The following is a 72,089-nucleotide window of genomic DNA, read 5'->3' on the forward strand; positions in this document are numbered from 1 at the left end:
TCAAGCAAAACGTCACCAGCCTATTCCCTCAGGGCCCTGCTCTCAGATCTGGAGCTGATTAGACTAATTGGGGCTAATGTGATAATGGGCAGTAATGACATTTACTGTTTTTATCAGACATTTGAATTTTAACAGGGCCCTTGGGAAACGCACAGGTTGACAATAGGGGACAGTGGCAAGTTTGGTGAAGGCTAGGAGGCCAAGGGGCTTTTCAGGGCCTGCCTAAATTGCACTCCCCAAACCTTTAAGACCTTCGAGACCCGCCTGAGTTCCACGACCCTCCCCAATCCACCCCTGCTCTCCCACTGAGTTTTTCCCATATTCAAAAACCTCTGCGTTCGTGTTATGTGACCTAGGAACATGGGCAAGAAAGGAATATGACTACCACTCACTCACCATTTCACCTGAGTAGGACAACCGCGTACTTTTTGTTCTATTCTGTCTTTGCCCACGTGCAGACTTTCTTTTTTATACAAGGAACTTCTTGGTTTTGATCACAAAATCTTTGTGTCTTTGCCAAAACTCAATTTCCCTTTTCTTTCCCACAAAGGGGTGTTCTGATGAGTTGAAGAAATTTGCTTGGACGCTTAACTCATGCCAGGTCAGTGTCCAGGAAGGCTCAGGAGAGAAAGTTAATGGTTAGGGGATGGTATTTTTCCTTGCCAGGGGCCATCACTCACTTACACAGTGGAAGTACATTTGTGACCCAGTGAAGCAGGCCCTTGGCCCAGGGAGACAGGGCCGCAAGGACACTTGAAATCCATAGCTCCTCTCCAGGCTTCCACTTTTTCTTGTCCAAATTGCTCTCTTTTATTTCCAGTTTCAGCATCTTGGTCTTTTTCTCTCTAGCTCCTAGGGAGACATCCAGGGAGCGTCAATAATATAGTAAAAAAAGACCATGTAAGTATCAAGAAAGAATAAGAACCTGGATAAGCCACCAACTGGATAGTCAGCTCTTGCATTGTTGAGAGTTGACTGTTCCACCTGAACAACTCAGATTCAACCCTCTCTCTCAGGACTCTCCCTTCAAACTTCCCAAAGCTCTTATCTGGGGCCAGGGGAGAGATTGGTTTTTCAAAGTCCATGGAAATTGCCAAGGGTCACTGTCAAAGAGACAATCATGGCACCTGGAGAGAGCCGCTTCAGAATCTGGTACCTGCACAGCCAGGGCACTGATCTTGATGCCAAAGGAGAGTGGACTAAATACAGATTAGTACACAAGACAGGTGTTTAAGGGGCCCCCGCCCATCATTTCCTCCAGATTTGAACTTCTGCTTAGTTTGCTTTTACGTGCACCCTTCCTGATGGTGTTCTGGGGAGCCAGCACGGTGCTTTTCACCTGAAACAGCCTCTAAGCTGAAAAGAACAGTCACCACCAAATCAATTCCTCATCCATTAACAGGTTGTCTCTCTGTTCTTGAGACACAGGCATAACCTGGTTAGACCTGTTTTGTTTGAACACTAACGTGTGAGTTGGCCAAATGCAAATGAGCCAATGTTTGTAATCCTTTATTTTATTTTTTTCAAGAGCCCGGCGGCCAATCAGCAGAGGGGGAAGTGACTTAGGGAATTCCCGGTTGGTGGCTTATTGCTTAACATCCTACAAAATGATTTAAAATTATTGTCATATGCATTTATCTCCACTCTGATGAGGGCTCAGACGTGATATCACCCCTGGTTCCCTATCCCTGTAGGAGCTGGTGTGAGTGCTACATGCTGCCTCCCCTCCATTAGCCACAGCTATTGGATTTCCCACCCAGAATCGTTAGGTAAATGAGGTAAGTCTTTATTTTTAAACCTTCTTTTGAATCTGGAGTTCAAACACCTGAGTGGAAAGAGAAGCCTGCCTTGAAGCAGACAGATGAAAATAAAACAGACTCCCGGAGGCAGCTGGCAGGAAGTGAAGCTCGCCTCACCTGCGCTCACCTCACTGGGTCTTATTAGAATTTTATTTTGGAAGGCAGCCGGGCTTCTTTGGATATTATCTGTGAACTGGCTGCATTGAGTTCGGACTTCCAATCACTGTGGATTTAAAAGCCCCTTGGGTTCCCTCTGCGTGACAAAGCCATTTCCCTGGGCTGAGTTCTGAAACAAAAAGGAAGCTAGGGACAGGTGACCCTGATATAGCTCAATGAAAAGCTGGTTGGTTAAATAGCTGTTGGGGCTCGGAGCACGCATCCTCACTTTCGAGAGAGGTCTTCTGTCGGTAATTTTTCTGATTCATTGGTTGTAGGGGAAGGCAGATTGGTCTGTAATACGTTCTGTTGTTGGAAAATGGCTGGGAACGGGCAATGGCGCACGCATCCACACTGGAGAAAGTGGTCGGGTGGTCCAGGTAGGCAAGGGCACTGGGGAGAAATGTACACCTAAAAATGGCTCTGTACAGAAAAAAAAAAAAAATTGGCAAAGAGTTTTGCCATATTGCAAGGGGACAGATTAACCCTTTGTTTGTGCCATAATGGGCTACTGAGACCAGACAGGCAGTTGTGAGTCAGCAGCACCAAATGCCTTCCAAAACAGGGACTCTTTTAATATTGTTTGGACACCATGGAGAAGTGTTGGCCTCAGTGTGGATGGAACTGGGAACAATGGGGAATTAATCTTGTTGGTACATGACAACATGGTGTTGGGAAGTAACATTTTCACCATCTGTCTTTGAGTGGATTTAGTATATTCCCAGTGTAAGTGTAAGTAAGTGACCGGATTGAGAACTTTCCGATGGAAGGTCTAATTCAGGAAATGGTTCTGTAGGCATGGGTGTGAGGATGTGTTCAGATAGAGCCTTTCTGTGTGTAAACGGGTAGCCGGGGATCACGAGTGGTCATGCGCTAATTCCACGAGGTCGAGGGAAGCGCTAATTTCCAATAGGAAAGACGAAGTCATTAGGAAACGTTTCGTGGGCTAGAGACCCTACCAGAAAAAGGCTCTTAAAAGATTTCAAGAATAATTTTAATAACTGTATTTGGAGTTGCGGAAGGCTTCTTCGCTTGTCCTCTTTATGAGATCTAGAATTCCGAGGCTGTGAAATAATTCATCCATTCCGTGTTCTTATAACACAAAGTTGTGTAGGGTCACATCTTTTCTACACCAACTGCTAATGGCTGATGTGGACAGCTTTTAAAAACAATGGGAACATGAAATGAGGGTCTTTTGGAAGTCTGTGATCACATTTGAAAAAAATTACAAATATAATGGAGACAATCCTTCTGCGTGTTTCCGAAGTATTTTGCGGAGGCATTTTAAAAGAAGGTAACTTGGAGGGAGTAACTCTGCTGGGAGTTCTCTCGCGTTGTTGTTCAAGATGGCAGTGTTAGCCAGGCCCTTTCTAGGGTGACCGTGGGCAGGGCAATGAATTTGATACAGGCCTCATATGTATGGAAGATCTAAAATTCAATTATATTTGTTCTTTTGTGTTAAAAAGCATCTATTTGTTAAATTCAAACAATGTTGTTTTCATTATTTTTTTCCATTTTTTAATATATCGTGAGCTCCCCAAATGGAAACGTCTAGGGCCTTTCTGAACCTCTGAAAAGTCCTACACTCACACTTATAGTTCTGTGTTTATGCCCCCGTCAATTTACCCAGATCCTCTTTCAATATCTTTTTGACCCCTTGAGAGGCTGAGATAATGCATCCAATCAACTCATTGGAAACTGGAAGGAACTCATATCAGGTCCTAGGTCCAAACGTGAGTGCTCTGGGCCAAAGTTCACTTTCAGGAAGGACAATTTAGCTCTCTGCAATCTTGTAATATTTTATTTCCTCCTCGTCCTTCCCCGATCCCCTAAATTAGGGAATTTTAGCACTGGGCTGTGTTTTTCAGACCCCCTCGCTCTTCTGAAAGCCCAGTGTAAGAACCTTGCCTGATGTGAAACAGCAAGCATAGACGGAGAGGTTTATACAAATCAGTAAAAAGCCAGTCTGTTCCCCTTTCTCCAGACGGAGGCATCCCCACACCCTTTCTAACAGATGTGATTTTCAAAGACCTGTGGGAGATGGGGTGGGGTGGATACCAAGAATGCCACGGCAGAACCTGCCAGCACACTTGAGAAGCAGTGCCACAATTTTAAGGGACCAAATACAAACTTGGAACCTAATTTTCAGTGACACCTTTTTGCTGCTGTTTCAGCCTGTTTCTTTTGTTGACAGCTCTTTCTGGTAAAACTGAAGCGACAGTCATTTCTGTTGTGGGTGGGGCCCTGGTGGGGAGGCACTGACTCCACTTCAGGCTCTATGTTTAGAGACCACGAGTTCTCACCCTGGCTTTGTTCCTGAGTAACCGATGAAGTGCGGTGGCTTTCGGCTTGGGTAAACTGAGTCCGTGGTGGGGGGGATTGTCATCTGAAGACAGAGGCAGGAAGGCAGCCATATCTTGCCAGTGTTCTCTTAAATCTGTTGCTGAATAACTGAGGAGATGAGGAAAATACTAAATTTTTCTTAATGTTTTCTTATCTAATTAAAAAAAAATTTTTTTTAATGTTTATTTATTTTTTGAGACAGAGAGAGACAGAGCATGAGCAGGGGAGGGGCAGAGAGAGAGGGAGACACAGAACCTGAAACAGGGTCCAGGCTCTGAGCTGTCAGCACAGAGCCCGAAGCGGGGCTCGAACTCACAAACTGTGAGATCATGACCTGAGCCGAAGTCGGACGCTTAACCGACTGAGCCACCCAGGCGCCCCTCTAATTTTTAATAGTATGATTTTAAATTATATGATCTGTTTTAAGGTGCAGGCTCTTGCTAGAAATAGGTAACTATTCTGTTTGTTTCAATTGAACAGGGTTTTAAAGGGCCAGACTCTTAGGTTATGCAGGAAACAGTGCAGTGGGGAGAATGGCTCCCGCAGCAGCTAATATTAGGATGAGAGGTATGTTCAGGCCAAATGGCATTGATGTCAGGAAGCCGAGATGTGCTGGAATAGAAATGTCCACAGATCCCTCAGAGTTATTTGACAAAAAGTTTATTGGACTTCGGCGGGGGCGGGGGTGGGCGCGGATAGGATATTTCTTTAAGAATCTTCCCTGAAGAATTTCAGACTTACGCTTTTGAATGATTGGGGCACAGTGTGTACAAGGCAGTATACAGGACTGGAAGTCAGGAGACCTGGTTGTCCAGTCCTGGCAAAGCTGTGTGCCCAGACCAGCACGCTCCAGCTTTCTGGGCTTCCATTTCCTCATTCAAACAAAGGAGTTTGAACCCGATTATCTTTAAGATGCATTTCCACCCTCAGATTCTGATGACCGGGAGAAAGCAGGTAAGCCTAGTGGTCAGCTGGTTTAGCTTGAGTGGCAGCAGCTGAGAAGGGGTGGGAGCTGCCCTCCTAAGGATGAGATGGGAAAGGAAGGCAGTAGGAGCCCTTCAATGGCTTCCTTAAGGTCTTCAGAACTTTGGCTGAGGGATATACCTGGTGGAGGTATTAAGATCGGATTCCTGGAGTCTTTATGAAGGGTGTTAGTATCTGTTCCCGTGGCAACGTCCCGTCTTTATCGATTCGCCTCATGTGTCCAAAGTTGGTGGGGGTATAGAAGTGGATGAAAACCAGGTGTTTTGTGGCAGCCAGTGGACACAAGCAGGGACTCTAATGATATCTTCCATAAAACACCAAAGTGGCCCGCTGAAAGGCGAACATTCAGGCACCCGTGGAGTCTACTCCATTTGTGTGGTGCTGATCAGCTTGCTTGACTGATTGCCCATGGATGATTGGGTAGATTGGATGGATATGGACTCACTCGTTCTAGAGGAAGACCCAAGAGGTAATCAGAAGGGGAGTGTGGCTGGCCCAGCCCCCGGGCAGCCAACCTGGAGACTTGGTGCTCTCAGAGGGCCTCAGCATGACTCTGGAGCAGCCGGAGCTTACAACAGTGTCAAGCGGAGTGGCCCATTTAAAGAGGCTCCAGGGGTTCTAATTGGCCTTGTTTTAAAAGAGACACCCTGTAAAATACCCCTTTGAAAATTGATTTCACTAGCACCTAACCACACTCTGTCTTTGGTTTGTTTTATGGGCTGGGCCCCCTGTTCTGGTTCATCGGATTCACATTACCTCTTCTCTTCCGATCTTTCCACACACCCTTGTCCTTAGAGCCTCCTTCTCTGTCCTTCTCAGAAGCATCTTCAACACTATTAAGAGTATCTGCCTATTTATTTAAAATATGGCCAGCATGGGGGCATTTGAACATGTTTTCTGAGGAAAACGAAGCCAAAAATAAAAAGAGAATGAAGTGCCTTCTATAATATTTGGATTATTATGCTTAATAGACCACCTGATTAAGCCCATTATTTTAACATAGCTACGTATTTTTACTTTTGTATGGCCTTGTCTCGATGCACTTTTTTTTTGAAGTTGATGTGATTGTGGTGACCTTAAAATTGCATCTTTTGTCCCTTCCACCTCACTCTATGTCATGGACACAAAATGAACAATCTTGGGGGCTGGGCCCTTATTGGCCCAACCGTGATATGAGAAATTTCCATCACCCTGCCAGCCCTTTCTCAGCTTGATACAAATTTCTTCTAACAGTGTATTGGCTCTTTCTTGGAATACGAAGGGGGTTTTCCATTTTTTGTGTATGACAATGGAGCTTGGAGAATATGACTGTCTTGTGGAGATTATTTTGGGATCCCTCTTAGGAACCTTTCAAAACAAACCTCCCTCAATAGGGCAAATGATATATTTTGGTGGACATGGTAAGTGAGATCTGGAAGGTGAACGCTATTTTCGGCACTGTCTTCATGGTGACTATTCACAAGACTTGTTTTGTCTTTGAAAGGGGCTTTAGATTTGGCCCCAAGTCCAGCCTCTGTCTCAGTTGTGTCCACTTAGAAACTCAGACAGCACTTAGCTCATCTTTCACCCAACTTAACTCCACCAGCCAGAAGGCTGTGGGTTGAGGAACACTGATGAAGAGTAGACTTTGACCACTTGTGTATCAGAACGGGCAGGAGGCTGTGAGTTTTTCGTTGCCTGGAAGCAGCTGGAATGTGGCATAGAGAACACCAGGTGTAGAGTCAGAGTACCTGGGTTCAAATGTGACCCTGCCACTGAGTAGCTGAGTGACTCTGGGTGAGTTATGCAAGCTCTAGACTCTAAGTTTCCTTTCTGGAAAATGAGGTTAATAACATCTGCACATGGCTATTGTGAGGATTAAATTAGAGCCGCCACCCCCCCCCCCCAATCTAAAAACACCTGGACAAATGCTTGTAAGTAAATAATTAGTAATTTGTGGAATGGAAATTGAGGCTAAGTCCTCAATAGGTGTGTTCTCAAAGACTCTTGACTGGGTGAGAGTGGATGGATAATTCCGGGATTTTGTTTTCAAAGTGATCAACATTGGTTTTGCACTTAGCCCATGAAAATAAATGCCATAAGGTTTTCACTGGAGAAGGCAGGCAGCAGGGACATGGAATGAACCATGTTAATGGGGGGCTTCCAGATGGAGCTTGTCCTAAGCTGGCTGCACGCCACCGCCTATGGGAGTTCCAAGCAAGGCTTGGTGCGGGCACACAGCATGTTCCTATCCATGTGTCTTGATACCTGCCATAGAAGGGGCCTCCAGAAAAAGCTGATCCCCCACAAGGCAGTTCACTTGACTAGCTGCAACCTCATAGACCATTGCCCGCCCCTAAAATTCTTGATATTACCTCCAGATGTGTACTAACCGCCACCCTGGGTGTTCTGGAGGCTTTGAAAACAATTGCCAAGATACCATTGCCAGACCCAACAGGGGTCTGCCTCTTGGTAAATTGTTCAGATGACACTTGTAGTCATGTGGAAACGGTATCTAGAGGCTATTTGAGTTGAACAAGAAGTGTTTTCTGTTAATATAACAGCAAGACTCTAACCTGGGATCCAAGAGGCTCCTGGTGTACATGGAGAAAATACAGGTAGTTTGTCAACCTGGATGTGGAAAAAAAAATGATATTTTTGTTTTTAATCATCTAACTAAAATCTGACCTTTTCTTTCAATGTAAATGTAGGCAAAATTCTACAGTAGTGTTAGCTGTAGTTGACTATCACCAAGAGAAATTACAGACATTTTTATATACATTACACCTGTTGCAGATGCCTCAAAATATTGATGTTCATCATGATTTTGATGCCATGGAGGTTGTTTGACCTGTACTAGATATTCTTATTTAATGTGTTAAGAAGCATATATATTATTATTATATCACATTAATTGTAAAAGTCTTTAAAAAGTCGATCGTTGTATTTCAATATAAGCTTCCTTTCTAATCTTGCTATTTTAGTTTGTCATTTAAAAGCATTATTTTGAGGAGGGGTCCGTAGGTCAATACCAGACTGAAAAATGGGTCTATGTATATAAGTAAAAGGCTAGGAACCCTTAATTTAGATCATTCTCTTGCACAGGGCCTGTGAAATGATTTCTGAATGACTTCAGCTAATAGATGGTCTCTGTAAAAACAGGGGTATATGTTCTTCCCACTCTTTGCTTTTGCCTATGGGTAGCTTTGGAGTTGTGGAGGGACCTCGGCATAATGAAAATAATGATTAATCATAATTAATAATAATAATAATAGTAATAGTAATAACAGCTAACATTTGTTGGGTGCCTGCCATAAGCTAGGTGTTATTAAGGCATGTTCAATGTCATATTTTACTTAATACTACCAAATGCTCCAGGAGATCATTCCTGGGGCAATGACAAAAGATTTCCCTCTTCTCCCCATGTTGATTGAGTATTGATGCAGGTGAAGACAGGGGATGGGACTGACCCCCGGACAGGGCCAATGTCCTCAGTATACAACCTGTGCAGTAACGCAGGGCTCCACATTTAGAAAGGTTCTGTGCTTGGTTTCATGCTCTGAAATTCACACAGTTTGAACAAGGGGCTCTGCGTTTTCCTTTTGCGCCAAGCCCTGCGAATTATGTAGCTTGGTCCGTCTCTGGATGTGACGATGTTGTCATGTGTGACAACTCCTGATACCCGGAAGCTGGGACTCTACTGTGGAGATCCCCCTGTTCCTCCTTACTCATCTAGCTGACCTTTGGTGGAAAGCTGAGGCCTGTCACAGAGGGAGGCTGTAGTTTCTGAGTTGGTGAGTTTTATGATTTTTTTCTTTTTTTTTTTTTTTTTTCTTTTTGAACATCAAAGATTTCTTTCCTCTGAAGCAACTGGAGGAATGTCTGAGTAACAGGCTGGAAGGCACCTGGTTCCCTACCTTTCTGGTAGGGAGCTGCCTAGGTTTGCTGATGAGTTGCCTTCATTTTTTTATTTTCCAAAGTGCGCTCTGCAAGGGAAAATGAGCCCCGGTGTGCCGAGAGCCTGTCATTCTTGTAGGAAGGTGCTATGAATGAACTTGGCTTTCTTGCCCACTGTCATTTAATGGTTATCTGTGGGAAAAGAAAGCCCTACTTCTAAAGAGGAGATCCCCTAGTCTGTGAGGAAATTCAAACAGCATTTGCTTCTCAAGTTCAAAGATGATCATGGAATAAGCTTTATGAGGTTCTGTCTGCATTTTACAGCTCTGTTTTTACAAACTGTCCCAGGATCATGGACCTGGTGGAAGATGGGGGACCTTTCCTAGATTCGTTTGTCAGAGTGATGGGATTCAGGCTCTAAATGACACATCCACGTCCTTTCTTTCATTGGGGCGATGTCTACAACACAGCAGTTCTGTCATCAGGACCTATGTGTGACGGCTCAGGCATAAGGTGCTCTTCCAAAGGAGCCATAATTTCCCCTTAATTTTTCAACAGTGTTTTTTTCCTTGTTGTTATGACCTCTCTTTTATCATGGCTAATAAGTCTGAGGTGGCTTCGAGCAGCCAAGCCCAACCCCTGAGTCAATGGGGGGCTTTCGACGAGAAGCCAGACTAAAGTTTGACAGATGGGTTTGAGGGGCCATGTGCTACTGTGTCTGTAGTATCTGGGTTGATGGACACCAAAGGCACGTTTCGTAGTATGCCACCAGGCTGATTGGTGTGCCTCCTATCCACATTTAGGGGAAAAATTATGGGAGCTGTCCTTAAAGAATCTCAATTTCCAAAATAAAAGCGTGAGGTCCTAAAAGACACCCTCTTCCGCTTCAGAAATACAAAGGATCCGTTTTCAAAGTTACAGAGAATTCTGTTGCATTTCCTGTCGTTCCCAGAACCCCACTCCCGGCCCCGTACATTTATTGAAATATATCCAGTCCCCCATTTACTAGCTCTGTGTCCCCGGGCAAGTTGCCTACCCTCTTGTGCCTCCTCAGCTGTAAAATGGGGATAATTATTAGTACCAACGTCCGGGGTTATGGCAAGGATTGAACGAGATCATTTAAAGTCTAGCTCAGCTCCTAGCACGTCAGGACTGCTCGATAAATAGAAACTATCGTTGCTATCATAGTTTTGGTTGTTGTTTTGTCATTAGTCTGAGAGATTCCATTTAGTGGCTATCGATCTTCCTTTGGCTGCAGCATCTTGGTTTTTTCCTGGAAAGAAACTCGAATCTCGACACGGTCAAATCCATTGTTCCAGTACATCCCAACCCCTCCCTGACTCCAATCCCCACCTCTTACCTCTCTCCACCCTTCCCGCATTCCTGCACAGTCGGTCTTCTTCTTTTTTTTCTTTTTCTTTTTCTTTTTTTTTTTTTTCTTCAGTCAACTGAGGGTGTTGTTAAATCTTTTATTTTTCTGGCTGCCCAGTTTGGTTCGGAGGCACTCCACTCCCGCCCTGCTCATGACAAGAATGCTGGGGAATGCTCAGCCAGCCATGTCCCTCCCCTGTCAGAACACCCAGTTCTTAACGCTCCCTGAGAAGCGGCATTTCTGAGGCCCCACCTGCTGCCGTGACTCCCCCATTGAGCCGGTGGTCTGGTGATGATGAAGACCGAATGGCTGAGAGAAAGCCGGGGGTAGGTGGTAATCGAGGGGAACATCACACATTGCCCACGTCCTGTGCTTGCTTCTCAAGGCTTCGAAAGAGACACTGAGAGGCTTTCCCTGATTGTGTACGTTGAAGGCTGGGTAGTGATGCCATTGCTTAATTAGTGTTGTTGTGATCTACGTTTGAGTGATTTGTTTAGCTCTTTGTGGCCCTTTTGGGCTTGAGCTCATCATGTGATATTGACAGAGTGATGAGAAATGGGAGTGCAATCATGCTTGAATTAATGCGGAAATCACATCCTCAACGTCTCGGGTCCTTTCCACATTGGACGTGGGACCTCAAGTCACTTGGCGGGACATGAGTGAGTCTACACAGCCCACCTTCGAGGTAGGTATGGATAGCCTCGTTTCCCTGATGGAAAAACTATGGTCCAGGGACCAGAGGTTTTCACATTCTGCTTATTGCCCAGGGCCGGACCGAGGAAATCTGTGGGAGAGGCTGGACTGAGACTCGACACGCTGAGTCTCGGCTTTAGGAGGTAACCTGGAGACCACACCTCCTCCCTGAGCCGTGTTGACTTTCGGAAGTCAACCATTGGGAAGAGCGGGGTTTGGGTTTTGATCGTATCCTGGCAGCCCCTTCTCTGCCCCTCTTAATCTGATTCATGATCTTAACCTGGGCTTACTGGAAGCAGGCCGTGTCATTCTGCAGATCTTGGACACCCCTCAGTGCCTTCGCAGAGCCAGCCGATGAAAAAAAAAGACTGGAAGCCAGTCTTCTGGCTTCGTGGCCCTGCCAGCTCTGGCCAGTCTATTCGATACCTCCTTTTCTTCTGAGGGAGTGGGAAGGGAGCATCCAAACTGAAAGCACAGGTTTTTCTTTGGTTTTTATAGGAAAAACAAATTGGCATGAATGCTCAGTCAAACCAGCTCAGGCTGTTCGGGCAGATGCCTTTCTTTGCCTTTTTCTGTTTATTTTCCAACAAATCAATGCTTAACTGCGTTGTTATTGGAGCAGAGCAACAGGTGCAAAAAAATAACTCTGCTGCCAACTCAAATGAAAAGGTAGGGCTTATACCCTCTGGGAGGTATTCAGAAGATAACAGAAGACCCTGCCAGCAACTGAATTAACAGCTCTGTTTACGGTGGGTTTTATGTTAACAGCTTGCTCCTAACCCTCCCACACAGAAACGTGCCATTGTCTTGGGGACGGACAATCAGCCAGCCAGACAACTGACTACCTTATTCTCTCCTGAGTGGAGATCGGTTTTGGCCGAGGCTGCTTTGTGACAGACAGGGCATTATCCTGTCTGCCAGTTCGATATCTTAGTATGGGTTTCCTGTGAAGGCAAGGGCATGGGGTTGCCAGAGAGAATCCGTCCTGCTTTTAAATGTAGTCACAGTTCTTTCCAAGGTTGGTTGTTTCCAAATGCCAGCAGGCTGCCTGGCTCCCTCTGCTCTGGCTTCACTCTCTCCCCATCAGGAGGTGGGGAATGAGCTCAGACGACTTTGGAAAGAGCTACCATTGTTTCGGAAGTGGTGTCTTTGCTGAATAGTCCATCAGGGGAGGGCAGCGTCTATGTTCTGTTCATTTTTGTGTCCCCAGCACCTAGCAGAGTGCCCAGCATCTAGCAGACATTCCATAAATGTATATTAACTGAAGGGGATGAGTAAATATGTATATTAGCAAGACAAGCATTTCTTGATGACCATTTCTTGCCACTGAAGGCTAAGACAGCAATTTTCTTGGGTATGAAGCCTCAAATCTAGGGTGGTTGAGTAATCTTTTGAAAGCCTAAGATGGGGAGTGGGTTGGGTAAGCTAGCCATGAGATTTTGTGATGGAAGCAATCGTCATCTAAATCCTCTGCAAAGGCTATGTTCTGAGGCAAGGTTTGTTGGTTCAGGTCTTCAAAGACTCATAGCTGTGAATAGCTGAGCACTGTTGAATTTAACAATTCAGTAGGACTGAGCACTAGGGCCTGCTTTATTTCCAGTTAGCAAATAATGTGATAGGCTCTCCACAGATGGCTTGGAGCTTGAGTTCTCTGGACTGCAGGTGTTATCTCTGACTTTGAGAGGATTTCCACTCCGAGGTGTTCCCTTCAAGGATAATATCTCCCGGAGTTAGCTATCTTGTTGTGAAAATTTGAGGGGAGACAAGTAGGTGAGTCTAGGACCAGAAGTTCTAAACCGTAATATTGCTTAAAGATTGGTGAAGGGAGCTTCTTAAAAAGGAAGATCCTGATTCAGAGGTTTGGGGTGGGACCCAAGAAAACTTTAAGTTTAAGCCCTCCTTAGGTGATGATGGTACGGGTGGTCTATAGACCAAACTTTGAGGGACACCTGTGTGACCTCTTCAGCCTGGTTGGAAAATAAGCATCCTAGGAGTAGCTGTGGATGCTCTAGTCTCCACACCTGGGTCTTTCCAAAGACCTGTAGACACCTGTGGTTGTAATAGGAAGTGAGACCTGTTTTTCTTCTGCTATACAGTTTCCTCTCTATTTTATGATTATTTGGTTTTAGACTGGAGAAAGGGGATTAGCAGGGAGACAGATACTGATGTTCAGGGTGTGGGGAAAATGGTGAATTCTTTACTGCATTGCCAAACAGAGGTCCAGAATGAATGAAGCCTTGTTCCTACTTCAACTGCCGATGGAGGGGGTTGGTGGGGCTCTTCCTGTTATCACCGTAGGGAAACAGGGTAACGTCCGTGCCAAGTAAGAGGGGAAGAATAGAGTCTCTCAGGCTTTCTCTCATGTGTCAGAATAAACTTATGTCTCCTGGCCCTGACTCCACTACAAAGGTTTCTTTAAATTTCAATCTACCATGAGTGTAAGAGAGATTTCTTAAAGATCCATAGTATACAGGGATCTGTAGGAGTCAGTGGTCTTTAGAGGGCCTGGGACCCACAAAAATATATGCAAAGCAAGGTGTGAATGTGCATTTTTGGGAGAAGAGAGCCCTAGTTTCCAAAGGTTCTATGACCTTCGAAGATTCAAAACTTGCCCTATTCTTAGTTTGTCATATCTGAAAGGGATAAAGCCCCTGGAGGTCATATAAAGCAATTTTTTAATCAACTTTGGTGCCTGTCCTCTGTCAGTATCTGCGTCTTGTATGAGTCTGGCACCAAGAATGATAAAGATCAGCATGATATGTATATTTCCAAATGGCTTACAGTCAGTAAAGTGTATCTATAATGGATCAACACTTGGCTTCCCAACACTGCATCATCACTCATGAAAACGCTTGAAAGCACAGGAATAATGCTTCAGATATTGCCCCTGGGAACGTGAAATGTCTATTTCAAAACACATTATGAGGGTATGAAATTACCTGTGATGTAATCCCAAGAGGATCAAATACATTCCCCAAGCTTGATTCACATTTTGATTCATTTGGAAAACATGAATTATTGCCTGTCTTACATTCAGTTAAATTTCACACGTACATGAATTTTCTTTTCTCCTCTTTGGGAGTAGTTCTTTTGAAATGACAGTCATATTGAAACAGGAAGTCAGGAAGCTGGTGGAATATCCTCAGGGCAAATGCTGTGAATTCACCTGCTGGTAACTTTGATTAAGGACCGAGAATGGTCTGAATATCGCCGTCATCACAAAAGTAATTATTTAAAATGCCTAATTGCTCCTCTGGCTTGAGGAGTAAAAATACCCACGAGGCAGCCAATTCTGTGGCAGTTCGGGGATGATGTGGTTGAATGAATAAAGGAGTTGGGAAGAGGGCAGACCATGACTTTGACTCTTCAGTCCTCTGGGGCTGGGGACAGGGAATGCAGGCTGAGCCCTGCTTCAGATCTACTCTGTGACTCTGATTGTTCCCAGTGTGTTTTCACCCTCACGGCAGGAGCAAACCATGGTTTTTGTCCTGAGGTCTCATTCAGAGGAAGAAACTAATTATGGGCTAGTTTATTTCCAAAATATAAAATACAAATTACTTTACTGAGTCATAGAAAGAGTATTTATATTATATGTGTATACATGTTCATATACATGGCATACATATCCACATATATACATGTACGTGTGCGTATAGATACGTATATATACATAGATCTGTTTTAATGGCTATAGGGCTATCATGGCCCAGTTTTCAGGCTACTAACACATTCCTACCTGAGCATCTTGTAGAAGTGGCAAAATGAAAGCAGCTTTCTATTCTTTCATTCTGAAGGCTCTCTGATATACTGGCAAGAGAGAGGACAGAGATTCACTGGGGGTCCTGGCATGATTGGATGGACCAGAGAATTTTATAACCTTGGAGAAGCTCAGTAAAGGTGTGAGGCCCCAGATGGCACAGGGAGAATGCTGTGACTCTGTATGGAAAGGGGGTAGGGCTGAAAGCAACTCTGTCTTCTGGCCAAACACGCGCTTCTCAGCAGAAAGTGGCTAAGTTCCCAGAGATTTATTGCTGGATGGTCCGAGTTTCCATTCTCTTTTGGATCCAATTCTTGCTAAACTGTGTGACCATGAACAAGTTACCTGACCTCTCTGAGCCTCAGATAGGCCATCTGTTAGGTGACATAATACCTTATAGAGTTATTGTGAGTACTGACTGAGATAACGCATTTAAGACTATCATCATAGAGTTGGCACATTTTAAATGTTCACTAAGCCCTAAGGGCTATAGTATAGTTGTTGTTGTTATTTATTTATTTATTTATTTATTTATTTATTTTACAGTGTTCGGTCCGAGATCTCAGTAGCCACACCATGGATCGAAAGACCTACATCCCTCCAGATGAGCATGCCCAAACTAGGTCATGTTTGTCTCTGCTAGCAGGTTCTCTCTGTATATTTAAGAAGAGAGAGTGGCACCTGAGCAGCTCAGTCAGTTGAACACCCCACTCTTGATTTCAGCTCAGGTCATGATCTCACGTTTCGTGAGATTGAGCCCCACGTCAGGCTCTGCACTCACAGCATGGAGCCTGGTTAGGATTCTCTCTCTCTCTCTCTCTCTCTCTCTCTCAAAATAAATAATAAACATGTAAGAAAACAAAAGGAAGAGAAATCAGTTGAGCAGTACTTGGTCTTCTTAGGAGCCCCAAGACTGGGCAGAACCTTCTAGGTTCTAAGGTATATGGCTCCAGCTCCCTGCCAGAGTCCCAGCGGTGCCTCCTTCCCCTTGCTTTTCTGTCCTTATGAGACTCAAATCCTAGATTTGCAGTAATTGAGCATTCTTTGGGCCAAGGGACCCCGTAGGATAGAAAAGCCCTCTGGCCACAGTCTTCCAGGAGCTCTTGCCCTTCTCCTCTGCACCTGCAAACCAACTGGTGTGTGAAAGTACGATGCCAAGGCAGTAACGAAGAGCTGGTGGGGTTGTACTGTCCCACTGCTCCTGGCAGCATGGTGTGTCTGGTAGGAGGAAGGGGGAACAGGAGGGATGGCTTTTAGTCCCTGAGCAGGGACCATGCCTGGAGGGTCAGAGCACAGCTTCTGTGAGCAGGGGCTGAGAGATGCTTGTCATAGCTCAGCCTGATGGCACATCCATAGAGCAGTCCAAAATGGGAGGTGGGGAGGCCGGAGATCCAGCCTAGACTTGACTATGCTGGCAACCTGGGATTGCAAAGCATTGTATGGATGGTAGAAGTTACAAGCCTTGCTTGAAATGAACTTGGCTCTCAATTTCCTCCTTGGAGATGTAGTAAAATAACAGTAATCACATGATAAAGAATAATAATAATAATTATAAACACCACCTGACATCTATCGAGTACTTACTATGTGTCAAACACTTTTCCAAGGATTTTACAGGCATCATCTCACTTTGTCTTTCAACAACCCTTTTCATATCATCTCATTTTATAAATGAGAAAATTAGGGCCCAAAGAAGCTGAATAACTTGTCCAAATTTGCCCCATTAGTAAATTGGCAAAGCCAGGATTCGAACCACGTTTGTCTGACTCCAGAGATGAGAGCTCCCAACCATTACACTATCCTGCCTCTGAAGGATCTACCCTGACCCCAAGAATGTCCTCAAAGGCGATCAACACAGTTTAACGAGAGACTCATGGGCAGAACTTATAACAATAGCTGACATTTTGGGGGGCACTTGCCATGTGCGAGATAATATGTGAGAACTTTGCAAACATTCTCATTTAACCCACACATCAGTCAAGCTGGTACCAGATAGGAACTTAGCCTTTGATGAAAACCTGGAGGAGGACTGGGGGAAGATAGTGGCTCGTCTGCACATCTGACTGTCACAGAAGTGGTCCTAGTCCTTAGCAGCTGGGGCACAGTGGGGGTTTGCGTTTCACCTGCATCTTCCCATTGACAAAGTGGGAAGGAGAAAGTGGCCTGTCTCTCCCCCATCAATGTGGGCTGTGGCCACCCTGGCACAGTGCAGTGTTATCTCTCTGCAGAAATGGGTTTTGGATTGACCAAATGATGCGAGTGGCTCATCATTTACAGGGCAGTTGATGCCTAAGGTTGAATAGGTCCGGGCTGGAAGCCTGGCATGAAGTACTCATCTGTACAATGGTCTACTGGGTAACGTGCCTGGCTCTTCCTCTTCAAATGTAGAGCGGACTTCTGTCTCCAGAAGTGTCAGTCTTAGAAAATGCTGCGCAGGGGGCGCCGGGCTGGCTCAGTGGGTGGAGCATGCAACTCTTGATCTCGGGGTTGTGAGTTTGAGACCTGTGTTGGGTGTAGAGATTACTTAAAAATAAAAACATTTTAGAAAGAGAGAAAGAAAGAGAGGGAGGGAGAGGGAAAGAAGGAAGGAAGGAGAAGGGAAAGGAAGAAGGAAGGAAGAGGAAGGAAGGAAGGGAAGGGAAGGAAGAAAAAGAGAAAAGAAGAAAGAAAGGAGCTGCTGTACAGAGGGTGATTTCTTGGGTAGATGTGGAAGTCTGGGCAATCACTGGGGCACAGAGTCAAATACCATTCTCTCCAGTCATTGTTGCTCACGAAGGGAGGGATAAGAGAATGCAGATGGAAAAACCCTCTGGGTAATCCGCATTTCATTCCACTTTGGGTTTGAAATAGAATTCACAGGTTGTGTGCTTGCGCGTGCAGGCGTGTGTGCGTGTGTGTGTGTGTGTGTGTGTGTGTGTGTATATGAGGTAATTACTCTTTATTTGTACCAAGCACTGCCCTGGGGGCTTTAAAGCCCCTTATCTTTTTTAATCCTCTAGCAAACCTGTGCTGCAGGTACAAATGCCAGGCCTTTTTCCCAGGAGAGGGCACAGCAGTTCATAAAAGCTAGGGGACAGCCCAAGGTCGCCACACCAGCATGATCAAAGCCTGAGCTGCGGCTGGCCTCCACGGGCTCGCTTTTAAGTAGTGTTCTCAACTGGGGGTTATTTGGCCCCAGGGGATATTTTGAGAGTGGGGGCGGGTGGGGTGGGGGGAGGCTGGAAGGGGTTGCATCTGGCATCTAGTGGCTACAGTCCAGGGATGCAGCCAACACCCTACAATGCCCAGGGCAGCCATAGAACACTCCTAGCCCAGGATGTCAGTCAGGCAGACTTGAGAAAATCTGCTTTTCACCCAGAGCACTTGGCTGAGGATAGTTGCTGGAATCCCCCACCTTGAGCTGGAGATAAAGAGAGGTGGGTTCTGTTCTCCACGTGCTTTTGACTTGAAAGGTGGAGTCATTCTTATTTAGGCTCTGAATTTACTTTTTCCAACCTTGGAAGAAGTTAACTATGTTTGAGAAACATCTTCAGAACTGATACTTAAAGAAGGGGAAAGAAACTGATTTTTCATTGAGGCCACGTGTACTGTGCTAGACCGGACAGCTTTAAATCCATTGGGTTATACATCCTTCAACACAGGACATCAGCATTCCCCTCCATGCCGCCTTTGAGGCCAGAGAAGAAATTGAGTTTGGAAAGGTTAGCATACTCAAGATCACATGGCCTCGGATGGGGAGTCTGGATTCTAACCCACACCTCCAAGGTTCCAGAGTCTCTACCTGTATCTACATGATACATTTTCTTAAAGAAATAATAAAAGCTATGCTGAAGGTAAACTGGGAAGCTTAAAGAGGAGCATTAAATAATCCCCCTACTTTGTAATTAAAAGGATTTCTTTTTATACCCCATAAAGTAATCACCATGTACCATAGAAAGTCTATATTAGTATATGGGAGTGTGGGTGAGTTGGTTATAATAATGCTTTTTTACAATTCTCAAGACACGTTTATTATCTATTATCTCATTTGATCTTCTCAAGACTCTTGGGAGGCTGTTGGTGGGGGGCAAATGTCCTCATTTTCCACCCGAGGAACTGGGCCTCAGAGGGAATAGAACTTGGGGAAAGTCCTTCAGCTATGCTAGCCCCGGGCCCTCTGTGCCCACCTCCTGGGCACTGCCCAGGCAGCATGCCATGGTGGGTTGGAGACGCTGACCTTCTTCCCTCATAAGCCTGGGTGAGCTCAAGTGAACTCTGACTCAGTAAGGGTTAAGACACATAAACTCTTTTATGAGTAGTAACCATTTACTGTGCCCCGTAAAAAAAAAAAAAAAAAAAAAGGGCCCCTTTCTGTTCTGGCTGCTTTCCCTAGCAAAGGGGGTACCAGCAAGGAACAGCAGTGCTCATGGGTAGAGGAGCCTCTTGGGGCGGGAGGGGGGCAGGTGGTAATGGGGCAGCTGTGGCCTCCTTATCCTAAAGGCTTCCCTGTGGGTTGAATAGTTCTGGATGCAGTCAGGGGATTGCAGACAGAAAAGATGCCTGTCCCAAGGAAAGGGGCCGTGGGCACTTGGTCACAAGTGGAGAACTGTGGTATTTATGGGATTCCTTTTTACTAATTGCTAAGCTTTCCACATGCACAACCTCATTTGATTCTCTCAGCCCTGTGAGTTTGCAACTGTTCTCAATTTATAGGTGGGGAAAGTGAAGATCAGAAAGTTTCTGGCTAGACAGACGTGGAACTTGCTCAAAGTCCCACACAGCAGGGGACCCGGGATCTGAGCCCAACTCTCCCCAGATCTAAAGCCCGGTTGCTTAGCCCTCACATCAATCTGCCTTCTAGATTTGGGGGAAGTAAGTGGTGAACAGAAACCCTGAGCTGGCTGAGAAGTAGCTAGCTGGTGATTGGCTCAGGGCACATCTGGGTCCCACAGAACAGCCACTTTGAAACAGCCCTGCAGGCAAACCCTTGTGAAAGAATTTCAGGGAAGACTTCCCCCACCCCAGCCCTGCAGGGCCCATCCCTCCATGCAGATGGGCTGGGCCCTGAGCTTCGGCTCTTTCAGGGTTAAACAGTAACCTTTCTACTGCTTGTGGTTGAGCAAATGCTGGCGAGGAACAAGCCCAGCCTTGAGCAAACAGGAGACCTGGCCGTGCCCCTTCCCTCCCCCAGCTGCCCCTTTGGGGGCCTGCAGGTTTCTTTTGCCCTGAAGTCGCCCATTGGATTTCTTAGCTGAGGGCAACTGCTCTAGAAAGCTCAATGGGAAAAGAAGAAGAGGGCTTGCCTTCTCTGAGAGAGAGAAGCAAAGAGGTTTCTGGAAGGGGACGTAAGAATCGATTTAGTCACCTTTCTAAAATTTTTGCACACAGGGAAACTGAGACCCAAGACTGTTTCTGGTTTGGGTTACCAGAGGGGGAGTGGCTCTCCTCCTCATAACACCTGCCATATAGCCGTGTCTTAATTTGTGCCAACCGCTCCAGGTATAGAAACTCACTTAATCTCCAGCCAGCGCACATAGTAGGTCTGGTGATCTGCGTTCTGCATGTGAGGAAACAGGTTCCGAGAGGTCAGTGACTTGTCTGAGTTAATACTAACCGGCCGGTAAGGGGTAGAGCTTGGAATCAAGCCTGTTCCTTCTGGCTTTGAACCTCATATATATGGTGCCACCACACAGATCCCGGCTCTGCCCACCTCCCGGCCCCTGGTCTACTGTGGTGCTCACCATTCTCTTCTGTATTTCTTTTGCTACCTTCTACTTAGGCTGGATTCAGGCCTAATTATTTACCAAACAGCCATGATGATGTTAATAATCATCACGAATGTTCCTGTTTGGCCTAGCTTGACTCCTAATCACAGCTCTGTCCCTGGTGCCTGGAATAGTACCCAGCCCATTGTATGGCTGGTAAATATTTGTTGAGTGAATCAATATGCGAATGAAATTTTTATGCCTCTTCCAGACCCCTCTTCTCCCCTCTGAAGCCCTACCTAGGACCAGAGGAGTAGGAGCTAAGTTGGAGGAAGGGGTTTGGGGGCTGGAAGCTCTCTACTGGAGCGATTTCAATCTGGGGGACATTGGTGACACCCAAGGATATGATTTCCCTAAAACAGGCAGAAAAATTTCCATGAGTCGCCGCTATGAGGCTACCTTCTCTCCTCGCCCCAACATTTTAGAAAGAGCAAGTTATCTTTACAGGCCCTGGGTCATGCTCAATTGCCTTCTGGAACAGGCCGCTCTTCTTTTGAGTGACTGAACCTACTTCTAGGGCTTGAGTCTAAAAGGAGGAGAGCGTCCGACTTGAGAATAGGGAATATTATGAATGCCGAAGGGGTGAGACGCATTGTTCTAAAGTGTAGAATATTTATGTTGTTTAAAAAACCCAAACAGTTCCCCAGGAGAGAAAGGCTCTTCTCCTGTGTCCTTTGCTGAGAAAAGGAGACTGAGAGAGCCACCTTCGGGTCAGTTTCCAAGCCCGTGGTATTCTTCAGGGCTCTAAAAGGAGAGAGAAAGCTCATCAGAATTTTTACTGGGATTCCTGACATTATCATGGAGCCAAATACTGGAGGAGCTCTAAGTACCTACGTCTGAAGTTCTTTGACATGTGGACACGGGCTGTGGCAGGTATCTACACTGAGGAAAGTCGGTTAGGTGTTCGAGTGCAGGGCCTCTCAGTTGTGTTAGGACTTGTGAACGTCTGATTTCAGATCCGAGGGCCTGTGCAGGTGCCGGGTCTATGCCGCCACCGGCTTGGATTTTTATTGATTGCAATTTCACTTTACACGAAATCTCTTTGGCATTTTCACTTTTGTAAAAAAAAAAAAAAAAAAAAAAATCATGGCTGCTGGCCAGACTCGCCCTGTGAGCAGGTATTGCATTTTCCTCCTGCTTCATTCCTGATCAGAGATTATTCATTTATGAATGGGTGGCTGTAAAAACTTGCCTCATGCATATGAAAGTTGAACCTGGAAATTTTTAATTGCCAGTGAGTTTTGCTTTTACTAAAGGGGCTGTGGTAACGTGCTTTGGAGGCAGTGGATGGCAGGACAAATTCTTTTTTTTTTTTTTTTTTAATTCCTGAATTAACTCTATGATCTGTGCTCCCAAATGACGTTTGTCCAAGAGGCACTGACCGAATGAACTGTTTGATCCCCTTACAGATCATGATTCTGGAAGGAAGTGGTGTAATGAATCTCAACCCCAGCAACAATCTCCTCCACCAGCAGCCAACCTGGACAGACAGCTACCCCACGTGCAATGGTAAGGGGACCGAGTGGGCGTCAGTGTCACGCCCCGTGGGGCTTTTTCCTCTGTTTTAATTATGCTTCGTTTCTCAACTTAATGTTTGAAAAACGCAGGTTTTATTCAGCAGGGGTGTGGGGACGAGGGGGAATGGAGCAAACTGCGTGCTGGAGGTCCCCATAGGCTCTTGGGGCTCTAGACAGAAGCTGGCTCCAGATATTCCATTGTTTCCTCGCAATATTCAAGGCAGTCTGGCAGAAAGGGTGGTAGAAGGTATGCCCAAAGGGAAGCTTTTAACACTGTTTGGCTGGGATATCAGGATAGGATAGCAGACGAAAGGGTGTGTGTGTGTGTGTGTGTGTGTGTGTGTGTGTGTGTGCGCGCGCGCGCGCGCTGTGTGGAAACGTGGAACTTAAGGAAGACAGGGTTACAGCAGCTTATTCTAGTTCATCTTCCGTGACCAGCCTTCGTAAGGGGAGAGATTTGTTGGACCACGTGTCTCCCTTTGGGGCTTTCACTTGGAGCCGATTGATTCGAAGAGGGAGGGCCTGCTGATGCGGCTTCCGGAGGGTTTGGGGATCAAGCCCAGGGCTTACTGTAGAAGTGAACTGGATGAAGACGTAGCTGAATCAGGCCCCACCCCCCACCGTGAAGGCCTTAGGTTCAGGCAGACTGCCGTGCATCAGACTGCAGTGGGTTTAAGGAGCTCCAGGCTCCTCTCCTGCCCCAAACTGGCTGCTAGTCTCCTTGCAAGAGATTCTGCTGCCCTTGCTCCTCCGGAGATGTGGAAATGGGCTGTCGGCAGCGAGCACAGCCGGAGAAGCAGAACAGGAGGAGAATGGAAGGCTTGCGTTCTCCAATGAGCCGTTGATCGAAGTGCAGCTCCACCCCTTTCAGTTTGGAACCCCAGTCAAACAGGGTTGGGAAGCATGGTCAGGTGACCTTCCCTCATTTGGCCACCTGTCCACAGAACTGCTGCGCTTTCCGGGCAGTGACATTGTCTGGTGCAGGCCTCAGATTCCTCGTGAGGACCTCAAAGGAGGATTCCAAATAGGGTAGGAAGTTTCTTCAGCCTGGAAAGTCTTTGGCATCCCCAGTATGGACCCCGGATTAGGACAGCATTCCTCCTGTGTGCTTTGGAGAAAGCTGGGGCAGTGTTTTTAGCAGGGAATAGAACTTAGGGGCCCCAAAGAAGTCCCAGTTCCTGGTCATGATTGACAGGGGTCAGTTGAATAATAGACAAGAGTTGAACTTATGGGATTTTCAGGGATTCTCCTAAAACTTGAGGAATCGGATGAGTCCCCTGGCAGATGGGGAGAACCCATCTTTAGACAAAACTCTCCGGTTCTCCCAGGCTCTAACAGGATACAATATCAGGAACTATCCTTTATTCTAGGAGTTGGGAGAGGAAATGGAGAGGCCTGTTGTCGGGTTATTGAGAGTTATTTCTCTTATTTCTAAACTCAGAGCTATACTGTCATAGCAGAGTAATTATCTTGGGGAAAAAAAGATCAAGGACTCAGGGAGTGACAAAAATATACCTCATCCTGAAACAGCTGTTTTTGTGAGACACCAAAAAATTGGAAGGACGTGCAAAGAGCCAGTGTAAGCTCTGCATGTTTGTATATTTGGGAATATTTCTGTGTAATTAAATTTTGGGACCAGATTGTTCCAATCCTTGTCCTTGTTCCCCACCACAATTGGCTTCCCCTTCAGGGCCCCAGTGGAGGGTTTAGGGCTGCTTTTGTCTGGCCATGACGGGTAAAGAGTGAAGCACATACTATGAGTGTAGATATGACCCATGGCAGTCACCTTCGGACCTAAATGACCTCTATCTCTTGCTCTTAACGCTTCTGAGGTCTGGAAGCAGGGGATGAATTCAGACGGGGTGAAACATTCCCCCTTCAGCCTTTCTGAGGGGTTGAGGGCTAGGCAAACAGCATTAAGGGAATCAAACCCTTGGAGCTCTTTAGCTGCTTGTCACTCAAACTGTATCCACAGACCATCGTCATCATCACCATCATCATCATCGTCATCATCATCTTGTGGAAGCTTGTTAGGAATGCAGAAACTCAGGCCTCACCCTAGATCTATGGAATTTGGATCTGCATTTGAACAACATTCCCTGGTGATTGACAATCATATTAAAGTTCGAGAAGTACTCACCTAGCATGCCTTTGAAGAAACAAATTAGAGATGGTTTTCTTGCACTGTGCTTTCCCATGTTGGTCCATCATTCAGTTTGTGGGAGTATCTGTGTGCCATGTTCAGTCGGACTCCCCCCCTTCACCTTGGTGGGCTACAACAGTGTTTTCCCCTTGTCCCTGCCCCTCATTTTTCTTGGATGAGAGCTCCTCCCCTTGACCTCTGTTTTCAAGGGGACTGTAAGATCTCAGCCCTATTACCATGTCCCCAGGCACAAATTCCACCAAAGAAATAGAGAGAAACACTCTCCATCCACCCCCCCCCCCACCAAGGACCAGGACTTTGGGGTGACTTTGTGAGGTTCTCTTGAGTGAGACAAGAGAGTCACAGATGCGGTAGGTTAGCCCACTTCCAGGTCAGTGATATTTGTTGCCTTTGATGAATTTTACTTCTTCACTGGTATTTAATTTAACCATCTTGTGAATGCACCTCAAACTCTTCTGGAGTCCTACGTGATTTCTTCTTCAGCAACAAATTCCACCAAAGAAATGGAGAAAGACCACCTACGATGGCCTAGTCTCTGAGTCTCTTTCGGTAGGAGATACAAAGATGAGTTAGACAGAGTCCATGACCTTGAGTTTACAATTTGCAAAGAAGGATGAGACAGAACTTAGAGATTTGTGAAGACAAGCAGAACATGACAACAGCCATCAGGAGAAATGCCAAGCACATCTCCTGGAGACTCAGGGGACATCAAGCCCTTGCAGTAAGCTGGGGGGATCTGTGATGGCTTTTATGGGGTGGCCAGAATCTGCAGGCTGGGTAGGACTTCAACAGGGAGGGATTGGCAGGATACTAACCAGGCTGAAGGAACACCTTCAGAAGTGATAGATCACTCGAAGAATAGTTACTGAAGAGCCCCAGTGCTGGACTTGTCAGTTTTGCACTTAATTTCAGTGAATAATGGGAAGCCACTGAGGGTAGCTGAGTAGGAAAGTGACATCATAGAGGCTGCAATAATCCATGGGGGGCAGGGGTATATCAGCACAGTTTGCTGATGGCTAGTCTGGACCACTCTGGGGAGAAGCAAAGGTATCAGAGAGAAAAGAACGTTATTCTCAGGCTTTATTTTTGGTTGAAAATGGTCTGAATTTGTGTGTGTGTGTGTGTGTGTGTGTGTGTGCGCACGTGTGTGCGTAACAGAGAGGAAAAAGTGGGAGAGAGAAAGAGAAAAGAGAGGAAGGGAACCGTGTGGGTGTGGACAAGAGGCTATTAGGTTGCTGACACTGTGGTGACACTTTAGCTTTCATGGCACTTTGCTGGAGGTGGGAATGAGCTCATGATCTCAGAGTACTTCAGGTCAAGTCTGTGTGCTCACGAAGTGCCCAGGGGTAAGTGTTGTACTAGGGAGGACATGAACTGGCAGGGAGGCTGACGATCAGCCCCCGCCACAACTGAGGAAGGGACCGGGTTTCTGAGAGCCTCCTCTCCAGAGCCCGTCTCGTGCCCCAGCCCCGCCACTGCCGTCCCCTGACTGTAGCGGTGCTGACGCCTGGCAGCCGGTGGTGCATCTCGTGTCCGAGATGATGTCCGGTAAGAACCACGGGTCGCTCACGGGACCGCCTCCTGTTTTGCAGTTTCCAGCGGGTTTTTCGGAGGCCAGTGGCATGAAATCCATCCTCAGTACTGGACCAAGTACCAGGTGTGGGAGTGGCTCCAGCACCTTCTGGACACCAACCAGCTCGATGCCAGCTGCATCCCTTTCCAGGAGTTTGACGTCAATGGCGAGCATCTCTGCAGCATGAGTTTGCAGGAGTTCACCCGGGCGGCGGGCACGGCGGGCCAGCTCCTCTACAGCAACCTGCAGCATCTCAAGTGGAATGGTGACTATCTCTTGTCTACCCCTCTGGGAGCCGGCTGCAGAGAGCAGGGACCCCGCAATTGGCAGGGCTCCTTGTCAGGGACATCAGAGGACGGTCTCACCTCCCAATTACTGGGTCCCGAGGGAGGGACGGAGAAAGGAGGCGAGAGAATAGGCACAAAGTCTAGGGTTCCAGGTGTGTCTAATCCCATATAAACCCAAGATAATTTCATTTCTCCTTATGGTTAATTTTTAAACTGGATATTCACAGACTCACTATCAGAAAACCTTTTCTTCTTTCCCTCGCAAACAGGTTTCAATAGCTTAATTCCCGATCACTTGCTTGTTAAGATCATCATGGATACTTTTTCTTTTTTTGAAACTTCTGGACCTAGGCTCTTAAGATGGGACCTACGGGGGGTAAGAAGAAACGCAGAATTAGGTCTATGTTTGCGTTTTGGGGACGAGATGGTTCGCGGTATTTCAACAGATTCTTAAAAGATCTGAAACTCAAAAAAAGGGGGAGAAGTGGGGTTACAACTAATGGTCTGCACACGTGTGGGATGTTTCTGCAGCGATTTCCGGAGTTAGGGCCGCCCCAGCGCCCCAGATGTGTCTTTCTTGAAGCCTTGCCTAGAACACAGGCAGGCTACCCTTTTGCACACTGTGCATCAGTGATAGCTTATTCACACACCTTCCATACTGGCTCGTCAGACACGCTAGGGCAGACAACTCACCTTGCAGAATGTCTTTGACACTGACATAAGGGTCTGCTGATAATACCAGTAAAAACCTAGCTCTTCTGAGAACCGTGGGCATCTTGGAAGGCAGTAACATGTAGGAATTGCGAGCTGGCCTGTCCACATCAGAACGGGCATGTCTGTCTTAGCAGAACCTATGTTTGGGCAGGTAGCTGTAACTTTGGGAAGGCATCAGTTCCAGGGCTCTGAAGCAGAGTCAGACTGTGACAGCCGTTACCAACACTGAGGAGGACCCAGGGTCTGGCCTCAAAGCTGGCAGCTGGGGTGGCCATTTTGGATGACCTCATCCAGCTCCCGGGCACTCCCTTCTTCCCAAGTACCTCACACAGACGGTTGCTCATTTTTCTTTTACTAGAACCAGACCAAACAAGGCTCTATAAATAACCCTCGGGAATCTTCAGAAGGAGCAGACTTACACTTGAAGATTTAAAAATATTTACCTCCCTACCTGCAATTAAATCCACTCCTTTAAAGCTTTGCCCTGATTGGAACCTAAGGCAGACAGGCTTGGGAGGCAGAGAGCGAAGGTGCTGCGGCCATCTTTGACCTCCTATGACTTGCCTGGTCCCACTGCATTCTGTTGGTGCCTCTGAGTGCCTGATCACCAGATTTCTTCCCTTTGTTTCCTTGTTCGCCTTTTTGTAGACATTATATTAACTTATATTCTTTGAGTGTTTATTTATACCGGACACTCTAAGTGAATTGATTCATTTAATGACCTTATGACAAAAACTAAACATTGTACCCATTTTACAGATGGGAAACCCAAAGGTCAGAGAGGTTAAAGGTATGACCTCTTCTCTTGAGATATTTAAAATCTGTCTGGAGAGGACACACATACTCAACTCATTCACGTGTGTGTGTGTGTGTGTGTGTGTGTGTGTGTGTGTGTGTGTGTATACGTTTATTTTTGGTATTCATTTATGTGGACATACCTCACAGATTGAATCTAATCAAATGGGTTTCATTACATTTAAGATCAAAGAAGAATCAAGCCAGTCAAAATGGTTTCTAGCCTATTTTTGTTTTCATTTTGTATCATATCTTAGTAGGGGAAAGCACCTTAGAGGCCATCTAGTGACTTTATCTAGTTTAATCCCCTAAATTTACAGATGACGAAAGCAAGACCAAGAAAGGCGAAGTGCCTCACAGCTATTAGTGGGAAAACTGGCCCGCTGACTTCTGAAGTTCTATTTCCATCATACTGGATGGCGTCCCTGTACAAGGCCAAATAATTCCATCCGATGTAGATGCCCTAGCTACTGATTTTCTGGGCCGGGACTCCAGGCTCAAGTTTGTAGGTGCTGAGAGGGAAGCCCCCTCGCATAAGCCAACAGAGGCGGACAGGTGGCAGGACTGGCATAACGTCTTCCAAGAAGCCAGCTCTATCCTTGTTTAAGCTTTTGTGGCTTGTTTAAGTTTTGGCTCCACGTGAGCCGGCTCAGACTTTCCCAATCTGTCCTTCACAGGCCAGTGCAGCAGTGACCTGTTCCAGTCCACACACAATGTCATTGTCAAGACGGAACAAACTGGTGAGTAGCCCCAGACAAAGGGAGCCAACTCGGTAGGCAAAGCCCCGGGGGAGGACAGTTGGAGGGAGTCAGGAGAGCGTGGGGGCAGACGGATCCAGTGTGATGGCAGGAAACCCAAGGGTGCCTCTTCCCTGGCCGCCTCCAGCGGGCCACTCCACCATGAACCTCGTTCTGTGCCTTTGGGACCAGTGACTGCCATCTATTTCTGATCTAGACTGGTGCTGCCCACACTTCTCTGCTTCCCACTACTGGTCAAGGCACCATGCAGGCTCTGGTCCAAGAGCAAGAAAAAATGCAGAGCCTAGGTGGGCCTCCTTCTCGTAGGAAGAGAGTCAGGGCACTGGGCTGAGCCGAGTTAGAAGAAGCAAGGGGAGGGAAGAGACAAAGGCCAGTGTCTCCTCCCCGCTCCTCTTTAGGTGGGGGTATATTTCACAAAAAGGAGGAACATACAGACGTGCTCTTGTAGATACTGTAGCTTCTGGAAGGCCCTGGGGGGATGTCTAAGAGCAGCTGCAGAACCCAACTCCTGCCTCAGGTGCATTTTTAGACAAAAGACACTATTCTAGGCTCTGAGTAGGCTGTGCAATCTCATAGTATCTACATTTACTTTTGTTCTTCCCCTGACCAATCAACCCTCCTTTCTCTGTCCCACATCTTTCTCCTGGGGACTTTCTGCCGGTCTGTAGGACTTGCAGAGGGCAGGCAGGAGCTGCCTTGAGAAACTGCGCCCCAGGGCCTGGCACCAATCAGATCTCCTTGCATCTTGGCCTTTGGCCTATGACCTCTCCATCTAGGGAGACCTATGCAAGTCCCCCAAAGTCTACTGGCCACGATAAAATCGTGCGGCTGCCGCTGCTCCAGGGTCACTCCCTACAGGCACGTCAGTGAGATTGTGAACCACGTGGGATGAGTTTGCCACAGGCCTCCCTGAGGGTTGCACGCTAGTCACGGAGGACAGGATTTGACCTGGGGCGGTTTGTGAGTCCCTAGGGGCTAAAAATGACCCCACGCAGTTATTTGCTCTCTTTGAGGCTAGTCTCCCATTAGTAAAGAGAAAACAATGGCTGTTAAGCATGTTAATTAGGTTTTCCTAGCCTTGCCCTCCCCTACCAGCGCTTGGGTTCCCCAGATGGTCTGTGCTTCTGGGCCTGATTGCCCTAGAGGCGGACACTGGACTTGTCCCAGAGGCTGGGGTTCCGCCCCTACTCCCACCAGGACCTGACAGCCCCATTGGAGGAGCCAGCTGGTACTGGAGAGGGCCCAAATAACCTGATAATTCCTCCTTGACCATCCAGACATTCTTGTGTTGCCAGTTCAGAAAAGCTAAGCCAAAGGGTGGAGAAGAGGGTCCACCCTAGGAGGAGGGGAGAAGAGGCTCAAGAGGGGGCAACACCCCCCAAAACTTTTCGGTTCAATTTGTTTTCAGAGACAACAACAGGTGTATGAGGTGACCCAACAAGGAGAGAGGGTGTGACCCCAGGAGACTGGGCTTGGGGTGGCCAAACACGTAGCTATTAGCTAAAATACCAGCTAAATCCCTATGGCGTAAACAGGACGACTTAGCCAGTGAGTCTATGCTATAAAAACAAAATGAAACTCGGCCAGTGGCTTACCACCCTGACCCTGAAATTCAGAACCCAGACAGGAGGGGAGCTGAGGGCAGCCTCCATCGGTGAAGAGGGAAAAGCAGGACGTTCCTGGTGGGGACAAGGTGAGAGCTCCTGCCAGGTCTCACAGCTCTTGGCCAGGAAAGAAAATGCTTCTGTTGGCGATCAGCCCAGACGTGGGGGTTGTGTAGGAGTTGGGCTCCATTTGGGGTAGGTGGGCGGGAGTTTCCTTCAAATCTGAAATCTGAAGAGTCAGACATGCTTACCCAGCACCCTGCAGGGGTGGGGGTGGGGGGAAGAAGCACGCTTCTTTTCCAAGATGAGGCAATGGGGCCTCACTCTCCAACGTTGTTTGCTTGATTAGGTGACACGCTCTTCTCCCTCTCTATTTTGTTTTGAGAATTTTATGTTGCCCCTTAAGATAATTGGAGAAATCCTGGGGGGAGGGAGCTGTCATCCAACTGGAGGGGGACTTCCAATATTCAGCCACAAAGACACCGTGATAAGACTAGCTAGACTTCCTGCAAGGAAACATTAATTCTCCCAGGAAGAGATTTCTAGGAAAAGACGCTCATTAATTAGGAATTATTTGTCGCCAACAATTTCTTTTTCTAATGTGAATTTTATCTAGTAGAATGCAAGACAATGCCAGGCTCCCGAGCCCAGCCCCTGCCACGTGCAGACTGGGAAAATTCCCAGGAAGCCAAAGCGATGGTCTGGGACCGGGTCTCACTGCGGTAACTTGTCTCATGTCCCCAAAGAGGCAGCAGGTATAGAACATCTGGCTGGGGCCGTGATAAAGCCCATTTCCCCCAGGACCCTGGAAGAAAAGTGAGTTACTTGTGGCAGAAACAGAATCTTACCCTTTCTCTATGAGGACCACCCACTATGTCCTGCCCCTCTCTGAGGAGCAGGGAGTTAGAAAAGGCAAACTCATCACCCAGGGGAAGATGCTTGCTGACCATTCCCACTTTCCGTCTTTTGTAGACCCTTCCGTCATGAACGCCTGGAAAGAAGAAAACTATTTATATGACACCAGCTATGGTAGCACAGTAGGTAACTAACTCCCTGACACTTAAAGGCCTTTGACATTTTTACCCTGTTTTCTAACAGCCACGAAGTTACATTGTAAGGAGGGGGCGCCTAATGTCCTTTGTCTTTTCATTGCCGCAGATCTGTTGGACAGCAAGACTTTCTGCCGGGCCCAGATCTCCATGACAACCACCGGTCACCTTCCTGTCGGTAAGTTGTCCTGACATCAGGGCCCAAGTGTGCCACCGGCAAGTCCTTACTGAGAATGAATGAGAATCACCAACATCCTAGGTTTCCACTTTGCTGGATGGAGTCTTTCTCATTAAAAGACTAGGAAAGGAAAAGACTTGCTCTTTTTAAGAGGCTTGCTTTCCAGCCAATATTTGTACCTCGAAAATGACCACCAGGGAAGCCTCTGGGAAAAGTGTTTGTCTCCTGTGAAACCAAGTCACCCTCTCGTGACAACAAAAACCTCTCTTTTCAACACGGACTTGCTCTTGGGAAACTATCTGATAAAACTATTCAGACTTGGGCATAGTTATGGGGGAAGAAGGCCATATCTAATTTTCAACAAACTATATCTGACTTTAGGGGAAGGCTATCTAAAAGTGGCCTTCAGAGATCAGCAAACCTTTGCTGATGGTCTCTGAGTAGAAGGGTGGCAGTTGGACATTTCTAGAACCCTGGTTTTCACAGGTCAGTTTTTAAGTCTGCCCCTGATGGCTCAGATTAGTCAGACCACCTGCACTTTATATGAACTATGTTCACATTAGTTGTGTTTGGTTAAAATTGGATGCAACTGGGGGGCTACCCTTAGCTCTCGGTCAAGGTTCCACTGAGGGGGTTGGTTTCTTGGGAGTCTGCAGAGGCGCTTTCAGATTATCTCTCCCTCCCCTCACAAACAGGGACATTGGCAGGTGCCATGTGAGAACTGGGGAGGTGAACAGAGGGTTCCATGTTGTCTCTTGACCTGGGTACGAACCCGTAGCTCTGCTTGGGTCTGTGAGGTTCGGAGCTTAGACTTGTCATGAGTCAATTGCTCTTTTCCTGGAATTGAATTCGGGGCATCTTAAGAATTGGGATTTAAATGAAGAACTTGGAATCAAACAGCCTCTCCTCCCCTGACCTCCCCCTCCTTTTTTTTTTTTTTTTTTTTTTTTTTTTTTTGCTTTTGTTCATTGTGTTTGAGAACTGAAGTAACAAGATTTGAGGTTCTGTTTTCGGGTCAAACCCCTTGAGTGAAACAGAGCTGGGAGCCGGCGTAAATGCATCTGGAACTGAAGTGAAGAATGAAGGCCAATTCGTTTCCCTACTTCCCCCTCCCCTGATGGCCCAGAGGGTTATGTGTCACCGGAAGGATTTGTGTAACTTAGGAAATAGATCAGACACTGGAAAGGCTCTGCAGTGGGTTTGCCATTCTGGGGGAACAGAAACAATTGGGGGGAAATTTCTGCAGCAGCCATGGCCACCCAGTCCAGACCCAGGATTTCAGAGCTGAGGAAACCATCCGGTCGCACTCTGACTCCCTCTCACGCTTTGCAAGGTGGTACCTCCTGCTTCCTTCCGGTTGGGTCTCTGGCTTATGGCGAAAGATGGCAGCTGAGAATAAACTTGCGCAAACCACTTCCTAAGCTCAGAGGTTGTTAGGTCTTTGGGCACCTGGGAAACATAAAAGCCAGGTCACAGCTCCCCTGCCCTCACAGCCTGGCCAGGCTTCTCTCTTCTGTCTCCTGCCTTATCTTCTGGAGTCTCAGAACCAATAGGGGCCCTTTCTGCTTTCACATTTGCAGTAACCGGGAACTCACTGTCCCCTTATCCCACCTTTGAATCATCCTGATAAATGGACTTTGCAGATCTGCACACCTTTACCTCCATTGATCCTGGATTCCCCCGTCCGCTGTTCCTATCCTACGATGGAACCGCAGTGAAACAATCCGGGACCTCTACCAGAATCATTACAGCAAGAATCAGCTCAGTGTCTGGGCTTGGGAGATTCTTGGGAGGAACGGCCCTCCAGTGGGATAGTGAATTACAGCCTTGTATGATGGGTCCACTCCTTCCAAAAAGGTTTAGTCTTTGCTGAACCCCTGTAAAAAGACCTTTGTCATTTGTCTGAGTCTTTAGATTTTCAGTTCCCATTAAATCGGGTGCAGGTAAATATCTTTCTATGTTTTAATGCCAGTTACAAGCCAAGCGAAGGCGAGGCCCAGCATAAACTGATGCCCTCTGTGATAAACGCAGGTGGGGAAGCAGGCTTTGTTTTGATTTCTCTGTCGTCTGCCCATTTCACAAAATGGCTGCTGCCAGTGTTCCTGATCTGCCCGATAGTCCTCGAGCCAATCATGCCAACTCGGGCTTGATGTGTTTATTCACTGACTTGTTGAGCCTAGAGCTAGGGTGGCACGGTCTATTATAACACTGACATTTGTATATCCCGTAAAGAAATGGCTCACAGCTGAATCACATGCAAATGCTTCTAATCTTCACTTCTTGCGAAGCGACTTAGCTGAAGTCATGCTCTGGAACTTGCGTCACACACCTGTGGCTTGGTGCTGCCCTTGCCCAGACTGGACCTTGGCCTGAGGTACCTGGGAGCAGAGCAAGAGAAAGCCAAGCTGGACAACTTCCCCAGAGCGAGCCATTATTTTATGAGAGTGAATCACTCAACCACATGGCTAACTTCAAAGGTTTTGACTTTTATTTTGGGGTGAGGGGAAGACACAGGGGGAGAGGCCATCGTATTAAAGTGAGCTTTCAGATCAAAAGACTTTAGTGCTAAGGCAGGTTGGTGATTCCACAGCTTGTCCACACACACCAGGGACGGGAAGAGGAGGCTGGAAGAAATCTCGAGTTTCCTTTTGCCTTTGGCTGTATAGTCAGTCCCCCGTATTATTTATGATGGAAACACTTTTGTTAGGAGAGTTATTTTATTCTTTGTTTTTAGTTTTTCTTTAAGCTGGATAGAGGTCCAGTCTCGGTAAATGGCTGACATCTCACAGAGGAAACTCCCTCATGGTCCGTCTGGTCTGGGGTCTTTAAGTCTAGAGTCCACGGACTGCTAAGCGAGCCTAAACCCCTAAAGTTGTTCACAGATTCTCCCTGAGTGTACACATATGTGCATTTTTTCTGGGGAGAGGGTCTAAGGTTTCCATCTTATTCGCTAAGTTACCTTCCCCCCAAAGTAATTGACTCTATGTCAGCTTGGAACCCCTAAATATTATTTAGGCCAATATTATTATTGAGGCCAATAAGCCAAGAAACACTTGGGTTTTTCTGAGTTCAACCCTGGCTCTGAAATAATGGCCCCATATCCCTCTTGGATGCCATTGGAAAATGAGCTTTGCTTGTGGCCTCCTGGGTAAATGCCACTCTTTGTCTGCAGAACAACGCGGCCCTGTCAGAGTGATGTATCACTTGGAAACCGGGGTGGGTGCCAGGCCTGTCGCAATAGTGTCACATCCTGATGGGATGTTGCAACCTCGCCCTGAAACCTACAGGGAGGGAGAGTGGAGTCTCCTCACGTTTCCTGTGAATTTGCCCTTCCAGATTTCAGAGAAACCCAAGTCAGGTGCAGGCCCTCTTGCCGGCAACGCCTGGGGAGAGAGTCTTAACCAGAGTGAGAGGCTTCTCTGCTAACCAGAGCTGGTGAAATCCCCGTCCACCCACCATGGCTTACAGAGAAACTGCTCGGAACGCTGAGTCGTGACAAGCCGGGTGCTCCTATAGGTGGACGTGTCCATACATGCTGGAAAATACAGAATCCTCAAGTCGGAATTGCTTCTCCCCCGCCAGCTAGAGCATTAGAGAACTGACCCTGATTCTCGGCAGGGAAGACATCTGTGAAGTCTGTGCTGTGCCACCATCTTTGGAAATGGCACAGGGTGGTGGTTGAGATGAAGCCTCTGCATTCAAACTATTTGTGTTCACGTCCCGACTCCCCTCGCAGGCTGTGTGACTTTACACAAGGCATCTGACCTCTCTGTGTCTTAGCTCCACCACAGCTATAATCTGTGAATCATAGCAGTACCCACCTCATAGGTGGGTAAGTAAATAAGTAAATAAGGTCATTAAGGTAAAAAGCTTAGCACAGGTACATAGTAAGTGCTCAATAAACAGTAGCTATGCTTCTTAACCATTTTAATTAGGAGCTAATGGTTATTCTAACTCTTTGAATGATGACACTCTTGACAATTAAATGAATGTCAAGAACCCTGTCCCTTTGCATACAGTTTCAGTCAGTCTGAAATGCCCTTGAAGGCCACACAGGGGTCAGTGAACCCTAGCTTAGGAAGCCCCGATGTAATGCCCACAGAAGAGATGCATTTTACTGGCCCAGTTCCTTAACAGGATTGGCTTGCATTTAGAGACTACTCTGTATTAAAATTGTGGATTTCTGATTCAGAGAGTTTTGGTGAGATCTGCTTTGGTCCTCCAAATACCTGAGGCGCCCAATCTCTCTCTCCTCTCTCTCTCTCTCTTTCTCTCTCTCTCTCTCTTTCTCTCTCTCTCTCTCTCTCTCTCTCTCTCACACACACACACACACACACACACACACACTCCACATACCCATGCATACATGCACTGCTAGACCATTTAGTTTTCTTTTTAAGAAGTTTCATTTCACAGATCTGCCTCTGCCGTCTTCTCTTTGGCGATACTCTCAAGGGTTACCATGATGAGTCATTTGTTAAACTAATCTGTGTTTCCATAGTCCACTGGTGGCCCTCTGTACTGAGCTCAGGCCAGTCAATGGTCTCTTTGTCAGGCTGATTAAAATGTAACTTTGCATGCCAAAAAAGGGCACTCCTCTGGCTTAAAAGCCATTTTCTTTGTTATAAATGTTTACGTTTTATATTATGTAAAAAAAGAAACACACACACACACACACACACACACACATACACACTCAACTTACTTCAATGACCTAAATCCTTCAATGGCTTCTTATCTGAGTATAAAAGCTAAAATCCACAAAGAGTCCCATCAAGCCTGAACCTTTACCCCTTTGTCACAGTTGCACTGGCTTCCTTCTATTCTGTGAATGTACCAAACACATACTGACCTCAGGGCCTTTGCACTTACTATTCTTATTCATAGCAGGTTCTTCCATAAGCTCTCTGCATGGCTGACTGTTTCCCTCACATCCTCCTGGTCCCCTTATCCGTGGGGGATAGTTTTTATCATCTCTGTTTTGTTTTGCTCATATACCACATATACAAACAGTGCCAGGCATGTACTAGGGGCTCAAAAAATATTGGTTAAATGAGTGGATGAATGAATGGAAATCACGATTGTAGGAAAGAGGTAAATTAAACAGTTCTTGTTTTTTCCTTTAGCAGAGTCACCTGAGATAAAAAAGGAGCAAGACCACCCTGCAAAGTCCCACACCAAAAAGCACAGTAAGTTGGCGGGCTTTCAGATGGCTCTTGGCCCTTCCTTCCACGTTGGTCATAATTAGAGGCCGCTAATTTTTAGGCAAATATGGCCTCTGCCTGTTGCCTCCACTTTTCTACCTCCACCTGCGTAGGCGAGAGAGTAGGGATGTCGCTTGCCCAGGGAAGCAGTTTCTCAAATAGAGACCACCCCCCCCCCCCCCAGAGAGTTCCTCCTCATGCTGCTCTATTTGTTCTAAAACTGAGATACCAAGGGAATAACCGCTTCTTGCAGTCATGAGGTTAGTGACTCCCCCCGTTCCAGAAAAATGGGTGGGAAGAGAAGAAGGGTGGGAAGAAACAGCTGAGATTTTTTTTTCCCTTTTGTTGACTGTTGACTTCCTACCTCTGTCAAGTTATTGATCCAAGAGGTGACTGTTTACTCTTAAGATGCAGCAGAGCTCTTTGGAAGTTGCATTTCCCCCAATAATCAAACCTCTTGAAGATACAGGAAATATCCGAGACATGGAGGAGAGGGCACAGAAAGAAATCAAGACGGTGTAATATACAAGTGATAGGGAATCGGACATCTTCACTATCTGTACTCCACATCACTCCACGGAATCGAATGAACACAGCACCCCAAATGGCGGGAGGAATTGTGCGGCCCAAGTCTAGTGGGAGTCCAAGTAGGATTTGGTTGCTAATCTTATTGTAGGAGCTGCTTCATTTTCATATTGGCCCGCTCAACTCCCACAAGACCTTGCCCCAACATATTCTAGGAGTTAAAGTTCCAGAGCCCCGTCGATGTGCATTTGACTAAAGCACAGTTGCTGGGTGAGAGCGATCTACTTGGGCTGAGGTCCTAAACGAAAGTGGTTGAAATTCGCTCTTCAGGGAAATAACAGTTTAAAATGAATCCTGAACAATTTGTCCACAGTAATTCGAAGAGACTCTCCCTGGCATTGGAGGGCCGAGACGTATGCCTTCGTCTTAGCTTTGACACTGGTTAACTGGGTGACCTCGGTCAAGTCACTTACATTCTCTGTGTCTCAGACTCCTGATTTATAAGCTAAAGCCCTGTGCTGGTTCATTCTCAAATGCCTTTTGTTTTGTTCTGATATTTGGTCGTCCCGTGTCTGGCTTTGCTGGTGGGGAGGGGAAAATGGAATGTGTCCTACTTGCTAGAAAATGTCACAACTCTGTGCCTCCTCTGCCCCTTCTTTGCCGTGACTTAGGCCGTTAATACACTCCTTTTCCAACCTCTCCTCAGATCCACGAGGGACTCACTTATGGGAATTCATCCGTGACATCCTCCTGAACCCAGACAAGAATCCGGGGCTAATCAAGTGGGAAGACCGGTCTGAGGGCATCTTCAGGTTCTTGAAATCGGAGGCTGTGGCTCAGCTGTGGGGAAAAAAGAAGAACAACAACAGCATGACCTACGAAAAACTCAGCCGAGCGATGAGGTGAGGAGTTTCCAGTCCCAACCGTGACCGGTTGTTTCCTCGGCGGTCTGAGTCTGACCAGCCACCTCATGCGATGTCCTTTGTTACAGATATTACTACAAAAGAGAAATTCTGGAGCGGGTAGATGGACGAAGACTGGTCTATAAATTTGGGAAAAATGCACGTGGATGGAGAGAAAATGAAAACTGAATCTGCCAACACTTTGAACTCAAGCCAACACATACCCCAGACAATAGCAAACCAAGAAATCCTGCACATGCGTATTTCAAAGACTACTTTTCTCTGATATTTATGTACCATGAGGGGGAACAGCATCCGCTTCTAATGGGAACAAGGAACACTACAGTCGATAAAATTATTTTGTTACTTTGAAGTATGTCCTATATGGGGAACAAACGTACACAGTTTTCTGTGAAATATGAGGCTTGTATGCGGCCGTGATTTGTTTTTGCCTCTATTGAAGTTCTTTTCCATGGCAAGAAGAACAGGATTGGTAGCCTTGTGCTTCCTGCTAAAAGAAAGAAAAAAATATTAGAGGGCATTAAATGTTTTTATGTGCAAAATGATTAGGGAAAGGTGATGTGTCTTCTGCACTTACGAATCCACGTGGCCTCATCAAGAGAGGTGGGTGTGGTTGTTAGCATGGACCCCGATGGTCTCAGATTGACAGGATGAACCAGAGGATGCTGGGAAGTTTAACCTGGGCTTTGGGAGCCGGTGAGTGGAGCATGAAGCCTTCTGAAATCCAAGTGGACTATAATCACCGCATAATCACAGGACTTGCGATGCTTAAATCAGCAAGAAGAATAATGGTGGGGGCTTTCTACTCATTCAAGAATGATTTACCTAATGCCAAGGCTGTTTTTCTCTCTCCCCCTTGGATGATTGGCGGGGGGGGGGGGGGGGTGGAGGGGTGGAAACTTCAATTGCCACCTCTGCTCACTTCTAGATATTTAAGAGAGGGTCTAGCCTTGGTTGTTTTTATCCCAATTGCTCCAAAATAAATGGGAAAAAGGAGGTGGTGATGAGTTTGCTGTTGGAGCCCTATAGCCCCTGAGTAATTCTTTGTTGTGTGTTATTGGGCTGTTTTGTGCATTGTAGGATGTTTAGCAGTAGCCACTAATTGCCAATAGCACTCCCATCCCCAAAGTTGTGACATCTTCAGAAATTGCCAGGTATCCCTTGCAGGGCAAAATTGTCCTTGGCTGAGAACCACTGATGTAACCAGTCAAGAGGAAGGTGGTGATTTACTCTCAGAACAAAGCTATGTGTAGGTCTTTTAGTCCCTAGAGTGAGTAAAAGCAAGACTGCAAAGTCAACCAATTTTTAATTTTTAAAATGTCAGGGACGATGGGAATTCAGGAATGGGACATCTAGAGGGAGTTTTCAGAACCCCAGATGAGAGCCAAAGTCAGATGACAAACTAAACAGTAATGTAGCAAAGAACTATAATAGAAGACATTTCACTAGAATGAAAAAGAAGAGTAAAAATTAAATTGCACAAGGAAATGCTGAGAAAAGAGAGAGAGAGAGAGAGAAGAAGGGAGGAAATGAGAGAGAGAGAAAGAGAGAGGGTTCCAGGGAAAATCTTTGCACATGTTAATTCTTATCATCATTCCTCTTTTGGATAATCTCTTTCTTGTCTCATCTCGACTCATCCCGAAGTGAATGGTATGTCGCCTAGATTCGTGTCCAGAGGGAAATTTTTGTTTGCTTTGAAAAGGAAAGACAGAAAAGAAAGCAAGAGGGAAGGGAAACAGAGAGCTCAGCTCCGGAGTTATGGTTAGTAAGAAGTTGGGGATTTCTTCGGTGGAATTGTTGAGAGGTGCCTGGAGACTCAGCACTGGGCCCTGCAGTCTGGGAGGAACGTGAGCCTGGGGACACTTTGGAAGTGACTTTAAGCACTCAGATCCCTTTTGCACCTTTTCGTTTTGGTTTCCCGTGTCCTTGGCTTTCTCCCCCCCCCCCCCTTTTGCCTCTCTACCTTGAGCAAAAATGTGGGGGTGAAGACAATGGGTTTCATCAGCTAATGGACCACCTACCACCGTGTCTCACCCAGGGAAGGCGAGTGATTCATAGTCGAAGGTTGTGAAGTGTTTGTAATGTATTCAGAAGGTAGGAAATAAGAATTAAGAATTTGTCCTGATTATAATGAGAGCCGTTATGGACGGTGACCTTGGAGGCCCGGCTTAGGGAGAAGATCTCCTGAAGTTACAACCAAGTCCATTTTTATTTCCGCCTGCCTCGGTCACCTGCACGTACATTGTCAAATAACAGTTACTGAGGAAACTGAGGGAAATAACAACGAGCAACACAGACCTGAAACATGCCCGCGTAAAAAAAAACACAAGGGGCTTTTCCAAGGGAAGCGAAAGAACCGTGAGGCCTTTCCAGCATTTTAGCACTTTTCACATGGAATGAATTAAACATCCAAATATCTGAGTTGGTGTAAACGCATAGATGTTTGCACGTCTGTGTGCATCTGAACCACGCGGCATCATTAGGGGCATCTGCTCACGTGCTCTCTGCCTTTTCCCCCCTGGCTTTGCCTGCTCTTCACCTAAAGTGGCTAGATCCTTCCCGGAGTTCACCCTTCCCCAAACCTGTACGTTTCTCACACTCCTCCTCTTGGCTCTTTCTGCACCATCTCCATCAAGAGCACTTTCTGGTAGGTGGTAAGTAAATCTGGGGAGTACCGACTGGAACAGTTCTGCAGATAATTAACAGATTGTGTTATTTGCCCAAAGTGACGGTTTCTTGGCACCTGGTTCCTGCTTAAATAGGCTGGAGCATTAAGTTCTTAGCGTATCTCTCTATTGTCTTGGCTCAAGTTGATGCATTTTCTATGTGCTGTTCGTGACTTGGAGAACTCATGGCAATTGGGCCATGCCAACTTAGGGTGTGAACGGAATACTTCCCACCACAGTGTTGCAAGGGAGAGCAAAATCCCAGAGAGAAGCCAGCATCGGGTGAAGCACCCTTCTCCACCCGCCCCCCCCCCCCCCACCTTCTCTTGGGGACTCATAGCTTCTCACTCAAGACGCTTATCTGTGTTGGATGCTTACATGGTTATCACACCTGGTCTCTTGAATTCTCAAGGCTTGGGCTCTAATTTGTCATTTTCATGGGAATCCGAGGCAGGAAATGTGTTGCTAAGACTTTGCCAGACTTAGATAATCTGAGACTCCTGGATATGTGACTTGATGAAATTTGAGCTAGGCCTTGGATCCCAGAGACCTATACCTGCGGCTTCTTGAACTTGCCTTCTGACCAGGGCAGACCCAGGTGATGAGTTTTCCTTTGAACATGCCGGTCCTTCCTTAAAGTTCTTGTCTTTCTAGACTGTAAGCTCTTTGAGGGCAGGGACTATATCTTACCCATATTTCCCAGCACCTAGCATGAGACAGGTCCTCAGCAAACATTTGTTGACTTAATGAGCGAATGTCTTCTGGAAGATGTCTCCATATCCATAATTGGGATGTGAATCGTTTCTTCACTGGAATAGGAGCACAATGGCCACAACTTCAAGGGCATGTTATCTATTAGATGAACATTCATTCTACTGTGAGACTTTTTACTTTGCCTTCCTCCTTGTGCTGAAATGAAACCAAACAGACAAGTTGTTTGGTTCCACAAGCCAATATACATCAGAGGAGAATTCTGTTGCCTTATTAGGAGCTGTGAGCCTTATTTAGTACAAGAAGCCAGTAATGGACCTTTGACCTGTTTTAACCAATGAAGATTATGAATGTGTTTATACGATGTAAATTGCTATTTAAGTGTAAAGCAGTTCTGAATTTTAGTATATGGGGGTTGGTTTATATATAAATATATATATATATATGTATTTTGTCTTTTTGAAAAATGCTGAGGGATCTTTTGATAAGGTTAGTCATGCATGTTAGACTTTAATTGTGCAAGTGTGCTGTTTTTCAAATGTATAAAATATAGGAGAAGGTAAAATACTAAGAGGGAAAGGCAATTATGTTATTCTTCTATAGTTACTGTTGAGTGCCTACTAAGTGCACAGCATGGAGCCATATACGTGAGGAGCTTCTTTAATTAGACAGAATGTACCAGATGTTCCATAGGACCCTATTGCGTGGACACATACTGTGTGAAAAAAGGGACAGCGCAACAACGACGGTATCAGAGCTGAATTAACTTCAGCTTTGGTTCTCAGGATTCCATTTCTGGATTAAGATAGCACTTGGTAAAACCCCACCGAGACTGTGCCTGATGAGCCCCTGAAATGTATAAGCCCTCACAGTTAGCTTAATTGGGATTGATCTTTCTGTAGGTATCTGCATAATTCTTGCTTTTCTTCCCATTTGGCTTCTGGGCTGACAGTTGGTGAAAAACAATCCTACTGCCGCTATTTTTTTTTTAAATCAGAAATCTTGCCCTTTATGTGAAATTAACACTGAGTATTTTTGTTTTACGAAAGAATTATATTTTTCAAAGTATTGTTTTTTGTTTGATGGGTCCCAGAAAACACTAATAAAAACCCGAGACCAGCCTGTAATTGTGTGTTTCATGCTTCAAGGAGCCATCTAAACCTGGGCTTAGAGGAAATGCACTTAGTCCATAGCAACAAAATGCATGTAATTCTTGCATATATTTAATAAGCATTTATTGAGCATCTACGATGTGCCAGGCACTATCCTAGACACTAAGCTATGGTAGAGAATGAAAGGGACCAAATCTCTACTCTCATGAAGTTCATGTTTCATGGAATGGAAACAGACAAGAAACAAAATGCTAACAGGCAAATATTAGATGTGTAGTAAAGAAATGTAGAGCAAAAAGGAGTGGAAAATGCTGGGGTGTATGTCGGGATGTATGTAAGTTTAGCTCACATTTCAGTGAAGACCTGCAAGATGTAAGGGAAGGAGTGATGCACGTAACTGGAGGAATGATACCTTACAGAAGGGACCAGCAAGTGCAAAGGTCCTGCGGTTGCTGACATACGTTCCTGACATGTTCAAGGAGCAGCAAGGAAGTCTTTTTGCCAGAGCCAAATAAGCAATAGTAGGAAATGATGTCAAATAGGCACTGGCAGGTTAGATGACATAGAACTTGGAGGATGTTATGAAGGCTCCAGTTTTTCTTTCGAGCGAGGTGGGGAGCTATAGAGAAGTGACATGTTCCCACTTCTGGGTTAAAAGAACCCCTCTGGGTGTTGTGTTGAGAATGAATTGCAGGGAGGCACTCAATGCTGAGCACACATTCTTCCTGAAGGATGAACAAAGGGAGGCAGAAAAGATCACACATCCGGGCTTCCAGTACAATACTTACAAATACTTCAAGCCAGTAAGTGAACTCTAGAGGTTCCTAACAAGTTTCTCCTGGGGCCCAGAAAGCCTCAGCCATTTGGTTTAACTCTGTAAACAATAACATGAAACGAATATCTGACCATTTGGAGAAGATCCACGATATGTTCTTTATATACATTATTACATTTAATCCTCCTGTAAGTCCCTGATATATAGGTATGATCTCTAGTTTTCAAAGGAATGAAATGAAAATCATAAAGATTCCATGACTTTCTTAAGGCCACACAGCTAGTAATAAGCAGTAAAGCTGTAATATTCTCTAGTTCATCAGGATCCTACCATTACACAACACATGCACACACAGTTTTGTGGTTAAATATGTTGGAGTAATACTGTGTTAAGCAATGTCCTACAGACTTATTTACTGTAGGAATTATTAGAATCTTTATTATGAAAGTGCGCACTGTAAATCTATAAGACGGGGAAAAGGGTTCCCAATTTCCCAAACATATCCATCAATGGGTGAACGGATAAAGATGGGGTATATACATACAATGGAATACTACTTGGCAATGAGAAAGAATGAAATCCTGCCATTTGTAGAAACATGGATGGAACTGGAAGGTATTATACTGAGTGAAATTAGTCAGTCAGAGAAAGACAGATATCCTATGTTTTCACTCATATGTGGATCTCGAGGAACTGAACAGAAAACCAAAGGGAAAGGGAAGGGGAAAAAAATAGTTACAGAGAGGGAGGGAAGCAAACCATAGGAGACTCTTAAATATGGAGAACAAACTGAGGGTTGATGGGGGTTGGAGGAGAGGGGAAAGTGGGTGATGGGCGCTGAGGAGGGCACTTGTTGGGATGAGTACTGGGTGTTGTATGGAATCAATGAACCATGGGAATCTACCCCAAAAACCAAGAGCACACTTCACACACTGTAAAGTATATTGCCAACTTGACGATAAACTACATTTAAAAAAATAAACTATTGAATAAAGTATTACGGTCTTTGTAATTTGAAAAATAAAATAAAATGGACCCTTTTCATCAAAGAAGGCTTGATGAAAACAGCACCCTTAGATGCCCAGGAACATGATACTATGTAAAGATGACTTCTCTGACTTAGAAGAAGCGGTGTTTTCATGTTTGGGCCAAATTAGTATGCTGATAATATTCATGCACATCACGTTTGACCCACTTTGAATATATTCTATTTTTTTCTCATTGAGAAAAAAATTCCCTCCCTGCCCTGGGCACTATTTCATTTGCATCGATGCATTTCTCAGCAATCACAGAGAACTTGCTGACTGCCACAGAGCGAGAGTCCTCTTTGAGAACTGTGAACCCTCATGAATGTCAACTCTTTAGAACTATCTGTCCCAAACTATGGGCACTGGCCACATGTGGTTATTTCAGTTTCAACTAGCTAAAATGACATAAAGTGAAAGCTTAGTTCCTTAAGCACATGACCCACATCCCAAGTGCTGCCCAGCCACACGTGGCTAGTGGCTACGGTCCCTGGACAGTGCAGATGTGGAATAATAGTTTCATAATCAGAGACAGATCTATTGGACAGCGGTGCTCTAGAATCTGACGCTAGGAGGAGCGGGTAGAGGTGGAAAGGGTGGCGAGCAAATCTAACCCAGGGTGAAATAAGATCCGTTGAGCCTTAGAAACTAAAGGTGACCCTGAATGGTAGAGAACAATAAAAATAAAGATCCAAAGCAAATATCTCTGCAGTTGCTGGAATGGTGACAGTACCTGCGAGTGCAAACAAGTTAGATGCTGTCAGTGGAGCTTTTGAGTGGGAAGATTTTATTATTCTTATCTCCAAACCCCACACATACCCTACAGTCATTCATATGAGTGTTCCAAGGATGTGGCTTTCTGGTTGAGAATACGGGCGTTGAGGGAAGATCACTGAAATGGGCAGGGAAACGAAAGATCCTTAAATAGGAATGGCTGGCACTCCAGCCATTTGTCTGCTGGCACTCCAGCCATTTGTCATTTGTCTGCTACAAATGACACTAACACCATTTCCTTCTTCTTTTCAGGACTAACTTCTTGAATCATTAGTTTACCCATCAGCTCGCTATGTCCTTATAAGTAAATTCTCTTCTATGAACTAGCATGACCTGGCATCTGGTCACATAAAGTTGCCGAAAATGCTCTCTTGAGGGTCAGCGTCAAACTCATTGCTGCCCCAGGGAGTTTGCTTTAGCTCTTCCCGCTACCTACAATGCATTTTTGAGCTTCATGTGGATGGCTACGTCTGGTCATGCAGATTTCAGTGCAAAACGTCGCCGTTCCTACCTACACTCAGAGCTGGAAGATATTTGCTGCAAAATCCCATACTAAGAACACAGAGAGCATAATGCACAGACCCAAGGTCATGCAAGCTTGTAACGAGGAGGGGAAGCCAGTTTTCCTGTTTTCCCATTCACGAATCCTTACACCCACGGGTCCTGGGGTCTCCTAATCACAGGGATCTTTCGTCCCCAACACGGAGACATCCTCAAGGAAGCTCCTTTTCCTCTGCCTCCATGGCGATGCCAGACAACTTTCTTATGCTAATTCTTTGAATCTGGTCAACATCATCTTCCTTCCGGAGTCCAGCCAGATCTGGGAGGGAGAACCACACATCCTAGACATTAGTGGAATAGCAGATGAGACCAAGTTAGAGCTGCTAAGACACCAGAAATTCAGAGGTTCCTGGCATCACTGAGGAAGGAGCACGGGACAGTATAGAATCTAGTAAAAGATCCAATTAATCATCAGCTTTTTGACTTCTCTCCTAAGCTTCACTGTGTGTGTGTGTGTGTGTGTGTGTGTGCGCGTGTGCCTTCCTCTCTCCTACTCTCTGTGTGTCTTTCAGAGTCTTCATTTCTTTCCCATACCTTTCCTTCCTCTTGCTCACCAGTCCCTTTAGGACTCCTTCCCACTCCAAACCTGTCTTTCCAGGTTGCTGAAAGATCGAGGGCTGACAAGAGGACAGTCCTGGACCAGGAATGGAGCCACCTCTTTGAAAGCCTCACTGGTGACAATAACAAATGGTATTTACCTAAGAGTTATTAACACATCAACTGTTCTCCCCTTGACTGTTTAGTCATGTCATTCAGCATTAATGGACTTTTCCAATGGCAAATAGAAAGAGAAGAAGGAAAACAAACAGTGTATTCACACTTGATGGAGTCGGTGATCCCTGCCAAAGCTGTGAAAACAGAGGTGATCTCTTAAGTTTGACCCGAGGACACGTCTCACCTGAATGGGAATACACAGGATTCTGGGTCCATGTTGGACTTTCCATTGAGGTTTCCCATGAGAGGGAAAGCAAGAACTAAAGGATGTGGCAGCGTGGTGCAGAAGAAAAAATACTCCACTTGTTTCCAACTCCGTGATGATTACAGCCGAGGTACCAGGCACGGCACCAGATTGACTAAAGGCAAAATCAAGTGGTCCAAGTTCACATCGCAGATTCGTGTGAAAGCCCACTTGACTTCCGGTTCTACTTTGCTGTGTTGTCTCCATCAATGTCCACGTTTTCTTTAAGAAGGAGATATCGTTGAGTCACGGGGACTGGAAAACAGGTTAACAGAGTAAAAAGCATAGGCTTTTGAGTCAGAACAACCCCCGTTCCAAATCTCATACCTTCCCCTACAAGCTAGATGACCTTGGCCAATTGACTTAACCTCTCCCTTTGAAGCTCAGCTTCCTCATAAACAAGCAGGAGTTCTAAGCTGGAGCTTATGCTTTATGGGGGAGACGGCCAAATAAGCAGGTATTACATTGTAGTGTAATCAAAGATGGGAAAATGCAGGAAGGTGAGACCTGGGTTCTGGTCATGGCTCCACCACCGACCAGCCATGGCCCTTCAGGAAGTGTCTTAAACTCTCTTGCTTTGGCTTCTTCCTCTATTAATTGGCTGGTTGGACTAGATCATCTCCAGAGTCGTTTCCAAATAGAAAGTTCCAGGAATTTATGAAAATAAGTTTGAGTCTAGTCCAAATTTTATTTAAATGTTTGAGTCTGCCCTGGGATGAGTTGGGTTGCTAAAGTAAATATGGAGGTGTCTCTGGCGGTTCTGTAGGACTGTGGAAGTAGGAAGCGGCTGGTGACAAAGCAGGAGAGTCGGGAGCCCTGGACTCACGCAGCCAGTTTCAGCAGAAGCCATCCTTCTGGATCCAAGAACTGTGTCTTCACCTGGTGAGACTGCTCCCTGGGGAAATGGCTCATGCACGACAGTGATGGCATATATTTATTCAGTGCTTACTATGCTGGGCAGAGTCCCATACACTGTGCTTATAAGATCTCATTTAATCCTGTGAGGTAGGTAATATCGTTATTACCGTCTTTCCCTTTGGATGAGGAAACTGAGGATCAGAAGGATTCGAGCGTTTGCCAAATGGCAGAATTAGGACGTGAACCCATCCCGCAAGCAATGATGTTTCTATCACATAAATTCCTGAGCCACTAAGGGAAGCACCGCCTGAGCTTTCAACTGCTAAGTCCCTTCTTTGAGTAGGCTTGCTCAGAAGCAGGAAGTAAAATTTGCCAAAAGTGCAAAAATAAACAGGACCCTGAGGCGTTGAGTATAGTCTGAAATTCAAAACCTACAAGAGATACCACCTTTCCTCGAGCTGATGGATCCCAGTAATGCTAATGGTGGAACAACAGATTGGACTCCCAAGGAGCTGCTGCGTGAGGCAGACGTTCTACGTCCACAGACAGTGCTGATCTCAGAGCATATGTGTGTGCTGTGTGAGTTGAGTGGTGCCAAATAAGGAATACAGAGTGATAGAGAAGAGAAAGGTAATTTCTGGTCCCAACCACCTGCAAAACCTTTACAAGAGTGGGATTTAACTGGCCATTGGAGGAGAGACAGCATTTTCATTTTTAATATGACAACTTTAAAAAGTGTCTAATCATTATTTTATATATATAAATAGTCAGAAAGTTAAAAACATACCTCAAATTCCAACACTCAAAATAACCAGTGTACGTGTTTGGTAGACACCATTCCAGGTCTCTAGAATAATAAAAAGATGGATGGATATATACACCACATCTTCTTTATCCATTCATCCATTGATGGACATTTGGGCTCTTTCCATACTTTGGCTCTTGTTGATAGTGCTGCTAGAAACATGGGGGTGCATGTGTCCCTTCGAACTGGAGGGTATTACGCTAAGTGAAATTAGTCGGAGAAAGACAAAAATCGTATGACTTCACTCATAGGAGGATTTTAAGAGACAAGACAGATGAACATAAGGGAAGGGAAACAAAAATAATATAAAAACAGGGAGGGGGACGAAACAGAAGAGACTCATAAATATGGAGAACAAACGGAAGGTTATGGGAGGGATTGTGGGAGGGGGAATGGGCTAAATGGGTAAAGGGCACTAAGGAATCTACTCCTGAAATCATTGTTGCACTATATGCTAACTAATTTGGATATGAATCTAAAAAAATGAAAAGTAAAACAAGTTAATAAAAAAAATAAAAAATAAATAAAAAGACGGATTGAGAGCTGGAACTAAAATGGTGGAGAATACGGGTGAAAGCAAGATTTCACTGTAAAACCTTATATCTGAACCATATTAATGTATTAGCTACTCAGTAAAAAATGGGTGTGTAGACAGAAAGAATTTTATAAAACTGTGACCTTAAATACTGCTTAACAATGAAAACATACCATTCAATTTGACTTGAACTCAACTTGAAGAAAAAGAAATGGAAGGGATCTCGGAATTCAAATAAATGTTTCCTTAATATGAAACATATTAGTTCAAACCAGAAACTTCTAAGCTCATGACAATAAAGAATATTGACATTGGGGTGATTACGCTTTCTGAAGGTACATGTTTCCACTTAAGACACTATTGGCTGACTCCTTGTTCTGAAAGATGATAAAATTAACATGTGCTGTCCCTCATACTCCACTTCCTCATTTACTGAGTCACATTGAAAATATGAAAATATGAAGATTCAATACTTTTATTATTTTTGATAAAATCAAAACCCAGCTTCCAAAGTTGTTTAGTCTCAGATATAAATTTCAATGTGTTAAGTGTTTGCCACCAGACCTTCCACCTTGGTTCTTCATTTTGTATTTCTTTCTTTCTTTGGATTCACTTCTCAGAGGTCCGGATTCATAATGTAATGGGTTCCCATTGATTCCTCCTGTGTCTACCTTCTTCTCTCTTTCTAGTAGGTCCCTCCTGTGAAAACATTCTTCTCTCTAGTAGTTCTAGGGAATCTACATAGTTCTGAGGAAACTAGCTCTTACTTGAACTCCAGGTATGGAGCACATGACCCAGGCTGAGCAAATCAGAGCATTCTCTATCCTTGATGAGGGTTATCTTTATGACCTAGGCTGCCGTACTCAGAATGAGTCTCAGCTCACTTTTTTCTGGGAAAGTGAAGACCTAGAATTCTCTTCCTCGGGATTGTGTGACGTGAGGATGTGAATGATAGAACTAATGCAACTTTCTTTTTCTTTTTCTTTTTGCTTCCACTGGGGAAGTTAGCCTGAGGATAAAGTCAGTACACTGAGGAGGGGCAGAGCAAGCCAGATTTCAGAGAGCTGCACTGGACCCCTGATGACATCATGTACCCTGGATCAGGTTGCAACTGAAGTCCTCTGACCACCGGGCTTCAGTTACAAGAACCACAAGTCCCTATTTTAGATTTCTGAGTTTTCTATTAATTATAAAATGAAGAGTACTAGTTAATGCAATTGTGAAGGTAGCTGCTGATAAGGGCTAGTGGAAAGAGTATTCCTGTATAGGCAATGACATCAACAAAGCTTAAGAGGCCAGAGAACAGACAGCACATGACTTAGTCTTTGAGAGTTTAGTTTTTTCCTCCGGTTACAATCATCCTTATTCTGGTTAAAGAGGAGTAGAACCTTGGAGTGACAACTTGCCTGTCACACTATAAGTTATTTCTTCATAGGAAGGTCTTACCTGGTGCTGGGAAAATGCAAAGGAGACAAGAAGAACTTGGTGGGGGAATGGGGAAATTGGGGAAAGGAATCATCCGGGCAATTAGATGAAGCTCGTTTCATTCTCTTGTGGAATATTTTAAGGCATTGGTTACAGTCCAGTCCTGGGACAAGTACAGACAGAATCCTGAGTAAGAGAATCCTTAACTCATACTAATGAAGGTGACAACTTTTTATCGGAAATTCTGACTGTAGTTTTTTATCTACGGGTCAAAGTCCTCTTTTGCAACCTCCTGAAAGAGTCCAACTTTGGCGCCAGTGATCTCTGATCTGGTTGAAACTATGAGCCAGGACAACTGCAGGATGTGGGTGACCATGCAAGGATTTCTATTGCCTCCAAATTCACCTGCACAATGGAAAATATTGCCTTTGGAAATGTTTGACTTGGGGAAACTCAACAACAATCTCTGATTCTTAGAGAGGCAATATATTGTAGTACTTAAACACTTGGCTCCAGAGTCAGATTGCTTGAGTCTGAATCCTGGCTCAATCATGATCCTGAAATTCCATTTCATCTATAAAACGACTCTATGTGCTATTAGTATTCTCATTGTACAGATTAAAAAATGAGGTTCAGAAATGTTGCGAACTAGGGTGCCCGGGTGGCTCAGTCGGTTGAACGTCTGACTTCGGCTCAGGTCATGATCTCGCGGTTCGTGAGTTCGAGCCCCGCGTCGGGCTCTGTGCTGACAGCTCAGAGCCTGGAGTCTGCTTCGGATTCTGTGTCCCCCTCTCTCTCTGCCTCACCCCTGCCTGTCCTCTGTCTCTCTCTGTCTTTCAAAAATGAATAAACATTAAAAAAATTAAAAAAAAAAGAAATATTGTGAACTTACCAAATTCATACAATTAGTTAGTGGCAGAGATAGTGTTTAAACTAAAGTCAATCTGGCTTCAAAGCCTTTATTTTTGTCCCTCAACTACCTTTTATCACTTCTGTGAGGGGATGTCACCCATAAGCTCACTGTTGCAGGAAGAACACCTTTTTCTGATTTTTCTAGAGCGAGGAACAGGAGTCTAAAAGATTGAGTCATTTCTCAGGCAGGGACACAAAGTGGGGAAAAATTGCCAGTTTCTTAATTTTCTGCCTCTCTCACCTCTATTTGATCCCATACACTCCTGCCAGGAAACTCTAAGTAATATGCAGCTCCAGTCATGCCATCACCGGGCATTAACATCTTCAAAATCTTCCCACTAGATCTACGAATCAAACTCTAGCTGAATTTTTCTACCCTTACCCTTCCAAAAAAATAAAATTATGGTCCAACTCTTCAAATGTTTAATAACACTATAGGCTTCTACTTTCAACTCTAATTCAGTAGCTCCCACCAGAAGGACCAGAAAGGTTGGAAGACCTGAAGGCAACCAGGACTTGAGGGGACAAAATCCCAAGAAAGAGGGAATCATGCAAGGTGAGTTGACAGTTTGAGTGACTTTTTAATCTCAAGTCATTTTTCAATTTTGGATTTGAGGCAAAAAGCCCAGGTAGGAGGCAGCCAAGAAGCAGAGACACCATAGAGGTTTTGAAAGTCTTGTGGGGCTGGTGAGACAAAAAGCAGATGCTTAAGGAATCAGAATAACAATGAGAAGAGAAGGCTAGAGAACTGGTCACAACACTCCATCAGATTCCCCACCCCTCATGATTTGCCAAACTCTGAAACTGTTTATGGCAAGAGATGAATAAACCTAGGCTCTGAAAAGCAGAACATAATGCCAAAAGAATAAGGATTAGGATTCAGGACCAAAAAGGTTAGAAAAATCTTCCATAAGCACCTGAGGTTTTTATTAGGAATTCCAGAAGGTAGAGATAAACTCGATGGGATAAATTCTTGCCACAATTGCAAATCTACTTCAAATGAGCTTAGTACTTGATTGGTGGAAGTTGGTAGTCCCTAATCTGGCTCACAAAAGAAAGAGTAAAGCTTTTCAGGAGAAAGATAACACTATTCAAAATCTCGACAGTTTTTTACACATATTTCAATACATTACAAGGACCAAATAATGAAAACCTAGAAAAAACTAGACAAAAGAAAATATATATGGATGCAGTAAATAGGCCTAAAAACTGTATAATTGGAGTGCCAGAGTGTGAGAAGAGAAAGTGAGCCAAAGCAACATTGAAGAGGTAACAGGCAAGAATTTTCCAAAATGGATGAAACCCACCTGTTCAGTGATTCCTGTGAACTCTGAGAAGAAAGAAACAGAAGAAAACCACACTCAGGCTTTCATTGCTACACTCTAAAAACAAAGACAAGAGACAAAGAGAAAACCTTAAAAGTAAGCAGAGAAAAAAATTAGGTATGTGACTTTTCTAAAGAAATAATGGAAGCCAGAAGACAATGGAATAACTTCTATAAAGTTCTAAAAAAAATTCCCAATTAAAATTGTGTACCCATCAAAAATATCTTTCAAATGTTAAGACCAAATAATGACTTTTCACACCAAGAAAAATAAATATAATTAGCTACCGGCAAACCTACAGTAAAATTAATACTAAAAGGAGCTCTTTGGGAAGAAGCAAAACTATCCTAGTCTGGAAGGGACCTGATAAGACCATCCAGTCCTTTCCTCTGTCTCTGGGAACACAAAACTCCTTGATCTTGAGATGCTTGGAGCCCAGTGATAATCTGTGTAAAGTCTGCACATTGCCTGACACAGAGTGACCACTGACTAAACGAAAGGGATACTTGCAATGTCACAAGATTTAATCTAAAATCTTTACCTTTCTGCTCTTGTTGGATGAACAATAACAAAAAATTTCTTCGTTAAGACGAAAAAGTCTTAGAATTCTACAGCGTCTAAATTAGGAAGGAAATAGTCTGGTTCACTGCTTAAGGGCAAAGCATTGAGGATTGTATCACCTGGTGGTAGCCAGTCTCTAAGATGGCGTCCCAGTGATCCCTACTCCCCAGGATTCACATCTTTGCATATTCTGCTCCACCGACGTACCAGGTTTGGTCTGTGGAAGCAATAGACGATGGCAGAGTAACGGCATGTCACTTCTAACGTTAGACTACAGAAGACATCAAGCCTTCCATCTTGGGCATTCTCTTTCTTTCTCTTTCAGATTAGTTAGCCTAAAAGGAGTCAGCCGCCATGTCATGAGCAGCTTCACAGAGAGGCCCACATGGTGAGGAACTAAGGTCTCCAGACAATGGCCACCTCAAGGGGCTTGGAAGTGAATCCTTTGGCCCCAGTCAGGATCAGATTATGAGCCAGACCTACCCAACTCAGCAGCTCTTAGTCCTGGTCCTCAGAAACTGTGTGAGAAGATAAACGCTTGTTATTTTAAGATGCTGAGTTTTAGAATAATGCGGCAATGGATACTAATATACACCTTATCTGTGCTTACTAATATTTGTGGAATAATTTAATGCAACTGTATTTGGTTTCTTTAATTTTTTTTATTCAACATTTTTTATTTATTTTTGGGACAGAGAGAGACAGAGCATGAACGGGGGAGGGGCAGAGAGAGAGGGAGACACAGAATCGGAAACAGGCTCCAGGCTCCGAGCCATCAGCCCAGAGCCTGACACGGGGCTCAAACTCACAGACCGCGAGATCGTGACCTGGCTGAAGTCGGACGCTTAACCGACTGCGCCACCCAGGCGCCCCTGTATTTGGTTTCTAATCCTAAGTTCAGTGTACTAAGTAACTTTCCCAAGATCCTACACTTGCCTCTTTCTTTCCAATGAGTCATCATTTGCTTCTCGATCATGGTATTTCCCCTGGTCTTCCTCCTGCTCAGATCCTCCCTTCAGCCAGATGGGGCAAGCTGGTTAGACTATGGGTCCCTTGACTTGGGTTGGTCCTTCTCCACTGCAGTGACTGGGCCCGTTTTCCTTAAGAGAAAATAATCCTGAGCTTATACATCCAGAAGCTATGGGAATACTTACTTACCTCCAGGCTCGTTTTCATTACATTCAATGTCAACACATTAACGAAGAAAGCTTATGTTTGAGCTCCTAAATTATTTTAAGATTATTCCATTCTTATCTTCATGTTTCTTTCCAGAAGGTAGGCTAGGGTGGAAGAAGCACTTGTGGGAAAGAAAAAAGGCTTTTCAGGTCACCCCGTTATACCAGGCTGTGGGCAAAATCAAGGCAGAGGTTGATAACAAATCCCAGGGTCAAACCAGATGAAGGAAAAACACAGGCCTGTTGAGGTCTTAGCAAAGCCTGACCTATATGAGAAGCCTCTGGTGTTTCTCTTGCTTCAACAAGAACCAGGACAGCGATTCCCAGAGTCTAGGACTCCAAGCTGTTGTGTTGTCATAATTTGCCACACTGAAAAGAGTTTGGAAATTTCCTGTGTGTGTGTGTGTGTGTGTGTGTGTGTACAATTATACATACACATGACTATAAGCTCCTCCAGGGCAAGGTAATAGTCACAGTGTTTATTCCATGTCAATACCACCCACTTCTAGGAACAAGGTAAATGTTGAATGAAAGCAAGGATGTGCATTTCTCAGCCTTGGTGATTACGTATGCTGGTTTTAGGATGTTTTCTTTATTCATTTTAACCCTTAAAAATTTCTTCCTCTTTTCACAAGACAAAACAAAACAAACCACAAAAACAAACCAAAACTACAATTCAGACTGGAGACCTAATAGTTGTTTCTCTTGTTCTGCGTGTGGTTTACTGTCTGAGGCCATTTTCATCTATTACTGCATTTTCTCCCTCATCGACCTTCTTGGGTTGGATCAGAGCTCCATTTTACACAGGAGGAAATATGCTCCGAAAGATTATTTCCTTTGCCCAAACCACACACGTCAGAAAGGGCAGAGATGAGATATGAACCAGGGACTTCAGGGCCCCATGCACTTTCCACTGCCCATAGTGTCTCTGTCCACATACCGACGGCATAGTTCTTTAGTCACCAGCTGCGTGGCCGCCATCTTGAATTATGAGGTGACTATATCAGGGCTCCTTGGAGGAGGTGAGGCTCTGGGCCTTCCACTCATTTTCAACAGACCGGTTGTACTTTTGCTGACTTTACACTTTGGGCCTTTCTATAACATTTCATTTGAGCAAAGCTTTCCAAAGCAAACCGAGTCCATCTGGAACAAATGGCTCCACTGACCTTAACAATTAAGTAACCTCTAAGGTCCCTACTACAAAAACCCACTCCAGTTCCTTCCTTCTCAGCCATCAGTTCTTCAGTCTCAGGCTCCTGGCAATGAAGAGTATGAAGCCAGACCTCCTTTGGCTCAATGCAGCCTCTGTGCCCTCCTGCTGTGCTCAGTTTCAGGGCTCAGGTCTCGTGGGAAAGGGGAACCCTGGACAACGTTAAATTGAAACTATTTAGCAGGTCACAACTTCCACTAACAGGCTGAGAGCCAGCATATCCTAAAGGCTGAAAGTGCAGGCTTTGGACTCAACATACCTAGTTTGAGTCCCGATTTCCTTTGACTGCAGCTGTTTGACAGTGGCCACGTTCTTTTGTCCCCCTAAGCCTTCGTACCCTCGCTAGTAAAACAGAGAGAGAAGTGATAATCGCTTCAAGTTGTTGCAAAGATGAAATGATACCTTGTGTATAGTGTCAGCAGCTACCATTTATTGAGCACTTACTGTATGCCACAAGCTCCGCTAAGTGTTTTAGACAGTTTACGTTATCGTATCTTTATGGTAACTGTGTGAGGTAGGGGTACTTGGCCTGTGACTGGCCACCTGAGAAGCAATCAGTTAGTGGGAGCTGTCATTATATGGTTATTGCTTTATAGTGACATGGTGTTGGGTCAGCAGCACCACATGACTGCGGTGAACTCCCACGCACCATGGTCCTGGCCGTCCCTTCCCACGTGCTGCCTCCACCTGGCTGTCTGGCTGGGGCGGGCCACACTGCCACGGAGCTCCTGGGCTCATCCTATTAGGATTTCTCCCCTCTTGGCCCCTCCTTAGCCTCAGTTCCAACCAAGTCCTCACCAGCTGGCATTGACAGACAGGAAAGCAAAAAGAATTTTCAGAAAAGAAGATTTGAAGTCAGAAAGCTAACTGGACTCGAATCCCAATTCTCCCACCTCCCAGATGGAGAACAGTGTGTGTCATTCACCACTGATGTGGGAGACCCTTGGCGAATTGTAGCATCTCTCCAAGCCCTAGTTTCCATAGCTCACAAAACTGGATAAGGAATGAAATGTTCACTGAGCATTTATTGCATGCCAGGAGATCCATATCTCAGTCGTTCCTATCAACACCCTGTCATTGTGGTCACCGTTTTCCAGATGATAAAACTGAGGCTCAGGGGAATTAAGACTCACCCAAGATCATACTGTCATTAGGTGACAGAAGTGGAACTTGAATGCAGGTTTTCATTTTTTTTTTAGTATGTTAATGTTTATTTTTGAGAGAGAGAAAGAGAGAGAGAGAGAGAGAGAGAGTATGGCCTGGGGGGAAGGGCAGAGAGAGACACATACAGAATGCGAAGTGGACTCCAGGCTCTGAGCTGTTAGCACAGAGCCTGACGTGGGGCTTGAACTCACAAACTGCGAGATCATGACCTGAGCCGAAGTCGGACGCTTAACCGACTGAGCCACCCAAGTGCCCCTTGAATGCAGGTTTTCTTAAACCAAGTCATATGTTCCTTCTGCCATACCAACCAACAACTCCAAAGGCTATCCTGAAACTGCTTCCCATCCCCACTCCGGGGATAGAGAAGGACAAAAGTCTCCCCGTTGCTTCAACCTTTTCATAGGGAAACATCTCCTTGTGAACTATCCACTATACTGGAAACGAAACCCTGCAGCTGAATTTCAATGGAGTTTTAAGGGCTATCCCACGTCCCCCAGCATGTAGCCTGTCGCTCTCTTACAGGTAATTTGGAGTAATAGGAGCCTTTGTTTTTTTCATGAGATTGTTTCTTCTCTGGATCTACAAGCTTGGACACAAATGTAGCTTTGGTCCCTGTAAACAAACGCAGTGACACAGCTGCATGAGTCACCCACCAGTCACTTCCAAAGCCTGGGCATGGCATGGCCCTGACCACCTGTTCTGTCTCCTGGAAGCTGGCTCTTCAGACATGGCTGTGAGGACTAGTTTATGCACAAATCGCCTGCACTGTGCCGTCCTGGTAGAGTAGATCTGAAGGCCTGAAAGCAAGGAGAATTCATGTCTTTGTTGGGAAAGAAACAGGCCTTCTCTTTGCCAAGAGAAATTGAGCATTAGACAACCAGCTGATTTAGAACCTGCGAAGAGCCAGATGCCTGGATTACAGAAAGGGATGGGCACTTGGAGGCAAAATCAAGGTTGGAACACATTGCCTGAACCAGCACAAGTAGCAGACTATTCAACATAATGACTGTTTAGGAAACTCTGGAATTGTGTGGTAGGTTTAAGACACGGAACTCTGCCATTACTTCTAAAATCTTTTGGTAAAGGAAAATGAAGTTCTTGGGATTGAAAAGCTCTTCTTTCCGAATCTCCCCTCCCAAATATTGGGCATCTAAAATTCCACCTTGGGTTTTTTTGGCTTTCGCCTGAAGTTCTGATCTAGTAATGAAATATGCTTGTAGTTAACATGTAAATATCCTGGGGAAGAATGACACATGAGACCACCGATACACTTCACCCACTGTACTATTTTAGTTGATTAGAAAGACAGAGCTGGATGATTGTATTGGGAAGGATTATAATCTCCGGTAGGATTCAGGGGAAGAATCACAGGAGGCCGTGCTTGATTAGCAGTGGCCACATTCTGTGGCTGGAATGAGACGTCCTAGGACAGAGGCTTTGTAGGCACATTTTTTGGCTTCACAATAGGTACATTTGTTTATGCATTCACTGGCAGATGTGTGAAAAGAAGCTTTCAAGTGTGAAAGAAGCATCTAGGAGTAAATCAAAACTTAATCAAATATTTTTTCTCCATTAAAATGACTATTATAGAGAAGTTAGGAAGCCAGAATAATCAGAAAAGAGAAAAGAATAACCCATAGGTGTGCCCCAAATATGTGTTACATATGTTAATAGCGTGTTAACATTTTGGTCTGTTTCTTTGTGGCATTTCTTCTATGCCTTACTTCTTTTGAAGACAGTTGAGATTAAATAATAGTAATTTTGTATCTCGGTTTTTTTATTATCCTTATACCACGAGAACATTCCATGTTATTACACACCTTTTGTTAATCCTGAAGTTGCTAATATATATTTTAAGTATTGAGGGCAAGCATGTGCTGGATAGAATGCTGGACGCTTAGCATTCACAGTCGCGTTTAATCCCCCCATAAATCTTGTTTAGTGGGTACTATTATTGTGTTCCTATTACAAAAGCCGACACTGAAGCTTAGAGAGGTTAGTTCATTTGTTCACAGGCACACGGTTGGACCCGAAAGAGCTGGGATATAAACCCTGGCTTGCCAGGCTGCTGAACACGTATTGTTGTCTTTTTTTTAAAGGATGCCATTATGTCATAGTTTAATCGACAGCGTTTTTTCTTACTTAATGAAACATAAAATAATGGAGCACTTTACAATCAATTAGCATAGATGAAATTTAGTTGCACTATGCCAGGATTACTCACTATACCTCTATAAATCTCTACACCCTCACCCAAACAATTTTGAAAAAATATTTTATTATATATTTTTATTCAAGTGTGACCTGCCATTGTCAGCCATGATCATTCTGAACTCCCGAAGGGTTAGTAGAGGTGTGGAATTTGTTAAATTAAACGCTACTTACAAAGCAGATGAGACAAATCTCTAGGATACCAGCAAAGCAACTCACTGGGGGGGAAACGGAGCTGGATTGTGAACTCGTGTTCCTAGCCGAGGTGCATCAATGTCCTCTGTAGTGCTCTGTCTTCCTCTTCTCCTTCAACATAATTGCCACGACTTTATACGATTCTATCAGGTGGGCGAAATGATTGACTCGATTGTCCCCGGATTGTCCCCTGAGCATGCCTGTTATTTTAGTGTTTCAACGATGACAGGGGAGGGATTTGAGGGAAGGGGGAAGAAAGGGCAGAAGGGAAGTGTTCCTTTTTCCCCCCAGTACTTTGTTCTTCTACAGGGTCATCTTAAAATCTAGAAACGTAGGCAGATATACATAACAGATGGCTTCTTGCTATTATATACAATAAATATGTTCCTCTTTCTGTCCCTCAATTATCAATGCATAGTGCAAAGCGCTGATGAAAATGGCGGTGAAGGCAGAGCCCTTAATGCACGTCCATCAATGCCTATATCCGCATCTGTGATGTGATGCCTCATGTAGTGTGTGCTCAGATTTCCAGAATAAACTGTGCCATTAATGTTTTATTTTCATTTCCACTTTTATGGGCAACCATTCTACTCCATTCAATGTGTTTGTTGCTGTGGTACACATTTAGGTCTTTTTTGGTTTTATTTATTTATGTATTTATTTATATTTTTAATATTTATTTATTTTCGAGAGAGACAGAGACAGACTGAGAACAGAGGAGGGCAGAGAGAGAGAGAGAGAGAGAGAGACATAGAATGTGAAGCAAGCTCCAGGCTCTGAGCTGTCAGCACAGAGCTGAATGCAGGGCTCGAACCCACGAACCGCGAGATCATAACCTGAGCCGAAGTCTTCCGCTTAACCAACTGAGCCACCCAGGCACCTCTAGGTCTTTTCTAAATATACATTCCTCAACTGTATGTTTTTGTGGGTATGTTTTTGATGTTATATAAATTATATACCTCATTCTATTTTTTGCTTTTTTCCCCTTGTAATCCTGGGTAAAACATTTTTAAAAAGCCTCTCCACATTACCATATTTACATGTAATCCATTGCTTCTCATTGCTACACAATGCCCCAGGGGCAGTCGGCTGACCTGCTCTCCTCCTCTACTCATGGATGTGTTGGTTGTCTCCAAGGCTTTACCACCACTGCAATCACACCGCAGTGAACATTATCATACCTGGGCTCTTACGGGCCTGGGAAAAGAATTCGTCTGAGATATATACCTAGGAATGGAATTGCTGGAGAAATGGCACAGTGCGCAAAGAATTCTTGTGGCTCCTGGGCCTCACCAAGGCCGCCATTGTCCAGTCTTGCCATTATGTCCCGATACTTTGGGAATAAGTATTTGAAGTAAAGTGATATCTTGCCTTGAGTTGCTTTCTCTGGTCACTAATAATTTTGAGTCTTTCAAATACTAAGGAACCTTTTATGTTTCCTCTTCTGTAAATTGCCTTTTAATACCCTTGGCCTATTATTTTTTTTTTATTAGGCCTCTTGTCTTTTATTGAATTTCCTTGAAAATTGTAGATATTGGTTTCCGAGACTCTAAGTTCTATCACTTACTATTATTTTTGTTCATGGTGTCCTTCTATGAACAATAATTCGAAATTTTGTTATAGTCAATCCATCTTTTTTTTTCCCCCGTAGCATCTGTACTCTGGAAGTTGTATTGCCTGCCATCCTTCCATAATTCTCTAACTTTTAGTTTACAAAGATATTCTGCATATTTTTCTATTTCTTTTATAGTTTTACTGGTCACATTTGGTTTTTTAGTCCATCTGGAATCTACCCTTGTTTGCGGAGTTAGAGAGGTATCTAGCTTCAGTTTTCTTCCCACAATAATCTGTTTTGTAGTTTCTCAATGCCACTTATTAAACAAGTGTCTTTGTCTATGAATCTGTCGATAAGTCTGTCATCTATTATTTGTCTTTATCAGACATTAACTTCTCTTCCATTGCCTGATCTGTCTGTTTCTAAACCAATACCACACATTTTTATTATCGGTCTTCCAATATGTCTTAAAATCAATGATGGTTTGGTAAGTCGTGAGCCAACGTAAATGTTAGAACATCAAGTTCCTGACAAACAATCCAACTGGCGTTTTAATTGGGATCGCATTAATTCTACAGGTCCTTACCTGAAGCCCAGGAGTGTTTTTGGCTGTTGGTGACCTTGTGACCGTTGGTAATGGGCCGGAGGCCGTGCTCGACATTAGGGGAAGGGAGCACATCTGGTGAAGCCTGCCCTTCAAGCCGCTCCTCAGGCTCCTGGAAATCCTCACCAATAGGGATGACTCATGGTTTCGTCAAAAGCTGCTGATCTCATTAGTTTCAGAAAAGATTGCATGGCTGGGCAGGGCCTCTCAGTAGATGCAGTGCTGACCGGGTGCCCCTGCAGTAACACCTCACCCTTCTTCTCCTAAGGTGGTGAAATAGCCAGAAACTGGTTCTCATCCAAACCCTGGAAACCACCGTGGGTGAGGTCATTCCACACATGCCAAGACTTTTGTCAGATTACCATCTGCAAAGTCCAGAAAAATCACTTTTCCATCGAACGTCCTTGTTGATTGATGGAGAAAACATTTCTCCAGTTGTTACTGTCATTGTTATTACTAAAGCACTAGGTGCTGTATCATACATGCACGCACAGACACACACGTCCAACATACTCAGAGAAAAAGCCTAATTATTTCATATTCAGGAAAAGACCGCCCTTCTGAACAACAACAAAAGGAGAAAAGAAAAAGAAATTCTAGAACACCACCACCAAGATAAATCCATACACCCAGAGATAATCACTGTTAAAAATCATGATTTTAAGGGCGCCGATGGCTCATTTAGTTAAGCGTCTAACCCTTGGTTTCAGCTCAGGTCATGTGAGATCGAGCTCTGCGTCAGGCTCTGAGTGGACAGCAGGGAGCCTGCTTGACTCTCCTTCTCTTCTTGTCTCTCTCCCCGCCCCCCCCCCCCCCAATAAATGAATAAACTTTTTAAAAATCTTGATTTTACTTTTCCTTCTGACTTTTAAAAATAATTGTGGATATTTCAAGCATATAGAAATGTGTAGAGTGTTGTGGGGTTTTTTTTTTTTTTGTTTTTTTTTTGCGGGGAGGGGATAAAAGATTACAACAACAAATAACAGTTGGAGACCCCTGTGCCCTACCCCTAGTCCTATTTTCTTTCTTGGTTCCAGAGAGAGAAGTACTCTCCAGAATTCCCATGCTCAATTTTATACTCTTGCTATCTGTGTATCTATTCCTAAGCTGGAAGTAGCAGTTTTGCACATTTAAAAACTTTGTGCACATGGCCTTACTCTGTCTGGATCATTTTGTAACTTACGCTTTGTCCATATGGGTCAATGTCGCTCACTCATCTTCATTTTAAGTGCTGACTAGGGTTCCATTACGTACATAGATCACCATTTACCCATTATGCTTCTATTGCTATTTAAATATTTCTCAAACTGTTGCTCCCACGAAAAAGTTGCAATCACCAGTCTTGCACGTACCTCCTCAAGCACATGTTAGAATTTCTCCCGCATGCTATACTAGGAGTATGGGTGTCTTCTGTGTTCCTAGATTAATGCCGAAATGTTTACCCAAAGCAGTGATATCAGGTGAGCTTCCTACCAGACAGCGTGAGTGTTACCACTATGTCCTCACAAATACTTGGCATTGCCATAATTCTGAATTTTTGTAAATGTAATGGATGGGAGATCATATCTCATTATTATTATAATTTGCATTCCACAAAAGTTAATGAGGTTGAGCACACTTCGGTGTATTTATTATCTTCCCAGTTGTTCTTTCTTGGAAAAAATGCCTGTTAATATTCTTGACCTAGTTCATTGAATTGATTATTTTTCTTATTGCTTTGTATGAATTTTTAATATACTCTGGATATGGACTGTTTTTGGCTACATACATTGCATGTTTTTACACTTAGTAGATGGCTTGCCTTTTTAAAAAATAAAGACCAAAGTTTTTTAGAGCAGCTTTAGGTCCACAGCAGACTTGAGAGGAAAGACAGAGATTTCTTATCTACTTCCTGCCCACCCCCCATGCACAGCCTTCTCTACTACCAATATCACCCACCAGAGTGGTACATTTGTTCCAACTGAGGAACCTGCATTGACACATTATCATCACCCAAAGCCTATAGTTTACCTTAAGGTCTATTCTTGGTGTCATGATTATTAGATCATATGCTAGGAGTATGTTGAGTTTGGTAAGAAAACACCAAACTGTTCTCCAAAGTGGCTAAACAATTTTGGATTCCCATTGGCAATGAATGAGAGTTCCTGTTCCTCCACATCTTCATCAGCATTTGGTGTTGTCAGTGTTCTGAACTTTGGCCATTCTAATAGGTGCATAGTAGTATCTTGTTTTAATTTGTATTTCCCTGATGACATATGATATGGAGCATCTTATCACATGTTTATTTGCCATATCTTCCTTGGTGTATTTGTTAAGATTTTTGTACCATTTTTAAATCAGGTTATTTGTTCTCTTATTTTTGAGTTGTAAGAGTTGTTTGTATATTTTAGATAACAGTTCTTTATCAGATGTGTCGTTTGCAAATATTTTCTCCCACTCCATGGCTTGTCTTCTCATTCTGTTGACATTGTCTTTTGCAGAACTGAAGTTTTTAATTTTAACACAGTTCAGTTGATGAATTATTTCTTCCTTGGATTCCATCTTTGATGCTCTAAAAAGTAATTGTCATATTCAAGGTCATCTAGGTTTTCTTGTATGCTATTTTGTAAGAGGTTAATAGTTTTGCATTGTATATTGAAGCCTGTGATTAATTTTGAGTTGATTTTTTAAAGAAGTATTTATCTCTGTTAAGTTTGAATTTCAGATAAACAATGAGCAATAGTTTGAGTGTAAGTATGTCACAAATATTGTCTGGGACATATTTATACTAAACATGGTTTCTTATTTATCTGAAATTCAAATTTAATTGCATATCCTGCACTTTATCTGGCAAGCCTAGTCTTGAAGCAAAGGAAAAAAGATCCTGGTGAAGTACACACTGGCTCTGAAAGCTTCCAACTGACCATAACACTTGTTATTCCCAATTATGTTTCAAAGACTGAAGAAGTCAAATAGCCAAGCCTAATGTCAACAACTCAGAGAAGTATTGTTATTCCAAAAGGAAGTCAACTTCACAAGAAGCAAAAAATATGTTGAATAGGATTTGAACATGTCACACATATGTAACCATAGGTGTTTTTCTAATAAATTCTAAAGTTAGTCAACACACTATATGTCTACCCTTTCATACATGAGACTCAGAATTTAGCACATATTAAACTTATTTGTTGCAAATTCCTTATCTTGTTTGTGTTCACTGAGTTTTACTTTGGCCTGCTAAAATACACAAAATGCAACTCTATTGATTTGTTTATTCATTTATTTATTTATTTAGAGAGCAAGCAGGGGAGAGAGACAGATGGAGAAAGAGACAGAGAGAGGAAGACAGAGACAGAGAGAGAATCCCAAGCAGGCTCCACATTCTGTGCAGAACTGAAAGCAGGGCTCAAACCCATGACCCTGGGCTGAATTCAAGAGTTGGACACTCAATTGACTGAACCACCTAGGTTTCCTGCAAAACACAATTTTAAAATAACAGCTAGTTAGTTAAATTTATTGGCATATCTTACAGTCTTGTGTTCATTATCACTCTCGTATCTTCTTTATGGATTTGCTTACCTTCTTACTGAAACATATCCTTTAATAGTTCTTAGAGTCTGTGATGTAATTTCTCTTGGTACTTTAATGTCTAAAACATGTGGTAAAATTTCATAACACTAGAGGTAACTAACAATATTAAAAGCTACTGTAAAGAACAGTCTTAATTTTGCCCTCACTCCTATGTAATTGCTTAACTGGTTATAAAAGTTATTTTTCCTCATTAGTTTGAAATGATTACTATAATGCTTTTGGAATCAATATTTCTAGTGACTTGCTCATTTGTGGAACAGCATCAGAATGACTCGAGTCAAAATTCTATTCTGACTTACAATAGCACCAATGAGCCCTCCATGAAGTGATTCTCCAAAGGAAGCTGGTAGTCTGACATCTACATCCGGGTTACAAATATTTATTTTTGCCCTCAGAATTTCTTTTTTGATTTGAGTTACTTGCCAACATTTAAAAATAGAGAGATTTTGCATTTTAAAAATATGATTTCTAGCTTCTCTTAAAAAAATTCCGAGATCTAGCCACATGCCCCCATGGAAACATTTCACAGGAACATACAGGGTAGTAACTGCTTCCTCTAAACAAACTCTGGGCCTTCCATTCCCCACAGTCTCCATGCAGCCATTTCTTTTATATACACTATTTTTTATACTCCAGTAGTTGAATTCAAGATCTCTTCCCTAAAGGCTAAGCACGGAACTTCTTGATAAAGATAGAAAAATGAAGCAATATCATCCTCTTCCCATTACTTAACAAAATGAATACAAAGGAGATTTAAAAGAAGCAAAAAAAAAAAAATCAGTAGTTATAAACAAGAATATAGTATCATATTAGAAAACGTACATTATAAAATGTAAGAGGTAGAGGCAAGAAAAGAAAGAAAAATTCCTGAACAGCTCAGCATTATTCTAAATGTTACCCCTGCCCTGAATAAGCAATTCTGAAGAAAGAGCGTGAGCAGACACATTCTTGGGATGTTTTTACTATGATTCTTCAATTTAGGAAGAAGCAAAATGGGTCAGTGTAAGACAGTCTCAGGAAAGTTATGTGAAACACCAATGAGAAAAGAGGTCCCTGTCTGCCTCTGCATAATCTTAGGACATCAGGAAAGGCAAGTAAGCTCATAAAGATTCACCATTTTTCAAGATGACACATTGACCTGAGAGAATGAATTCTGTACCTAGAACTCATGTAATGATAATAACATGCAACAAAAAGAAATAAAAAGCATACAGAGTGGATGGAAGTTGTGAAAACTGCATTTCAGATGAAAATTTTTCTTACATAGGAAATCCTAAGAAATCGACAAAATGACCATTATAATTAATGTGAATTTAGCAAAGTCACAAGATGCTAGGTTTATATACCAAACAAACAAAAAGTGTTTTATATAGTAAGAACAAACAGTTGGATAATAAAATTTTTTAAATTTATTAATGATAACATGAACATAAAATTCTTAGAACTGAATTTAACAAAAGATGTACAAGAACACTACATCTAAAACTATGTAACACTGCTGAGAGAAATGAAAAAAAACTTAAGTACATGAAATTATATACCATGTTCATGGACTGGAATCTCATTATTGTTAAGACAATCCTCCCCAAAGTGATCTGTAGATTCTGTACAATCCCAGTCACAATCCCAGCAAATGTTTTTTTGTGTGGAAATTGACGAGACAATTCTAAAATATATATAGAAATGTAAATGACTTAGAATACCTAAAGCAATCGTGAAAAAAATCAAACAACACATGACTGACACAAAGTTTTTAGACTTTATATAATAAATAACAAAATTATGTGTAAGGATTGTATTAGCTTTCCAGGGCAGCTGTAACAAAGTACCATAAACAGTGTGGCTTAAAACAACAAAAATTTATTGTCCCACAGCTCCAGAGGCTGGAAGTCTGAAATCAAGGTGTCAACTGAGCCATGCTCTCTGAAGGCTCTAAAGAAGAAATCTTTCCTTGTCTCTTCCTACTTTCTGATGGTTCCTGGCAATCTTTGGAAATCCTTTGACTTATAGATGCATCTCTCCAATCTCTGCCTCCATCATCACTTGGTTATTTTCTTGTGTATTTCTCCTCCCATGCCATCAGAGGATATCATATTGAAGTGCTAGAAACTGCATTACTTTTTGTTACCATTATTTAGTACACAAACCACAGTCCCTTTCCATGACACTGCTTTTAGATGCAAGTGAGAGGGGCTCTTGACCCAGGCTTATCCTTTTTGAAGACTCCGCTTTGGCCTTTCTCTGGCTATCACTCTCTCTGTGAGGTGAAGGGGACCAAAGGAAAAGGCTCACCTGAAGCTCATATCCTTCCCTCAAGACCATGCTTCTAGACCCAATAATACTATACTCAAATGATCTTCAACTTCCTTCTGGGGCCTTCATAGACCTCTTCCTTGGATCTAGTCTCCTGAGGATGGATGTGTCTCTAGGAGAGGAAGCCAATGGGGACAAATTTGTGAGAGATGGGCCAGGATATCCATATATATGTATGAAGGACACTTTTGGTGCAGGATAGAGTCAGAGAAGGGAAGAGAAGGAGAAGCATTCTTGGAGAATGGTGGAGGCTAATTCTTCTTGGGCCACCGTCTTGCAATGTGCTAGAGAATTCTAAATTAAAACCTGGTCTTCTATGTTATTTTCAAGGTATATTTGTCAAGGTAGTAGAGTGGAACATATTTTTTTAGCTATATATGAACTTAATTTACACACTTTAAATATTTGGGAATATGGTATGTGGGTCTTCGTTTTCACTCTTGCTTTGAGCTACCTGAGTGTCCCACTCCAAACACCTTGTCTTCCAACCCAACATGATTTGGAGCAGATAGTCCTGGGGATCCATTCCTTACAGAGAGAGCAGGGAAGGGGTTAACCATACCATACTAACTCCCTACCTGCAAAGTTTAGACAGTTTGTGTTACCCAACAAGGCTAAATCAAGTTTTGTAGTTCAGGGCTTTTTATTTTGTGCCAAATCAGTGGGTTAACAGTGTTAGGGAAGCTTAAGGTCCTGAGTCTTGGCTACCTGTCCAAAACCCTGTGAACCTGTGGTTTGGCATGATTGATTTTTCAAAAATTCTTCTCTTGGTAAACCAGTTTGAAATTCTTTTCTGACGTCATTGCGGTTTCTGGTCTGGCACAATCTGGTTGTAACTTTGCCACAGAAGTAAACTGTGGCCAAAGTGAGATTCTACATAGCAGAAACTTACCAAGCTGAATAAAATATATCCCTTGCCTTCACATAGTTCACATACGTAGACAGTGGAATTATGAGATCCCAAGTGGGGGGGAGGGGGAGGAGGCAGTAGTATAAATTCCAGCCCAAGGGAGACTTCATGGACAAACCTTTGGAAAAGAAGTGGGATCTTGACATTTTGACAGACAGAGGTGGTGGAGGATAGCCGAGTAGTGATAAGTGGAGATCAGACAGAGGAAACTGGTTGAGCCTGGGCATCATCGTGGACATGTTCAGGGGACAATGATTGGTTCCTTACTGTTGTATAGAATAAATGAGAGGATGAGTTGTTCCATATGCCCTGGATGCTGTTCCCATCAGCACACCACAACAGTTTGCAGAGCATCTCATAAGGCTTCTGTCTTTCCTTCATAACATGTATCACAATATAATTAAATAATTATATAATTACTTAATATTTGCACTCTTCCCCCCCCCCCTTTGCTAACATACTTCATGAAGGCATAGATTACATTTGTCTTATTCATGGGGATATTTCCACTATTTGGCGTGGAGTCTTCAACATAATAGACACTCAAAAAATACTTGCATAACAAATAAATGTATGAGTGACAATAGATAACTGGTGTATTAATTAACAATGCATTGATTAATAAGGCTAGAAGAGGAGGTTGCTGTTAGATTGTAGAAATACCTGAATGCTAATGAGTTTGGACTTCATTTGATAAACAATGATGTCTTATTCATTTCTGTACTCAAACTCGAATAAATACCCATTTAATTGTTTATTTTGTGTTAGACACTGTGTTAAATATGGAACATAAAATGATGATTAAAACACTCTGCCAGGATCTTGCAGAACAGTAGGAGGAGGCAGATAAGAAAATAACTATAAAAAAAATGTGGGAGATCTTTATTAGAGGTATGTTCCAAGTATATGAGAACACAAGACAATGGACTCATTTATTCTGCTTTGGCAGGTGAGTGGGACAGTGAATCCTCCCCAGAAGAACTGACATCTCAGTAATTTAAGGATGAATGAGGGTTTCTAGGTGAGAAAAGCTGGGGGAAGGACATTATAGAAACATTAGATTTCCAGCAATACAGAGAATGGAATAGTGTAAAATATTCCTTAAAAAAAAAAGGAGAAAATTTTAAATGTTGGATAAACTATAAAGAACAAATCTTTTAAGGAGCCTAGCTGATATTGTAAGAAGAGAACCTCTCATATTCTAAATCTAAAGTTGGACTGGAAACCCATAGACAGAAGTAAGCATGGCAGCTTCTCCAATAATTGACACTCTTGATGTTTTGTCTTATTTTATTTTGTGTTTTTTTTAAATTTAATGTTTATTTATTTTTGAGAGAGAGAGCACCAGCGGTGGGGGGGGGGGGGGGGTTGCAGAGAGAGAGGGAGACACAGAATCCGAAGCAGGCTTCAGGCTCTGAGCAGTCGGCACAGAGCCCCATGTGGGGCTCAAACTCACAAGCCACGAGATCATGACCTGAGCCAAAGTCAGAAACTTAACCCACTGAGCCACCCAGGTGCCCCTTATTTTATGTTTTTAACAGCTGCACTTGTAACATCTGAAGATAGGGACAGGACTTGAGAATGCTTAAGGTGGAAGTCAAAACAGATTTGTACATAAAATTAAGACCCTGAAAAAGCTATTCTGTCAGTGAAACAATGTCTAGGAAAACAAAATCCACTCAGTAAGTAAGAGGGTTGCTGAGGAAGGAGGTGTGTCTGTTTTGGCTTTGAGTAGAGAGAAAAATTGCTTAAGAGTTCGTATCTATAAGCAAGTCCTCATATGAAATTGGACTCAAATTCATACTCCCTATGTGGTACAAAATACCTCAGACAAATATCAAAAGTAGTTCCTAAGTTAGTTCTCTCAAGTAACTGGCAGGATCAAATACTAATCCTCTCTGGTGGATTGCCATTTAAACCCAACCACAAAGAATACCCATAGGTAATGTTTTTATGCTCATATAAATAAAATCCCAATGTACATGAGAAAACAAGCCACAATAAAGGTGGAATAGATCCACAAAGAATGAAACTACTTGCCTCACAGATATAGAATAAAAATTGAATATTAAAAATATGATGGGTGAGTACGACTGGGTGGCTCAATCGGTTAAGCATCCGACTTCGGCTCAGGTTATGATCTCGCAGTTTGTGAGTTCGAGCCCCATGTCCAGCTCGGTGCTGACGGCTCGGAGACTGGATCCAGTTTCGGATTCTGTGTCTCCCTCTCTCTGTCTCTCTGTCTCTCTCAAAAATAAATAAACATTTTTAAAAAGTAAAAGAAAAAAGAAACGCGTGAATATGATGGCCGGGCCGATACGGATGATAACCAAGTAGGACTTCAAGGAATAAAAACAAAAACACACATAGGAGTCAAAATCCTTACAGAAAGCAAAATCTGGTTGAGGAGTTAATTATTTGACTTGAAGATAGATCTAAAAAAATTCCCCAAGTATATAGCAGAGACCCAAATAGGGAAAATATGAAAGAAATATGAAGAGACATGGAAGGATGCAAAGGGAAATTGAGCCGGTGCAACACTGGAAAATGCTAACATACATCTGACTCAAGCTGCAGAAGCAGAGAATAGAAGGATTTGGAGAATATTGAGAACTAAGAATTTTCCAGATTTTAAGAAATATACCCTATTAGATTCAGAAAGTCCAACAAATCACAAGCAGGACAAATGTAACAAAATTGACAGCTAACTGATTGTGGTAAAGTGCACAGATCTTAGGGAGAGAATACAAGATGGACGATGGAAATAGGAAGGAAGCCCCCCAAAAGGTTAGAAATGACAGAAGGGAACCACACCGAGATTAGCCAAATCTTTGATGATTATAAGGTAAATAAAGTTGAAAACACATAGACAAACGGGCCAAAATTATAAATACCAAAAAACGCAAATCAACAAAACCAGTTTGTGGATGAATGAAAGATCTGAGTTGCTCTGTGAACATTAAAGAAAATAAATCAGGAATTAAAATTTCACCCCCAAAGGAAACATCTAATACGAGATGGTTTTATAGGAAATTACGTCAAACATATTGAAGGAACGCATCATTCTAATCTTCACACAAACTTTTCTCGAGAAAAGGCTAAGATGTGACACTCATCAATTCATTTTACGCAGCGGGTGTAACCATTAATACCAAAGTCGGATAAATGCAGTATGAGAAAGGAAAGGACAACTGATTTCACCCGAGTAGAAGTGATGTTCCAGTAAACCACATGTATAAAGATGATACGACTTCGTATCAGAAATGCAAAATCGGCTTAACATTAGAAAACTACTAATATAATTTAGAACATTAACAGATTAAAAAACAAGAACTCAAGATAGCCTTCATAGACACAGAATAAGCATCGATGCAATTCAACATATATTCATGTATAAAAGATCTTATTAAATTCAGTCCACAAGGGAAATTCCCTAACCTGAACAAAGTTTATCAGACCTACATCTACGGCCAACATCTTATTCAATGGTCCAATCAGGAACAAGACAAGAGTGCCTCCTGTCACCATCTCTACTGAAATATTTTATGTAGGTAAAAATAAATACATAAATAAATACATAAATAAATAAATTACAAATATTCAAAGACAGAAACACAAATATCATTATTAGTCTATGATAGGATTATCTACCAGAAAACCCAAAAGCACTTACCAACAAATTGTTAAAATCAATGAGAATGTTCAAAAACATTGCTGTATTTAAGCCCTTAAAACTTTAAAAGATAATACAGGAAAATATTGTATAACTTTAGAGTAGCAGAGGGTTTTTTAAACAAGACACAAAAAGTAGAACCCTTTAAACTGGATGAATTCGCTAAATTAAAAAAAAAAACCAATGTTCACCAAAGGGCACTTATAGAGTGAAACACAAGCCATGAACTGGGATATCTTACAAAGAACTTCCAAAACTCAAGAAAAAAAGATAAATAACCTAACAGAAAAGTAGTCAGAAGCTATGAAAAGGTGTTTAGTTACGGAGGCCATACAAATGGCCATTGCCTACAAAAAGATGCTCAACCTTATTCGTTATCAAAACAATGCAAATTACAAGCATGGTGAGATACCATTTCACATCACTAAATTAGAAAAAATTTTAAACTTTCACAATGCCAATTTTGGGCCAGGAAGTAGAGTAAGGAGCTG

General features: G+C 43.8%; 1 protein-coding gene across 3 annotated transcripts; it reads left to right on the forward strand.

Annotated features, from left to right (window-relative positions):
- The first annotated feature begins 1,622 nt into the window (after positions 1–1,622).
- On the forward strand, positions 1,623–38,367 carry EHF (ETS homologous factor). 3 transcript variants are annotated; one of them, XM_042905714.1, is made up of 9 exons: positions 1,623–1,778; positions 22,134–22,233; positions 25,998–26,243; positions 28,452–28,514; positions 31,109–31,177; positions 31,295–31,363; positions 36,490–36,552; positions 37,799–37,994; positions 38,084–38,367. In XM_042905714.1, exons 2-9 carry the CDS (start codon positions 22,137–22,139, stop codon positions 38,181–38,183), a joined length of 903 nt encoding a protein of 300 aa, XP_042761648.1. In that variant the 5' UTR covers positions 1,623–1,778; positions 22,134–22,136; the 3' UTR covers positions 38,184–38,367. The 3 variants fall into 3 exon arrangements, with proteins under 3 accessions (XP_042761648.1, XP_042761649.1, XP_042761650.1); XM_042905715.1 differs by having other exon boundaries at positions 36,493–36,552; XM_042905716.1 differs by lacking the exons at positions 1,623–1,778; positions 22,134–22,233 and adding an exon at positions 25,390–25,452.
- The last annotated feature ends 33,722 nt before the right edge of the window (positions 38,368–72,089 follow it).

Source organism: Panthera leo, chromosome D1 (genome assembly GCF_018350215.1).
Source record: "Panthera leo isolate Ple1 chromosome D1, P.leo_Ple1_pat1.1, whole genome shotgun sequence".
NCBI classification, from domain to species: domain Eukaryota; kingdom Metazoa; phylum Chordata; class Mammalia; order Carnivora; family Felidae; genus Panthera; species Panthera leo.

Bases quoted from the DNA above. Each gene is read 5' to 3' on its own strand.
- EHF (XM_042905714.1), top strand. From the start codon at position 22,137: ATGATTCTGGAAGGAAGTGGTGTAATGAATCTCAACCCCAGCAACAAT. The intron at 31,178-31,294 runs GTAACTAACTCC...TCATTGCCGCAG, and splicing joins CAGCTATGGTAGCACAGTAG to ATCTGTTGGACAGCAAGACT. The intron at 37,995-38,083 runs GTGAGGAGTTTC...CCTTTGTTACAG, and splicing joins AAACTCAGCCGAGCGATGAG to ATATTACTACAAAAGAGAAA.